Here is a 72,089-nt window from a genome sequence, read left to right on the forward strand (position 1 = left end):
CCACGTCACCCCGACTATCCTCATTACCCGGACGTGAAGCCTGAGCATCCGCGGAAGCCGCACTCTCCCAAGAAGACTTACCCGGCCGAGAAGCCGCGGACACCGGAAAAACCGTCCATGGACCGCCCCGACCGCCCGCTCGGACCTCCACCTGACACCTGCAACACCAACTATGACGCCGTTGCTTTGATTCGTGGAGAAGTTTTCATCTTTAAATCGCAGGTAATGTTCGACCGCTTAGCCTGAATCATATTATTGTAACATTCTATACCTATATGCTAGAGCTAGATAAACCGGAAAACTTCTTTACATATAACTTATAATATCCTGAATGCGTGATGGAAAAGTGATAAAGTGTCCACATATGAAATCATTGGTAATGGCTTCGAAATCCGCATGTGAGAAATGTACATATATATTTGAATTGGTAACAATTACCGAATAGGTTGGACAAATGGCTTCATTAATTAAACAAGTCCATTTACGGGACGGCTTTTTCTTGAAGAAGAGTTCACGGTACGGAAGTTGCCACTTTCAGGAAATTCTACAATCATGTCTTCTCTTTGGGCTTGGCTGAATCGTCCGACAGCTACATCGTCTCAGTGCTAAGATCCAACTCGCGCATTTAAGGCATAATTATTTTTCTGCATTTCAATTTCTTTGTAAATAGGTTCCACTTCCTCATCGGGATAGCCCTGTGTAGGAGCATACATTTGAAGAAGCTGAAGCTGGTATCTCGCTGGACAATGTTCTGAGATTGTACGTGGCAATTATTGTCATGGTATGCAGCCATTGCCGTTTCTCTGGGGAGGGGATTCCACCCTCTGCCTTCCTTCGCTGATTGCTGCTGTGATCAGTGTTGAGTTGGCCTCCGGAGTATGAAGATCGAGGTGTTTTCTGTTTCTTTTTCATATGATGTATTTGGAAGTAGCACACCATACTGTCCGGGTGGGTTGATGTGTGGTTTTCTGTTTGGGGTTTCCTTCCCGCAGCCAAATGTCTCTCGTTTTGAGGAATTTTGCCTTTCACCCTTCTTTATTAGCTACAGGTGGGCCAACTGTCGTAAAACACACACCGTCTGCGTTGGCCAGGGACACAATCCGTATTATTAAAATATATATTATATTTCTGGTGAAAGAGTGTGGTCAATATACAATAAATGTTTCGTAGTGACACCCACGGTGGCCGCGCGGCTTAAGCGTTGGACTATCACGCCGTGGGTCTCAGGTTCGAATCCTGGGTCTGGCAAATACACATATTGTTTTTCAATTTGTGTGTGAGTCAGGGCATGGACCTAATATGTTGAGCAAGTGGCTGACATCCATTTCTCGTAAAAAGAAAACAAAATCTGTTAATACAAACCTCTACTCTGTGGAGGCTCATATGATCCTGTTAGGATCGGACATGGTTGAAAAAAAATGTCTTTCTCCAATGCCTACCGCAATGAGTACCTATATTTTAAAAGTTTTTGAAGAGTTGAGTCCAAAGAGGTTATACATAATGGAATCTATAAACGCGGAGATAGGTAGGTACCTACTGTTTCTTTATCAATAATTATTGGTTTCTTTTGTGGTTATATTTACCACGGCGCCTTATCGCCAAGCTAATCTTCGCAGGGTGACCAGCCTAGGTAGGTATTCACTCACTATGTGTACCTATAAGCAAAATTTATGTCAATTTAAAAATCAACTTGGTGTTTAACGTATCAAACATCTCTTTTCTAGTCACATAACTACATTCCATCATGGCAAACTTTAAATAAACTGTGGTCTACTCCTACTCTATCCAGTATCAAAACTGGCAGCAATTTATCACTCTCCGATTGACATTCTTCAACGTGAACAAACGCCGATGACAACACTATTAGATAACATCTCAAAGAAGTACTCAATTTCCCATTTGTCGTAAAAATTATATGTTTTGTGTCAAACTATTCTCCTACCGTGGCAAAGAGCCTACCGCGTGATATTAAGGAGACTACGCCTCGGTTTAAAGCGCGGGATAGGAATTATTAATTTTTCTCCTTTATATCTTAGTGAAATTATATTTTATTACAACTTAATGTACTAACACGCTTTTATAATATGGTGAGATTGACGTGTTGGGTATGCCTATTGCCTATTGTAGATTATAACAAAATACTACCATCCATAGCCGCGTATATTGGGTTTTAAGTTTCTGAGGGTTGTTTTGAAACAAAAACATTTCCACATTCAATTTTTTAATTCATAACCTAAGTAAATAATGTGTTATAATTATCTACTTAGGAGTTTCTGTTAAATTGAATCTGAAACGAATAATATTGTTTCCTTCTTTAAATAATGTATAATGGAAGATTTGTTTTACTCTAATAAAAATAGATTTCAAATACGTTTTGCACTGGTTTTTTTGCGACAGACATTTGAATTTTGACCGGATGGACCGAAAGCAAGAGACAGAAAATATTCTTACACAAAAATACAACAACAATAATGAAATAACCAATTAATTGCAGCCTAATAGAAAATATGTGACAGTAAGACACCCCTCAAGTTTATTTGTTGTAGTAACTTGCTGGGTTGGGTGACAGGTCTAACACCAACTGAGATTGTGTTAATTCAATTCCCCCACATCCTAAAGCAGGCCCCTCAACCTATCGCTAAGATTAAGGGGTGTAATGTGTTCCAATTGGTATTACATGGAACTCCAGGGTTCCGCGAGGTAAATTTAAGGTACTTTCGTGACCCCTTTTTGTGATAGCCATGTAACATGCGACCCTTCGCCACCTTGGATAAATAGTCATTTTTATTGGTCAGGAAACACACTAAAAATAATTATAAAATAAAGTACTGTCAGTAGAATAGCGCCGCAGGTGACTTTTTTTACAATTAGGACGGGGCCCAGGCTAGAGCCCTGTCAGCCCCCCCCATGTGGGGGCGATGATTCCAACAGATATAAATGTAATACATAAATATAATTTAATAAGAATATCATTTTATTTAAATTTGTATTGTTATGATTGATAAGTATAATGTCGCACCCAGGGAATAATAGTGGCACAAGTCCAAATTTGTCATTTCTGAGTTAAGTATACCGAAATGTTCCAAGATATCATTTCTATCCGCACAAATAGCGGCATAATTCTTAAAAATGTAATGGTGGCCTTAAAAGCATTTTTGTCATTATCATATTATAAAATTTTACTTGAATTCAAGCAGAAATAGTGGCACAATGATCATTGTGCCATTGTTATTGCGTATAACATTCAAAATGAGATGACTCAAGTGTGCCAACTTCACGCGATTATAAAGTTAATTAAAAAAAACCGATTTAATAAACCAAAATAAAATATTCAAACTGCTCTCCTGCAAAAACAAGGTTTCGAGTTGTGCCACTATTATTCCCCGGGTGCGATGTCATTCCGATACAATATTTAGTAAAGTTGATACTATTAAAGTTAGTTTAGTCCGTTCCAAATGTTATGTATCGGCAGAGTGGAACAAAGTGTCAATTAACGGAATATAGTGTAATAGTATTGTCTCATAAATACAGGTTGTCTGGTCACCCTAGCGATACGTCATACGAACGCGGGTCCGTCGCGCGACATTCGCCACTCTTTATTTAGTTTTTACCTAAAAGGTTTGTGGTTTTTAGAGACACTATCATACCTATTTTTATTATTTTTAATACGAGTATAACAAATCAAGGCACCGGTCGAACAATAAAAAAACGTAAGTTTTTATTAGTTAACTATGTATTAAACTGATAAAGTAAATATTTATATAACTGTATATTTGTATGCACATTGATTTATCGTGACATTCTTGATTAAAGTGGATTTTGTGATTATGATCTTTTAAATATCAGTGAATTCAAAAAAACATAAAAATCAGTTCTACCTATTTTATAATATCGATAATAATGTATTGTATAATTAGCATTTATTGAAAGCATATGGTTTTGATCAAGACACACATTTATACTCGATAATGGTATGAAAGCCAGAATTACTTTCCACTGAAACTTCCACAATAATAAAATGTTTAATTACCAAGTACCAAAAACTATCATCTGCTACAAATCACTTTAGAATCATATAATTTTAAAAGTAAAATATTAAATATATTATTATCTTGTGTGTTTTATTGAATAAATTTCGCAACTGAATCAACTTTTTACCTTTGGAAAGTATATTATTATTATTTTGTATTCCCCAAAGGCAAATAGACTTTTTTTCACTAAACGCTGATAACACTAAACACACAGTGCTGTGAGATTGGAAATGGATAGGTTTCATCGGTGGCAACCTTCAAATACAAGGTTATCAAACCAACCAGCACCGTCTGCAATTTGTATTCTTATTTTAATGAAAACAAATAAGTATAACTGATAACTGACTCCACCCTCGCCACTGCAATATACAAAGACAAAAAATGTATGCTGTTATCATACGAGCTGTATGGCTTGTTGGAACCACATAATTAGCATCCAGATTAAAATCATCAAATTCATGCAAAAAAAAACAGTAACCATGTTTTGTAGCGTTATCCATTGAACTGCATTTCCACTTTTATTTACAAAAAAAGGTCCAATTACACCTCCAGATGCCAAATGTCAACAAAATGAAGAACAAATAATTAGATATACTCTTATAGAAAGTTTACCGAATTTATTTGACTATATATCTAATGCTATTTAACATTAAAATTGAAGATATAACGCACGCGATATTCAAATAGTATTTTCCAAAAATGTTATAGGTACCTACTTAACCAAGAACATCTCGTCTCTGTTCTGGCAGAACACACTAACTGGAGAATACTAGTTTTGAGTAATTTGATTTTTAAGTTGTTAAAATGTTTGAAATAATGGTCTATCATGTGAGTTTATTAAATAATCGTAAATGACTTTAAAATAAAGACTGTTTATTTATTAAGAAGGTTTCCAGACGGTAAAGTTTGAAATAAGGAACATTTTGGTACTAACTCAATATGTCATTTTTTCGAATTAGTGTTTTCTGCCAGAACAGTGACGATCTAATGTACCAAGTAGTGTGACGTTATTCTCAATTTTAACACAATGATGATTACAGCAATACTCTTGATCATGAAATGGTAATTTCAAAGATGAGAAAGTATAGGGAATCATAATGACATGTATAGATAGTTCCTACAAAGTCTACAGATTATTCAGGCATTGCTCGCAAAGATACCCCGCATTCTTAATTTTCGACCTTCACATAGTATCCGAGCCCTTCACAGCCGCACTAATATAAGTACAGACACATTGTTTTAGTAGTAGGTACGTAAAATTACATAATTTTGAAACACCTCATAAAAAACTGGAAACACCTAGAAAATATTTGGACCGAGTGGGACTTGAGCTCGCATCTTGCATTGTCTGTGAGCTAGCAAGCAACGCATGTAGTCTTCCTGTGCTTCTATGTGTACAAACACTCGGCTTCGTGAGCTGACATGTCAGTTCTTGGCGATGGATCCAATTAGAAAGAGGCACTCCGGATGCCATCCGAGAGTGCGACGCTCCACAACAAAGTGGCACAGTCACTCAATTCCATCTCCGTGGCTGACCCTCTTGAGTGGTGCTACACAAGCAATCTATGCGCTCCAGGATTCATATGGGAAAATTCACGGGATGTGGCGATGGGTTAAAAAAACAATACGCCAATGTGCGACATTGTGCTTGCCGTTTTTCGACGCTTAGGATGGGGTAGTAAAAGAAAGAAAGATCCATGTCTTGACCAGAGCAAAGTTTATGGGCACATACAGTGGTGAAGGTTATATTATAAAACAGCCTTTTATGAGGAATATTTGTTATCCATTCGCCACTGAATCGAATATATTGAAAAAACAACATTGTTTTTTAATTAGTCGCGGAATCAAACCAGCAATCCACAATTTTATAGGCAGTTGCTTTACCAATTCGGCTAGCGTGAGTGCAATTCAAGTTGTTAATCTGAAAGAATAAATACGTGACGAATAAAAACATAACAGGCCACTCTTACACAGAAAATTTCAAAATTAAAATGGACACGTTGACAGATCAAAAACCTGACGTGAATATGCAAAATGTAGTAATTTATTTGTCGACTACATATTATACTAAGTACACAATATATTAATAGGGTCGAAGGAGTTGCTTGTGTAGTAATGAATTGGAGTATGAATGGATATAATTTATAGTAATAATGAGTATATTTTAACAAATGCCTTGGTCGATAGTAGAATGGATGTATTTTTATAAATAATAATAATAATAATAATAAATAATGGATATAATAATATAATATTATTATGATGAATGAATAAGAAGGAGAAGAATGATTTTTTTTCGAATGGACAAACTATGAATGAATATTATAGTATAATGAATGGATATTTATATAAATGTCTCAAAGACAAAAGTGATGAGAAACTGTTTTTCGGACCCTGCGATTATCTGTATTTCTGGCACCCAACTCGAGCAAGTCAGCAGCTACGTCTATCTCGGACAGCAGGTGTCCATAGACGGAAGCATGCACGATGAAATTGCTCGAAGAACAAAGCTGGGATGGACTGCTTTCGGACGTCTGAATATTATCTTCAAGAGTGACCTACCATTATGTCTTAAGCGTAGGGTGTTCAACCAATGTGTGCTACCCGTGCTCACGTATGGCTGCGAGACGTGGACCCTCAACACGAGAGATGTCCAAAGGCTAAGAGTCACACAGCGAGGCATGGAGAGGTGCATGTTGGGCATCACGCGAAAGGACCGTAAGAGGAACGAATGGGTTAGGAAGCAGACAAGAGTACGCGATGTAATAGACGTTGCCAAACAGCTGAAATGGAGATGGGCGGGGCACATTGCTCGCCGAAAGGACGGCCGCTGGACAAATGCCGTCATCCAGTGGTACCCAAGGGGTACGAAATGGCCACAGGGTCGCCCTAACAGCCGCTGGATTGACGAACTGGTAAAGTTCGGCGGAAATACGTGGCAGCGAACGACACAGGACCGAGAGAGTTGGAGAAAGCTTGGGGAGGCCTTCATCCAGCAGTGGATTGACCCCGGCTGATGATGATGATGATGAATGGATATATTTTATGAATGGATTAAGCTGGAATGAAAATAGTATTAATGGATATATAGCCAATGAAAATATATAGGAATGAATATTTTCATGATCTGATTGAATGAATCAAACAGAATGAATTTCATTGTAATGGAATATAATTATAAGAACGGATGTCTTAGGAAGATGTGGATGAATGAATATAATGAATGGATAATATAGCCGTATGAATGATAAATGAATGAATATATTTATGAATGGATATGGTAAGAATGTGTGATTTTAATGAATTTCAGGTAATGGACATAAAATTGAATGGTTTGATCCATAAATAATCAATTAATCGTTGAACGAGTTGATTTCAATGGATTGTTAATATAATGAAAAATATTATTCAATCGATTTAATATGAATGGGTGTAGTATAAATTGATAAAGAATATAGTAGAATGGATATAGCTAAAATGAGTCAATAATAAAAATAATGAATTATGTAATACTGGACATAAAATTGAATGGTTTGATTCCTGAATCAATTAATCACATTCACTTTTGACCAGATAATTGTAATTAATTACCACAAGACTTAAAAAAAATGAAGGAGTTAAAATCAGTGGACTGACAATTGAATGAAAAATTAATATTTTATGAATTGATAGTTGAGCATAACCTCGCGTTGAGGCATCTGGAAATATTAATGAAAGTGTCTAGACCAGTGGTTCCCAAAGTTGACTGGGCTCCGACCCATCTAACAAAAATTTCCAATCTTGGGACCCACCTCTTAGCTGTCTTAGAGAAAAGAGGGCATATATATTGGTAATGCTCAGATTGGGAACTACTTAATGCTGTCTTATTTGTTCTAATTGAAATAAAAAAAAATATAAGTTTTACCATGAATATGAATGAAAGACTGTTGAAATATGAAACACAACTTAAATAAAAAAAATATATATTACTTAAATACCTACACCTGCAAGGTTTTTTTTACAAAGTTATTTCAATGGGAAAGATGCATTTGTTTCTTATTTTTCTTCATTAAAGTTTAGCATCAACTTCAACTTTAGTTACTTTTAATCGCAGTGAGTTAGATATATCCAATTTATTATAATTATTTATTATAAAGAGGAGGAAGACTTTCATAGCTTCATCGAACAGGCAAGGGTAAATATCAGCAACTGAGAGCCAGAATTTCGTAACTTAAGTTTATTTCAATTTTTATGAATTATAAATAGCGGAATGAAATATCAAATTTATCACTTCCTATTTTTTTTAATTCATGTATACAGTGGTGAGGGCCCACTCAATATTCGCTCGCGACCCTTAGACTCTTAAGAGACTACGAATATCTTAAATTTAAAACGACCCTACATTTCAACAATAAAGGATCTGATAAATTAAATATCTTATAAAATGTAACACAAAACTTTCCGATATATTTGATTAGTTACCAGACTTTTTGTTTTTTTTTTTTTATTAAATGATTTCAAACTTGAGTATATTATTACAGATTATTTTTCGCTGATTTGATTTCAATATTATATTTTAAAGAAAATATTTCCACTCTTTACTTTTGTCACGTTTAGCATGGAGGTGGCTGCCTCTTCTGCCTTTATATGGATTTTGTCAATTTATTTTTCGGACTGGGGCTACAGGCCCAGCCCTATGAATGGTAAATTCGGCCCTGTCTGAGACTGCGTATGATTTGCTGTTATGTTCTCTCAATCCTTTTCGATGGCGATATGTGGCTATATATAGGCATTCTCAAGATTTCTTGGACTGTTCGGAATCGAATGGAAAAGGACTGAGAAGTTCTGCGTAGCATCAAAACCGGAAAACTACAGTACATTGACCACATTATGAGAGGACAAAAGTATAGCATTCCCCAACTTATGAACGATCAACTTACGGTAAACATAGCAGAAAACGACTCCGCATTTCATAGATTAAGAACCTCTGCAATTGGAAGGTTTGCAGCTTCACCAAACTGTTCCGGATAACAGATGATAAAGAAAAGATCGCCCTGATACTGGCCCTTGTCCGTTAGGGGATAGCATGATATGAAGATTTCCAATGTGGTATACTTATATAATATTAACTTAATTAATTTTGTTAAAATTTTCCAGATGCTCAACATCCAACTCCAGTCATCGGACAGCAAAAAGTTCATAGTCGACGTAGAAGTAGCGAAATGCTGCGGCACCGTTATGACAATCCTGAAGGATGCCGTATTGTACGAAGATGAGTTTAAAACTGTCCCCCTTCCCGATGTTAACTCCGCGACTTTGGAAAAAGTCATCCAGTGGGCCACGCACCACAAGGACGACCCTCTCCCGACAGATGACGGGGGAAATAGGAGCACCGATATCTCCCCGTGGGACGCCGATTTCATGAATGTCAACCATTCAATCATCTACGAGCTCATTGCGGCTGCTTATTATCTTGATATTAAAGATCTCCTGGACCTCACATCCAAGACAGTGGCCAACATGATCAGACACAAGACACCGGAAGAAATTAAGGAGATGTTTAAGACATACTTGTAGACCAACAAAAAAATATCTAATATGTACAAGAAAACATCGTTATTTTTATATTAAGATTGCTTTTGGAATTCTCGCTTCAACTTTGATTGGCACCTAACGTTTATTGCACCATGGTACAGCACGCATAACAGTTGTGGGAGACACAGCGGATGGAGAAAAAATCAAATCATGGGATTCTTCATAACAACTCTCTTCTCTAACTCCTTATTAAATTTAAAGTCATGTCAAATTCAGATTCAAATTAAGTCAAAGCACATTTGTAACTGGTCACAGTCTTGGGTAACTGCTCCTGAGATATTCCCAGTCATTAAAAAAAATGATGCTTCACACCAAACGATGTGTGCTGACACATCCGATTAAGACCGGGTGTAGCCGCGAGGCGGCCTGCCGCTAGTGCGTATGAGCCCTAAGACTCATCTCGTCGACCCGCGGCAGCTCATCCTAACACATTTATTCCTCCCTAATGATCGCCCACACTAACAATCGTCCCCTATCTTCATCACACGTATCTACATGCGTCCTTTCTGACACGGCTGAAGGCCTATCGTTATCTCACGCGCTAAGCTATAGCTGACAGAGACGACAGATGCCCCCTCGGGGCGCTGAGGGGTCAGGCAGATCGCTCGTGCGATAGGTCCCCAACATACTGTCTTGAGGTGCAAACGGCGATCCCCATAGATCAACCCCCGATAGAGAGACCTGGTCCCATCTCAACGATCCAACCATCCAGCCGATGGCGCCATCATCTAGTCAACCACCCCGTAAAAAGATGCGCGTAGATAAAACCTATTCCGTCAGTCCACGGCAGTACATCCCAATACCTCCATTCCTCCTCAACGAACGTTTATCGCTAACGACCGTCACTACCTCTCGTCACACGCATTCACATATAAGCAAATAAACCAGACAAAATGTACGAAATACAATGAACTAAAATAAGATTACCAAAGCGAAATACAAAATTTAAAATAAGTAAGCATCATTATAACAATCATTACAGAATCCTTCCGTAATAAATATGCAATACAGAGTCATCAACCTGGCCAAGGTAGATTTATAAATGATAATTAAGATCTATTATCCTCTTTTTCATCTCATCTTAATTGAGTGAATGAGGTCATTGATATTTAATTAATCTATTTTATTCCATCGTGTTTGACGACATCGGTTGACGCAGTACCAAACTGTGGCATGTACTGTAGTTAAATTGTAGGTCTAACAACAAAATGTTACATACACAATGCACCCCTGCGATAATAAAAATGCAAAAGTAAACACACAGTAAGAAATAAGAATTAAAATAAACAGTGTTATATTGGCCTGGTCGTTCCTCCGTAGGGGGTCTTCTTCCTCCATCTTCCCCAGTTAGGGCCTGATAGACGCTAACCGGCTGTGTGGCGGTCTGGTACCGCGTCATCCGTGCAGCGATGGCGTATCACGCCCCTCCACGGACAATACTCCATTTCGTGGGCCGGCACCTCTCTTGGTCCACGCCGTCTCCTCGCAGGTACACTGCACGGTTCGTTTGATAACTTCCATCAAGTTCGTATTCCAGTTATCCATCGTATAGTTATAATTAAAATTTAGTATTTAAAATGGTACTGTTCGGTTATCAGGAATACAGCGGAAAACACATTTTGAAAATAGCCGATAAACTGGATTATTTGTTAGGTTAACCTAACCAAACCAAACCTAAACTAACCTAACCTAAACTAACCCAAACTAACAAATAATCCAGTATATCGGGTATTTTCAAAATATGTTTTCCGCTCTACCTTTAAAATATATTATTCACTGCCCTATTTCTGACAGATGCTTGCCAACATGACAAGTACTGTCAAAAGCCCACGTTGGGCTCGCCAAAATGACACCCCGGGAAAGGGCGGGTAAAGCGGCAGACACGTCGGTCAGGACGCAGCAGTCACCACGCTCGCTCTTTACCATGACCTAATGTTGAGACACTGATGGTACGCGTGTCGGCGGTCATACCGTGTAAAATACATATCCCCCTTCAACTCTTCGGTCTAGCTCAGTAAGTGTAGGTTTTCAAGAGTGGGTCATTTGAAGGGCTTAAGTTGGTAGAGCACGTCAGCGTGCGGTCACTGTTGACAGTTGAGTCAATATAATATGTGTGATGGTGACAGTTGGTTAGTGTGTTAACACGGAAAAATCAGGATGTCGGTTGATGATAAAGATGAACGCACCAATTAATAGACGCAATGGTCAAAAGATTTGTAATGGTTATTGTTCACATTAAAGTTTACAGGCACAATCACAATTTACAATACAAGGGAACACAATTAAGTTTTATAGTTTATAACTACATACACATTGAAGATTAAAGGTTGGTCACTAAACGATTATAAAATTATTTATTTATTAAATTAATTAATAAACACTATGAACGCTCGGTAGGTATTTCACACAAAAGTTTGCGGAACATTAATTAAATTTATACACAAGTTTATTTATTTTTATTTGCAGGAATACGCACGGCTACACATATTTATTTTTATGGAGTCAGTCCAGTATACAACCCGCACATAGCGTTTTGAAATTATTTAGACAAATAGTTTAGGCGCCTTGTATAGCCGTAAAAAATAAATAATCATGATTCACGTCACTTAACTGAGATTGAAAGTTGGTACGTAGTCGAACACACACAGATGCTACGGCGTAGAACTTTTACAGATTTCTACGCGGGGAAGATAGACTGACCGAGTCAATTCCTATTGATACAAAAATTGTTTGAAAAGTAGGTAAAATAGCAAAATTATAATTCGCGGAGTTGGTACAAAGTGAGACACGCTCTCTACCTCCAACCAACGACCTCGTCTTACTAACTTCCTTCTCTCTTTTTCGACACCTTGTATCCTTAGATGGTTTAGGCGCGAGCTGTCGCACCTCCCTGATTGGTCCTTTTGAAAATTTAAATTTGAAAGGCCCAATGATGATTCAGGCCTCATGGCCTTGAATCCTCCGAGGATGCCATGGTTTAGGCGGTATCAATATGACACCTCATAACACATAAATTATAATTTACTTACCAAATTTTATATCCCGCATCGATTGTTAGAGTTTTATTCTTGAAGTTAAACCAGTTTAAAATTTTCATTGTCAGACAGGGTTGTCACATCTATGGTTGCCACACTGAGTCAAACACGCATGTTTTTATTAAATTTAATATTAACACTTAACTATTATTTATCAGGTATCTTACAATGAAATATAGTTTAAAATGTGAAAAATTAGTAACTTTCCATTGTGTGGTACTTCTCAAAGCACGGTACAACACAAAGAGCCACCTTGCATTGTTTACATCTATAACTAGACTTTTTTCTTAGTTTATTGCTAGTACACACAATGCACTTCGCAGTCGGGGACGATTTCGGGATCTGTAAGTCGTGATGGAAATTCTGCCTTCCTTTTTCTGCCATGAGAAGTACTGGGTTGTTCTTGTTTATGCGTATATACCAATTGCTTTATTACTTGTCACTGGAAGGTGGCAAGAGGAACTCTTTTCCCGGTTTTTTTCCGTGTACATGATATGCGCGTTGAGCTGAGATAGGTCCATCAGGTGCATAAATAATTTTATGTACCACCTCAAAGTCTTCCTTGAAGAATGGACAGATGATAATACCATATCACATTTATCTATAGCCCCCATATGTCTATTATAATCCTGTACAGATTCTGATTTTATAACTGCCTCCCCTCGACGTGTTTTTTTCCCTGTATCCGTTAAAATTTCTGGGTGGAGCGTGGTAAGCATAGCTACCTCTCGTTTATCTTTCCATAATTGGGCTGATATAATATTTGTGTGAAATGATTTCATTTCACCCTTTTTTAGTTTTTCGTTGAATTTGGGCATACCTTTTCTGTTTCTTCGGACGGTTCCACAACCATTCGTTTTTAGAGAGTGTAATTTATTTAATATTGGGCTTGTATACCAATTATCGATATACAGTGAATGCCCTCGTTCCATATAAGGTTCCAAAAGCGTCATTATTACGCTTCCGGACATTCCTAATGTTGGATGTCGGACATATTCAGTGGTTTCCCCTGTGTAAACAATGAAGTCCAGAACAAACCCTGTTGCAGTCACATAATACGAAGAATTTTATACGAAAACGGCTTGCTTTAGAGTTTAGACGGTATATATTGTCTAAAAATTAAATGCCCTTTGAACAAAAGCAAGCTTTCGTCTATACACAAATTCATGTAGGGGTATAACGCATCTTTGAACATTTTTTTTAAATGGTCAACTACAAAACGGATTTTGAAAAGACGATCACCAGGAACCTGCTCCTTACTGTCACAAAAATGCAACATTCTAAGAATAAGCTGAAATCTATTCCTCGACATGGTTTCTGAATAAATCTGGCTGTATAAAAAGGGATCGGTAGACCAATGGTCAACTAGTCTGTTTCTTGAATTGACGGCCATCAGCATACACACTCCAGGAATAAATACATCTCATTCAAGGAAGTCTCCTTCCATTGCATCAGCCTCCATGATAATGTCTCGCATTGGCTTTTGACATATAGAAATTGCTTATTTGTTTCATTGACTATAAAATTGACCAGTGTAGTGTCCATAAAAATTTAGAAAAAATCCAACTCTGTCATTTCTTGATCACCAAGTTTTGCACCTGATAATGAACAATCAAACTGATGTATGTTCGGAGTAAAATCACCAGTCTGCCATTGAAAATCTGAAGATTGTCCAGCAGACTTATCAAAGTTTTCAGGAATGCCTTCTGAATCATCCATTTCTACATCGCTGTCATCTGACTCTAATGTAATTCCAAGATCTTGTTGTAACTCACTCAATAAGTCGTCTGCATCCATTTTTAGAGGAATATCGTAAATAAATAAATGTTATTATTATATAGAACAAGTACCGAAACTTAATACGAATTACTAAAAAATAGCAACATTCACAAACACTTAGCATTAAGGAATAGGTTATTTTTTTTTAAAATTATGAAAAGATACCGATATCACGGAGTTAACTAATGAGATATCCTCAGATAACTCCATTAATTATTTTCTTAGAATTGAGGATTTACACCTCTTGAGTGTAGTATTTTTATTGTTTATAAAGAATAATGAACTAATTAGGTTTGACGATTTATTATAATAATATGCTATCCAGTGTATTTTTATTAATAAGATAGGGTTTTTACTAATTAGGTTTTTACTGACAATTCAACTATTCATAATTTGTTTGTTGTATTTTTTCTCTCTTTTTTTGTAACCTCTGACTAAATATGTATGTAATGGAGTTTTTACCTACTCTATTGTATTGATTTACTATATAAGGTAGAGTTAAGAGTTTTCATTGTCAGTGTGTGTTTGCCTTTGGTGAGTGTACACGACGCCTGAAGATGCCGAAAGGCGAAACCCGGGTCGCGAAAAACGACTTAAATGGAATGGTTCTATCAAGTACCTTCGGTCGAAAGTATTAATATTAAAATTGTTCTAGCGATATACATGACCATTAACATTATATTGTTTTTTTCTATCTATTCTATATTTTTAATGAAAATTTTGTTACGAAGTAGGTATAAAAAATAGACATTTTATTGATCGTGTAGTTAGTCACTACTAACTATGTGCTAATTAACTTATGTACTAATTTCCTCACAACTTCTTTATTATTCCATTATAAACATTTTTCCTGAATGTTTATTATTTCCTGATGTACATATTCTGATTATTTATAAAAATATCAATAAAAAATTGCAAAAAAATATAAAAAATCATACTTAAATACTTTTAAATTATAAAAACTCCGTATAAAAAAATATATATCAATATGTCCCTATATTCCTTGTTAAGATTTTATAGACACGCTGTACTCTTTCGAGTTAAAAATATTGCGCAATTTCGATTTTTCAGTAAAAGAGCGTTATAACTATAGTTGTAATTAATCCAATCGTATAGAGTAAGAAAATGCGACGTAAAACATGTTTTCTATCTCAGAATATGAGTCTGTTATGCGGAGTCAGTAATTTATTTCGTCCGCGCAAAAGCATGTTGAATCGAGTTAAAATATAAAGTGCGTAATATTATTCCAAATAAAAACAATTTTTGGACATTATCTCCGCCGTTAATTAATTAATCATCATTTAATTTTGATGAGAATATAGACTATAATAGTATCTCTCCGATTAACTCAAATCATATTGAAAACAATACTCACTTTATAGAATGAATTTAAAACTGTCAAAATTTTAGTTTTTTTGCTCTCCTGAACATTTGTGATTTCAGACTTACAGCGGTTTTCCCGTCGATATATGTGTGCCGGCCCTTGGTTGATTCTTCCCACCATCGCTGCCAGGTCTTCCACGCCACGCCAAGCGTCATGAGACGTATTGTCCGCTTCAACGAGGTTACTTTTTCAGCAACAAGCCGAGGAGACGGGGCTAGGTGAAAGTCACCAACAACGGCCTCCTCGCCTTTGAAGAGCATCGTTGACGCGCCGCTGACCTGTATGTGCAGATCTAGTGGGAGAATGCTGGCCAGGACCGAAAGCGCGCTCGTAGAAGTTGTTCGGTAGGCCTTGGTTATGGAAAGCAGCGCGCTGCTCTGTCCGCTTAAATGAGTGCTTCTAAGTTTGACACTTTTCGGGATACGCAAGCACCACACACTAGCAGCGTAGGCGGCGATCCCCATATAAATGGCGCCATAGGTAATCTTAAGCGCCCTTACTTTTAAGCCCTATCCATCACCAGCCATACGGCCCACCCTCTGGAAGGCCCTCCCAGCTTGAAGCCAGACTTGGGTAAAGGCATGGTGATGGAAATTTAACATAGTGTCCATTTGGACACCCAGGTAGGTGACGATATTTGACACTTTCACTCTCGTGTCACCGAAGCGAACTCTGTGGGCGGCCGCTTACAGTTTAGTCGTCCCGGTCCTTTCAAGATAATGGCTTCTGTCTTGGAAGGTGCAAAAGATAGTCTGATTACTTTACCCCACGCCTCAATTGACTTTAAGGCTTCGCCGACGGCACTCTCAATCTTCGCCCTGCTGTCGGCCTCCACCAATAGCAGCGCATCGTCAGCGTAGGCGATGACAGTGCAATCGGTTGGAAGCGGGATCCTAAGGGGCCCGAGGACAGAGCCTTGGGGGCAGCCCATGCTGGTGCGCCTCTCTATTGTAGTAGAACCAACACGAAACTCGATCGATCTATTCGTGAAATAACTCTGAATCGACGCAAACAAATTTTCTGGTAGTCTCTTGAGCCAAAGCTTTTGAAGTATAAGAGACCAGGATGCACTATCAAACGCACCTGCAATGTCCAGGAAAACTCCTAGGACGAATTTACGGCGAGAATTTTCAGCGATGGCAATCACGTTTCTTATGGCGTCTGTCGTTGATTTGCCTCTTCTGAATCCAAATTGCTTATCAGAAAGCGGCGCATGCTCTTCCAGGTGGGCTTCAATCCTGTAGCACAAAGTTTCTCCAGCACCTTACCGAGAGCCGGCAAAAGTGTTAGAGGACGGTAGGCTTTGGGGCTTGACGGTTCTCGACCGCCGGCTTTGGGGATTACCTTCAGTAAGCCCCGCTTCCAGCAGTCGGAGAATGTGCCGTTCTTGATGCAGTCACTGAAAAGTTTGGTAATTTCTGGCGCGGCGATGTCTCATGTGCGTTTGACAAGTATATTGTCAATGCAATCCGGGCCTGGGGCCTTGCCAACAATCAACGTTCTAATGATGCGATGACGAGTCCAGGGACGATGCTACCATGAGTATGGTCCGCTTTGAGGCTTCTCTTCCTATCGAAACTGACCATTCATCGACAAAGTGGAACATTGAAGTTAAAGTTCCTCCACCAAACCCGCCCCGTACCACCCTCGGTCTTAATCGAGAGTATCACGGGACCCGTCAATTGGTGATGTGAAGCATCTAAAAATTGGCCTGGGAGTGTCCTGGGAGAAGATGCCCCAGACTTAGATTGCTACGCTCAAAGTGAGCTCTGACTGAATTTACTGAGTTTACTCTAATGCAAAGTGCCAGGGAGAGAAAAAGCACATGGAAATTACTAAAAAGAAAATGAACCTACTTGTTTACTAAATTAAAGAACAAAGCTAATCATACAGGCAGCAATATTATGTGAAGAGATCTTCACGCCCGTAGTAAGACGCCGCAAATTTTTTGAAAGCAAGATAATTGGCCTTAATAGCAACCAGGTCGGACGGGCCGATGGGTCCAACAGCTGGTTGGACCAACTTGAGCATTTCCTCCCGTTCGGAGCACATACTCAGACACTCCCATAGGATGTGGTTGGCATCCTGTATTTCCCCTCCGCATGGACATGTCGGACGGCTTGCCAGTCCAAGCTCGAAAAGCTTGCCAGCGAATCCACCATGGCCAGTGACAAATTGACTGGTGTAATGGTCTGGAGTCAGATATTTGGTTATCTCCATTCGCCACTGTATGTCTAGAAAAAACGTATATGTGTGCCGGCCCTTGGTCGATTCGTCCCACTTTCGCTGCCAGGTCTTAATGGCCGCATCGAGCGACATGAGTCTAATTTTGCGCCTCAATAATGCTACTCCTTCGCCAGCTAGCCGAGGGGGGGGGAACGAGGTGAACATCACCAACGTCAGCCTCCTCGCCCTTGAGGAGCAATATTGAAGCGCCAGTGCGTACGTCTTTCCCCGCTACCGCCTGCCGCTCCGCAGTTCAAGCCGAAGCCACTAATTGCACCCACGTTAATCGGCGTAATCAGCGTTAATGCAGCTGCTAATGAGCCCAAACCACTTACAACTCAAAAACACTCGAAGACCCGTGCAACGACTATAGTAACTAGATCCCAAAAAAAATCCCGGAGATTTGAAAGACACAACTCGTGCAAAGGAGACTTCAGCGGGACTTCAGGTGGAACTTCGTTAGGTAGGGAAAACTCCTACGATGACTTCTAGATCTTCACTACCCCGCGGGACACCATTCCGTTAGACCACCACGAACTTTCAAGATCACCTCCCTCTGACGTCAACATCAGAGACGAGCCTTAAAGTGGGACTACATCTGCGACTTTTGTTGTCAACCTCATAAAATTTATCGATTATGTCTCGGAATAGGGTAATAAAATCGAAGGTGTTGCTACTTGTTGATGTTGCTCAATTGTCCACACCTGTGTTGCGGCAACGGTCATTTTTTCTTGTAAGCCACGGAACGTTCGCCTGATTATTATTATTTATTCGTATTTGTCGCGAGTCGGGACGCGCTATACCTACCTATCAAAAAGCGCTCGATATTTGCGAATGGGACTCATGCACTCTTTAATGTAGGTACCTATTACAGTGGGTAGGTTTAAGTCGCCCAAATAAATATTATAGGTACTTATAGCTACCCTATAGCTACCAATATTGCAATCTCAAAGTCGTTGGTGACTTGATACGGCTAACCCAAAATAGGTAGATGTAGGATAGTACTTACTTCAATTTGTTCTCCAACCTTTACACCAAAATGATACCATTCCATTTTTATTATGCGCGTGATAATAATGTTATGTATGAGAATTATTATGGTTTATGGTGCAATTGGTTTAATGATCCCACGCTTGGAGACATATTATTTAGTGCTTCGTTGATTTTTGATTCCACTTGTATTTTACAAATATGATAAGATAAGTGATAAGCTGATCAGTGACGTCCCGTGGGGGTAGGCAAATTGAGCGTCGCTTGGGGGCGGCAGTTACTCGAAGGGCGGCAAATCGAGGAGAATCAATAAATATATAAGAATAGGTACCTAAACTTAGTAATAACGGAAATATCTATCCATTAAAAAAATCATCTCACTGGCTGGAAACAAAATGTACCTATTAATTATCATAAACGGTTTAACAGGGCTGTATTTTTTTCGTCGGGTTCGCAATTGTCTATTTTACTTCCGTTGTCTTTGGAAATCACTCTTTGATTGCCAGCAATGACAAGTGCAGATTTGCAAATTATAGGTAGGTAGGTATTTTTGTTATTAAGTTATTATATTTTTATATTAATGTATTTCTTAGATATTGAAGTCATGAAAGGGTAATAAAAAATACTGTATAATGGGGTGATTTTGACGCTGCCTAGGGGCGGCATTTTGTCTAGGGACGTCACTCAGTACCTTTACCAAAGTAAACTTAAATCCACTAAAACCCTTATTGAAAAATAAAACTAACCAAATTAATGAAAAAACTTATAAAAAACCATCTATAAAAATTCCAATATTGGTTTCCCATTAACAAAATAATTTGCATGATATGTAATATCTAGTAGAAGCTAATTATTGAGCTTTCTAAGCTAAGCGAAGGAAGTTACAATATTTCTATTTTAAATTTAAAGAATCAGTTACAGAAATAAATTATCTACGAAATAAACAATATACTAAATCTAACGTAAAAATATTTTCAGCGCCTTCGCTAAATTCCTATACCTACTTACATCAAAATTTCGTCTCCTGTTAATTTATTGACATTTTTATTATTTTTCGTCTGAAGGCCATAAAATGAAGCTACGTAATTGTATAGTATATAAACAAAAAATACTGATTTATTTACAAACGTTGTCTACAGAACCTTAGCTTCGGTGATAAGTTCTTGGTAATTTTGTGTTACATAGGTAGGTACCTACTTCGTAATTTAGGTATCACAGTGTTTGGTTGATCACTATGTTTTGTTTTGTATTATAATATTATCAATCAAGTAAAAATTTTATGAACTATTAGAGTTTGTCAATAAAATAATATAAAAATACATTGTTTTAAAATTAAAAATCATAAAATTTATTTGTTTTCCTACAATGGATAGACTTAGTAGAGAAACTATTAAAATAAATAATCGATATAATATACAGAAGTAGGTAGTATCTAAAACCTTGTTTATTTTTATATTTATTTTTCATTTTTGTATTGGTAGGTACATTGTTGAATATTTAAAAAGGTGTCTGTATTATTTAATGAAATAAAGGGATGGGGCGCCAAGATTAGATTTTTTTTAAAGGGAGGTTTAGTAATATGAAGTTTGGAAACCACTTCTTTATAGTACGTACGCGTTGTTTTTCAGAAAAATTAACGGAAGATTTGAGTTAGTCAGAGTCTCTTTTTACATGTCCTGACAAAAGAAAAAATACAGCGAATTGAGAATATCTGTTTCAAATAAAAAAAAATATATTTTTCAAAAGAAAATCCTATATTATGAAATTATAGGACTTTGCACCGATTATAGTATATATATTATACTATTCTAAATCATATTTACTGAATATAAAAAAAAAACAATTAGGTAAATTGGTAACTATACCGTTTATTGAATATATTAAAAATTATACACAAAAATGAAAGAAAATAAGGAAATATAAAAACATTTAATAACACACTAAGTACTTAATTTTTAATACTTAAACTATTTTTTTTATTCAACGAACAATTCACAAGATTTAAAAATGTAATATTATAACTCTATTATAAGTATTGAAAATACATAATTTTGAAAACGCTTCTGAAAAAATTCATGCTATCCCTTTCTAAAGTAATGCTGTCAAGTGATGTCACCCAGCACACTGACTTAACAAAATTTATATAGTAAAGTTGTCAAACGAGAAGCATAGGAAAGTGATAATGAATAATTTATAATTAACTATTTCTTTTATTCAACGAATAATTCACATGATTAATTTAAGAATGAACCATTCTGATTATTGAACATACCGTCGTTGCGCCTGCAAAATCCGACAAACATTTTTTTTGCGTTTTTACATTTTTACGCTATGTGATAGAACGAGACGCGACGGACGGGCCTGTAAAACCCGTTTTCTAATATCAACGCTAGTTTAGAAAAAATGCAAAATAAGCTATGTATTTTCACTTAAAAATGGCTTGCAAAATACGCTATGAATAATCCGGTCATATATCGCATTTTAAAGTAAAAAAAGTTACTATTAATTGCGCCTGTTAATGACACATGACGGAGCTTGCGCCGACCTTTACTTCAGAATGCGCCTTTTACTATCAGCGCTAGTGCACATAGCGGATTATTTACGTTTGTCGACAAATAATATTTAAACAATAAAAAAGTGTAAAATTACATTTCATTGCACAATTATTTGTGTTTACTTAAAGAAGAGTATTAATTTTAAAAGCCCAGTAAGTAGATAGGTTAAACAACTACTGTTTATTATAATCTAATGTAACTTTCTTGATGTGCTATAATAAAATTGTTTAATTATTTATCCATCGTACTCTGGATATTTTTATTTCTCCTTCACTCGATAATTATTACTTATTTATATGCAGGGCTTTTTTTTCCATTTAACGCGGTGGAACGGCGTTCCGGCACCTTTTTTCACGGTTTTATTTCAAAATCAATTAAACGAAAAAATATTTGCGCTTAAGTAATTACAATAATAATTCGTTAAAATGATAAAATAAGGTACAGGTGGAAGCCATTTTGAATGTTGGCGTGTTAGTGTTAGTGAAGTAACCGTATAGTTTAAATAGCAAACATGCGTATGTAACTAGCTTCATACGTATGCTGCGTATTATGATTTTGACAGTTTGACGTTTATCGCATGGCAGCATCTGCGTATATTGTTATTTACGTTTGTTTAGTCAGTTTGTGTTACGATTACGTGTTGTGCAACTATTTTATATATTATTTAGTGCAACCCCAAGTTTAAATATGAAAAAAATTTCCTGTTACTTCTCAACCACCGGCAGCGGCGCCGATTCCGCAAATAAAAAGCTCAAAACAGAAACGATGACAGAAGATATGGAAATATCGGTACATGTAGATGTTCCTGAATCATCTCTAGCTGATCTCGGGGATCAAGGTCGAACTCAAAACGATTGGCCAGACTGCTGGTCATTAGATCAAAAAAACGATTTTTGCTCAAAAAACGAATGGTTGAACGTACACAAAATGAAACTTGGCTGCACAATTTGCAGAAACGTTGGAACTCTTGGAACTGAAACGACAATGGGAATGAAAATATCCAAAGAATGGGCCAATAATGAAATCACGTATTCTGGGAAAGAGAGGAAGCTACAATTGGGGTCACTTCGAAAAAATTTTTTCGATCACAGAGGATCTATTGCACACAAAGCAGCGTTAAAAATCATTTCTGAAGCCAAAAAAAAGCAGATTGAAAATACTTTTTTAAAATCGTTATCTCGCGAAAAAATAATAACAGCAAACATTTTTCGAACTGCATATAAAGTAGCTAAGGAAAATCAATCATTCAATATGTTTGAAAGTGAAATTAATCTCCAAGAACTAAATGGGATCGAAATGGGTCATATTCTCCATTCCACTAACGCATGTGTTAACATTGTAAATCATATATGTGATGAAATGAGAAAAAATGTTTTCAAAGAAATTGTTCAATCGAAAAATATAATTTCTTTGATAATTGATGAGTCTACCACCATAAGCCAAAAAACCACCCTCATTGTGTATGTTCGATGCTGTGTCGAAAGTGTTGGAATGAATTCACCAATTAATTTGTTTTTGGATTTGATTGAACTTAAAGACGTAACGGCAAAAGGAATATTTGAATCATTACTCCAATCTCTTGATTTATATGGGATGACAGAAGAATATTTAAAAAAATATTTAGTTTCGGTTGCATGCGACGGCGCTGCTGTGATGTTAGGTTCTAAAAATGGAGTGAAAAAATTGCTGACAGAAAAATTTCCTTCAATTATAGTTTGGCATTGTACTAATCACAGATTAGAATTATCAGTAAGTGATGTTGTAAAAAAAAATTCAGGGATCAATAGATTCAAATCATTTATTGATAAACTTTATGTTTTATACCACGCGTCGCCGAAAAATAATAGAGAGTTGCATTTATGTGCAGAATCACTAGGCGTTGAGGTACTGAAAATCGGAAGAGTTTTAAGTACCCGATGGGTGGCATCTAGTTTTCGTTCAGTTTCGGCTGTGTGGAATAATTATGAATCCCTTGTGCGTCATTTTGAAGAAGCGATGAATGACCCTACAAGAGATAAAAATGACAAGTGTACTTACAGTGGCTTAAAGAACAAAATAACATCAACAGCATTTTTATTGGATCTAGCATTGATGTGCGACGCTCTCCAAGAATTGTCGGAACTTAGTTTGGACCTACAAAATCGCAATGTGAACCTTTACATTGCAAATCGAAAAATAAATGAACTCGTTCAAGTTTTTGAAGAAAGAAAACAGAATTTTGGACCCTATTATAAATGTGCTGCAGCTGCTATAAGCAATCTGCATTTTCGTGGAGTTTTACTTCACGAAAAAGTTTCTAAAAATGATCCTCCTATTGATCCGAAAATATTTTATTCCACGTTGAAAACGTCAATTGAAAAAAGGCTGCTAGATAATAAAGATGTTGAGTTTGCACTTTGGGCTCGCGTACTTGACCAAAAATATTGGCCTGAAGACATTGATAATCGGTTGACATTTGGAGAGATGGAAATTAGAAACATTTCGATCAGGCTACAACTAGATGAACGAGAAATGATTCGTGGATTTCGCGAATACATTCTCGAAAAGACATATTCTGAAAAACTCTTGCGTTTGGTATATGCTCTGAATTCTATTCCCATTTCTTCAAGTGAATGTGAACGGGGGTTTTCGCAAATGAATCTTATTATTACCCCAACAAGAGCTTCGTTAAACACTAAAACAGTTTCGGCACTCTTGTTCATCAAACTCGTGGGACCACCCTTGACACTTTTCGATCCTTCAAAATATGTTGATAGGTGGTTACTTAAAGGAAGACATTCGGCCTTAGACTCTAACACTAAGAAAAGGAATCGAGATGATGTATCAGACGAGAATTGGAAAAAACTTTGGAAATCACTCTAAACTTTTATTCAAGTTCATAAATAAATACATTACATATGTATTTACAATTATATTTTAAAGTTAGTCTTATTTAGTCTTATTTGTACAATATATTTCAAATATAATGTATGTTTTTTATTGTTTCTGTAGCTTTGTTTTGACTAAAATAAAAAATTATCGTAAAAATCAACCTTTTTTTGTTCGCTTCGTGGCATAGCTCCTTTAAATTTCATTTAAGTGACATTTGAATATAATTTTATTTAGTAAAAAGCTTGACATGAAGTGAGTTCCGGCACCTTTTTTTTTTAAAAAAAAAGCCCTGTTTATATGTCAAATTTTGGATGGGAAGATAAAGGTTTGTTCGATACAGACTATCGGCTTGGTTAAAGATGTTTTACGCATAGAATTAATAACATTAAATTATGCAATTATCATTTTTTACCCGGGGCAAATTCCGCTATGTCTAAAATACGCGTTAATTTAAATCCGCTATGTGCTGCCTCAACCACAAAACGGATTTAAAGACCCAAATAAAACAAGCTATGTGCCGTTTACCCACAAAAAAAAATATTACGACTAAACTGTTAAATATTGTATTATAAAATATCATTTATACTGAATCCGAAGTAATTTTCTAATTTTCAGTTTATTTGCTTTGTCAAAAACGTGAGGCATTGTTGAGTAAATCAGTTTTTTCCTTCTCCTGAAAAGTTGTGTTTTATACATTTACATTTTTTCTAAAGCGTTTTCAAGATTACGTATGTTCACACTAATTTTTGTTTGAAGTTTTTTGTTTCATGTTATTTTCAAGATTTTTTATATCAAGCTGATAAATGTCATTGATTGCTGAGCCTTCCTTTATCAACCTATGTCTAGTCTTTGAATGTACATGATGCAATATAGAAAAAATACTTTCACGCAAGTATGTGGAAAAAATGGTCAAGAACGAGATTTCAGAGAGTCCGAAAATACTATTATTTTGATTCTGTAAAAAATGTCACAAAATAGGTAATCAATAAGTAATCAAAATAAGTGATAGACATATTATGCTCCAATTGATTGGCAATCTCTACCTACACGGGAGAATAAAAAGTAAAAAATACATAGTCGATATCACTAAATTCCTGTACCTACCTACTGTGACACCCCCGTATGGTCCCCATTTGGAGATGTCTTTGTGTATCTTGAGAGGCCCGAATCGGTATCGAAGCCAACAAATAATAACGGCTGATTGCGAAAATAATTAAATAATGTTTAATATCTGTCTAATAAATATCTGACCGGCAACATTGTCAAAAAAAAATACGTATGGCAACGCCGCATTTTGTGCACAGCTCGCGAGTGTGACGGTTTTTTTTGGCGGGGAGAAGCTTCCTTGACAGAACGCTACAAACAGCTAAATCGCGAACACGCCGATTTCGTCCTCCGCAAAATTAAATTATATAAAAATGTAACGATTATAATATTAACGTAAATAAACTCGCCGTTTCTGATCACAATTCCGGTGTGTTAATTATCCACCTTCACATCCCGAACCCAGACGAAAAAAACCATACTAAAAACACAAAGTAACAGTTGGTTTTCACCATTCAAAATGGAGGGGAGTGATACTACTTACGTAGCACTTCGTATTAAAATCAACTGGTATGTGAATTTTATTAACAATAATTATTAATGATCCATTATTAAGTGTGTTGCTCGCTCTTTGGCTATTCACTGCCAGTCCTCGAAACAACTGGCGACTTCGTCTCGCGACCGAAATTCGATCCGCAAATACGATAAAAGTAATTAAAACGTACGGACTAAAGTGATTATTTTTATGATGGCTTACCTCATTTTAAAATGTTGCCATTTGTTTATCTCAATGTAGACGGTTTTGGCAACTCCAACATTTGTCAACTTAGTTCAACAAACGATTAATGTAATTTGTGGTCTAATAAAATATGATAATTATCGTTAAATTTTATGAGGTTGGCAACAAAAGTCGCAGATGTAGTCCCACTTTTACTCACCATTTCTCGTCGTTTTCCAAGGATGGGGATATTGTTATGTTCATTTTTAACATGACTAACTTTGATACCGCTGGCGACCCCGATTATTATCGATGGTCACGTTGAAAGAGCGTATGCGATTAGACAGATGTCGCTATTGGAATTTCCGGCCGCAACGGCAGGTCGCGTGGTGTGAGAGAAGCAACATGGCTTTTTGATTTTGTCTGCCGCACAGAGCAGTCGTGCTCCGGTTTGGATTACCCTATATTAATCATGGACGTCACCTAACGGAGCACGATGCAGGTGTCATGTCAAGAGTCACTGATCGTTCCAATTTGGGTATTTTAAAACTATTTATTTGATTCACTATTCTTCCTTTATGTCTTTTCAAACTTATCCACTTGTATTTAAAGTAAGTATTTAGAATTCCAGTATCGATCTGCTTAATAACTTTTTAATGTATTTTTAAATTCTTGCTTTTGCTATAATATAGTTTCTGTCAAGTATAAATCGCTCTTTTATTTATTGTTCCCATTTCTATTTTCCACATTGTTAAATATTGGTTATCTTTCTCGGTCGTAAGATCGTGTGGCGTCCAGAAATTTATTATCTACATCCTAAACCCTGGATTGCACGAGCCTTCAGCCGTGTAATCCCTTTTTTTTTAAATTCAAATTACAGTAGTTGCCAGTTGCGAGATTTCTGAAGGAATGCGGAGATTGGCTTGAAAAAGATCAGGTAACTTTACGGCTCTTGTCTCATATCTCATGCTCAATACTATTAACTATTTTACTTTACTTTACTTCATTTAATATTATTTATAGTAGTAATTGTGTCTGTGTATAGATATTTCGTATGCATAAAGACGTATTGTAACAAGATCATTAAAATCGTTAACCTACAATTCAAGATCAATCATCGTTTTTGTGAAATTAAGAAAAGTTTGCTTCAAAGTTATATTACAGTATTAATATCGAGATTTATGAGTCAGTGCTTAGTCAGGCCAAAAGTGCTTAATTGACGTCATTACGCTCATTAACATTTATTTAGTATCTACGAAATAACTGAAAGTGTTGATATTGTTTATCGCGTTTTTATTATCTGTCATAAAATTTAAACTATCTACCAATTTAAAATGAATACAAAAATGGAATTGGTCCAATTGCTCGCATTATTAAAGTCAGCTGTTGGCCGAGTGGAAGCTCTTCAGAATGTAATCGCTACTGGATTATGTGACAAATGCAGCTGTCACCTGGAGTCCATTTCCTTGGAGCAGCCATCGACTATTACCACTGCTGTACAGCCAATCTCTTCGGTCAGTCCAGTCCCTGCTGTCCGTTCTAGGACAACAGTCATTACAAGGTCAAAAACAAAAAAATTAACCATGAGTAAGCCACCTGTCGCTCCCAGCTGTGCGGAAAAAATTAATGTAGTGGCTTTACCGGCCACACCGGCCCCTTTTCAAGACAATTTGTCGCAGTCAGCCGGCACTGATGATAAAATATGGACCACGGTGGAAAGCAGCAAACGTCAAAACAACAAGTTTACCACAGCAGCTGTTAACATTAGAGGTACCAAATCAGGCACTGCCTCCTGCTCTGGTATCGAGAAGACGAAATTAATTCACGTTTGGTCGCTTCATCCTGATACTATCGTGGAGGCATTAACTAGTTTTTTAAACGAAAGTGTAGCTAGTGTGAAAATATCCGTTCATAAACTTCTAACAAAGAAGAATTATGCTAGATTTAAAGTTGTCGTTCCGGAGTCGGATGTAACTAAATTTATGATACCCGATATTTGGCCTGCTAACTCGGTCGTAAGCGAGTGGCAGTGGAAACGGCCTTCTCGTAGTCCGAAACTGTGACGTCCAAATAATATTAATTCATTTCAGAAGCTAGATATCTATTATCAAAACGTTCGGGGTCTTCGAACTAAGTCCGTTGGTCTGCGAAATGCTGTTCCAGCATCTGACTTTACAGTCATATGTCTGAGCGAAACTTGGCTCAACGACTCAATGTGTGATTCCGAGCTGTTTGATGAAAGATATCTGGTATTTCGTTGTGACCGTAGATTTGGACAGAGAGGTGGTGGCGTTCTCATTGCTGTACGCTCCGACCGAGTGAACAGTATATCTGTTGTTGACTGTCACTTTGCTGCAGCTATTGACGTCGTTATTATTCGATTACGGTGCAATGGGTCATTTTTCACTGTTTGTTGTGTGTATTTTCCACCGCGATCGTCTCGCGATGCATATAATTCGTTCTTTTCATACTTTGAAAACTTGCCAGTTGATAATTGCATAACCATCATTGGTGATTTCAATTTGTATTCATCCTCAACAAATATCGATCTGAAGTTTGCTCATTTTTTGTCCTGTATGAATCTCAAGCAGTTTTCAGAGATTAGAAATGTGAAATCGCGAAATTTGGACTTAGTTTTGGCGGATTCAGATTGTTGTGTACCGGTACATGCCTGTGCCTGAAGATGCATATCAATCCGCGCTTTCAATAGATTTGCCATTAAATTCTTTACGGTTCACAAATAGTCGTATTCAACATCATAATGTTGGAAATGGAGACAGTGAATGTACTGAATCGAAGTTTATTAATAATAATTTGTGGAACTTCTTTAAGGGCGACCTATTGCATATGTATTACGAAATTCAGAATGTTGATTGGGAAATTTTATATTCGATTAGTGACGTCAATGCTGCAGTGAAGGTATTTTACCAATGTATATATAATGTATTTGACAAGTCATTCTTTATAAAAAAATCATCGGGCTCTTCGCGCAGCTACCCAAAATGGTTCAATTTTGATTTAATTAAAAACATACGACTAAAGCACTTGCATCACAAAAAATGGAAGAAAGCGAAGTGTCTCAGCGATTATATTTTATTTTCTAATCTGCGTAGGAGTGTGCATCGTTCCATCGGTGCTGCATATAAGTCATACATTGATGGTATCGGGGGGAAGTTAGCGTCAGATCCTAAATCATTTGGAATTACGTTAGAGGTACGCGCGACTCTTCTGCTCAATTATCATCTATGTCTCTGGAAGGGAATGTTTTGAGTGGCTCCCAGTCCATTGCTAACGGTTTCGCTCAATATTTTATGTCTGTCTATTCTAAAGTTCCTTCGATATTGCCCACACCTCACCCGGATAGTATTTCATCTTCCTGGCCAGTACTAGATATTGGTCTTCTGGATGAGACTGACATGGTGTATGCTTTCTCTCGACTATATCCAAAATCCTCAGTAGGTCCTGATGGTATTCCCCTTGGATTTTAAAGGGCTGTCATAAGTTGTTAACTGACCCCCTAGTATATTTATTTAATTTCAGCCTAAGTACTTCTGTCTTCCCAGATTGTTGGAGCCTAACCCGTATTCGTCCGGTGCACAAAAAAGGCTCGCGCTCTGAAATAATAAATTTTCGCCCGGTGGCTGTTCTATCTGCACCAGCTAAATTATTTGAGTCTATTTTGCATAGGTATATTTATAAACATGTAGACGGTCAACTGACTGACGCTCAGCATGGATTTCGATCAGCTCGGTCAACAGTTACAAACCTTATGACGTATACTGAGTACATATCTCATTCGCTGAACGTAAATTGTCAAGTGGACGCAATTTATACAGATATGTCAAAGGCTTTTGATCGGGTAGATCATGATATTCTCATTAACAAATTAAGTGCAGTAGGTGGATCTATAAATTTTATCAACTTTTTCAAATCTTACTTTTCGCATCGCTGTCAATATGTGGAGTATGCAAGGTGTAGATCCGACGTATTTCAAACTTATTCAGGTGTACCCCAAGGATCAAATCTTGGTCCAGTTATGTTTCTTATATTCATTTATGACATTGTCAATGTTATAAATGGAATCCAGTTCTTACTCTTTGCAGACGATTTAAAATTATATGCGTCAATTCACAGTGAATTAGATTGTCACATATTACAAAATAATCTCAATTCAATTGAAATTTGGGCGAAAAAAATAAACTCGAATTTAATACTGATAAATGTGTGTGTATTAGCTTTTCGAAATCAAGATCTCCAATTATTTTCAACTATAATAATGTCAAATAGATTACTGAAGCGTCAATCAGAAATTAAAGATCTTGGCATATTGTTTGACTCACGTTTATCATTTCGCTCGCACATCTTTTCTACGGCATTGCGTGCGAGCAAACTTCTAGGATTCGTCATGAGACAAGCCAAGTCATTCAAGAATCCAACTGTTTTACGTACACTCTATGTGTCGTTAGTACGGAGTATTCTTAAGTATGGCTCCATCATTTGGAGTCCTTATGAAGTTTCCTATAAGCTTGTTTTAGAGCGTGTTCAGAAAAAATTTCTTCGTCATCTCTATTTTAAAGTTTATAATTATTTTCCTTTTGACACCTTCTCAAACGAGTCTTTTCCGACTAACTTTCTTCAAGGCATGCTCGCCTTTCATTCTCTTGAAGCTCGTAGGTCACTTCTGCTCTTAAAGCATTTTTCCTTGCTCTCACGTGATATCATTTTCAATCCCGATATTCTAGAAAATTTAAATTTTTACGCACCCGTCAATTACATGCGTGGTCGCAGCCATGACCTATTTTTGGGTGAAAGCTGTTTCCTCATGTCAGGCTCACCAGGCACCAATAGCGAGGGCTGTGCGGTTGGTCAATGCACTACCTATAGATGTAGATATTTTTGGTGATCCATTATATATTCTGTTTTTTAAATTCTATTTTATTGTTTAATTTGTACTTTTTGATTCATTGTTGTTTTTTTAAATTTTATTTCTTTTGTATAAAACTATTTTTGCTTTCTATTTTTCCTCCATTTTGTTTTTTCTGATTTTCCGAACTGATTACTTATAATTTTTATTCTAAATGTCATGTTGTGAACGTCCTGAATTAATAATTTGTTATGTACTCAACGTGTCTTTTTCAAATAAATTAAATAAATAAAATTATTTAGAAACCCTTTTATTTTGTAATTGTGACGTCAAAGATCACAATTACAAAATACTAATATATCACAAGCCCGTAACACAAACACGACCAACCAGATGGATCCAGAACAGTCAGCCCCAAGGTAAAACAGCAACTCCAACAGAGATTGTGTCCTCCAAACCGACAAACTTATGAAACATTCATTGACATCAAAATAGCCAGCAATAAAATGAAAAAAATACCTTGATGACCTTTTCATACAGTCTGAGCTAACACTCACCAAGGCGGAAGAGATGTACAACAAAGCTGCCAAACTGGAGCACCAAAAAATGGATAACACCGAACACTTCTAAACTTCAAGGACTACCCCACAACGGATTAATAAAAGTTACTCCAATTTCAACCATTTGTAACACTCACTAAAAGTGACTCATCCCACTTCATCAAGGCTAAACATAGCTTTGAAAAGGCAAGAGACGCTCCTACAAGCCACGAAGTGCCGGAAGAATCACCACCAACAGATAAGAGTCAGAATGAATCACCCTACGAGTCCACCGAAGATAACCAAATGGAGCCAAATACTACGCCGCCCACAGACTATAATGACCTTATTGATGAAATCCTCACCAGAAAAGAAGAAACAATAGCCCCACTAGAAGAGCAATCAACAGCCCCACCTGATATAGAAGCCGGCATGTTAGCCATTGTAAAGAAAGCAGTGTGATATGAATATGAGTTAAGGGTAACTAAATAGCATCTACTAGGACATATCATATATACATATAAGGGCAATTTGAATTATAAAATACGGGAAAAGGGGACATCGGATAGAGTGAGGAGAAGTTAGTTTTCAGGACGTGGGTTTCAATCATCTTACCTAATCCAGCTTACGCGCCTTCCTATCTGTAAAAATTACTTACGGTATGTTCCTATGGGGTCTAGGACGATTTGGCACCGCGAACTGGCCTCCGCCGATTGGCCTCCGGTAATTGGCCGCCGGTACAATCGGACGCCGGCCCAATTGGACGCCGACCCAATTCGACGCCGACCCAACTGGCCTCCGGGAGATTGGACGCCGCACAGTTGAATTAAATGCGCAAAGGAATAGACGTACGTTACGATTTGTTGGAGTAAATAAGCAAGTCAGTTTAATATGCTTCTATCTTCTCAGTAGGTGTACCTTATACATTTCGCGCTTGACACATTTTTAATATAGATTGAGAAAAATTATTATGCCTGATGATGTTTATTAAAAGAAAATAATTCTTCCCTCGCTAAAACTTAAAGATGTGCATAATCAATTAATTTATTGTCTATACATGGGTACTTATTTATATTTACAACAAATATTTAAAATAATGTTAGATGTTAGAATGAAAATTACATTATATTTCAGCGTTTTATCGACTTAATATTATAATAAAGCTTAAACATGTATATTATTATGCATAAATGCGTATTTTAAGATAGTATGAAATTACAAACAAAATATTAAGTAAGTTATCTGCTAAGTATAAATGTTTTAGTAGTTTGATTGATAAACTACTTAGGTACTGAGTGCAGGACGAAATCTCGAAGGCCGAAATCCCGAAAGCCTAAATCCCGAAAGCCGAAATCCAGAATATCGAAATCCCGAACGCTGAAATCCCGAATGGCCGGAATCCCGATAATTGCGCAATTTTTGCAAGAGACAAAAACCCATTTTTTGTGGAAATATAAAAAATGTAAAATACAAACATCAATAATTGCGCAATCGTGAGCGCAATTTTTGTAAGAGAGACAAATCCCATTTTTTCGGAAAATGGGTTTTTCTGATTGCGCAATTTTTTTCAGGAGAGACCATTTTGTAGAACGAATGGATTTTGTGCATCTTACAAAAATTGCGCTCACGATTGCGCAATTATTGATGTTTGTATTTTACATTTTTTATATTTCCACAAAAAATGGGTTTTTGTCTCTCTTGCAAAAATTGCGCAATTATCGGGATTCCGGCCATTCGGGATTTCAGCGTTCGGGATTTCGATATTCTGGATTTCGGCTTTCGGGATTTAGGCTTTCGGGATTTCGGCCTTCGAGATTTCGTCCTGCACTCAGTACCTAAGTAGTTTATCAATCAAACTACTAAAACATTTATACTTAGCAGATAACTTACTTAATATTTTGTTTGTAATTTCATACTATCTTAAAATACGCATTTATGCATAATAATATACATGTTTAAGCTTTATTATAATATTAAGTCGATAAAACGCTGAAATATAATGTAATTTTCATTCTAACATCTAACATTATTTTAAATATTTGTTGTAAATATAAATAAGTACCCATGTATAGACAATAAATTAATTGATTATGCACATCTTTAAGTTTTAGCGAGGGAAGAATTATTTTCTTTTAATAAACATCATCAGGCATAATAATTTTTCTCAATCTATATTAAAAATGTGTCAAGCGCGAAATGTATAAGGTACACCTACTGAGAAGATAGAAGCATATTAAACTGACTTGCTTATTTACTCCAACAAATCGTAACTGTGCGGCGTCCAATCTCCCGGAGGCCAGTTGGGTCGGCGTCGAATTGGGTCGGCGTCCAATTGGGCCGGCGTCCGATTGTACCGGCGGCCAATTACCGGAGGCCAATCGGCGGAGGCCAGTTCGCGGTGCCAAATCGTCCCATTCCCGTTCCTATGGCCGAGAAAGTTCCTGAATTATTATGAAATATAAAAGTTGGACGCCACTCCCGAAGGAGATAATGTCAGATGTAACAAATGAGCTGATGTAAGGCTAATTTAAATAAAAGACGGCGCTAGTAGATATTAAATATAATTTCTCTAGAATGCAAACAAGGTAGGTACATCTGCCCATGGTAATAATACGAAATACGAGATTTAATTAGAATATAGGTAGAATGGAACGAAAGCTATGGTGAACTATAAATAAAAACTGGCCACGATGTCCGGATGCCAAATAACTATGGATCACGGGAACAATGCAAATAATACTTGCTGTTTAAGTGTCTTCACATGTTGACGGCTCCTCGACATTGTTCTTTTTTAGGTTAAACGTTGCACCGAATCTAAAGTAAGCCCACCGGTTACTTAATTCACCGGGGGGCTTACACAACCTCTGAACTCGATGGCGGCTTGATATCAAGAGCCCCGTAATACTGCCGGATTATCTTTTTATATCATTAATCGGCGGAACCTGTCAGCGACATCTTGATTGTTTTGACGTCTTTATCCTGGCTTGGTCACTACGTTTCCCTGCCGGCCAGTGTGAAATGGTGTTGCCATACCATCGACAGGTTCGAGTTATGTATGCTTGATGGTTAAGTTTATTTAAACATAACAAGTGCTTACAGAAGGTGAAGACCAGAGCGATAATGAAGCAGTACTAGAGATGAAACAACTCATAAAAAAACAAGAAAAAAGCAATTAAAAAGCACAGGAACCTGCAAAAACTACAAAATATCGACTCATCACTCGTAAATAACCAAGAAGACCGAAATTCCTCAGACGTCTCACTCACTAAAGACGATCTTGACCTCAAGTTCTTATGCAGACTTACAGAAATCACCTACAGAATGGAAGGCGATCGAGAAAATCTTCTCCAAAAAACCGTCTCCGAAACAGAAGCTCAAAGTCCCAAAGATCACAAAACCTTACATGACAAAACAAACATCGATGAAATCCCAGACAACCATATAGACCCAGTCGCACGCCAGACCAGTACAACGGCCGATCCGGACCCAGACCAATCAACTATTCACAAAAAGAAGAAGAAGTAAAAAACCTCCAAAAAGAAAAGTGCCCCAAAATCCACGCGGAACGACAGCGACGAGGAATGCCTACGCATGGAGCAGGGCCGACAGACGAACCAGCGCGTCTTCTTCCTGATTGACCCCAAGACTTGAAAAACAAAATTATCGGAAAACCGAATTATTAGATGCGAGAAAAGATGCTGAAGAAATTCACCTGAACCAACGGACACCCTAATCTGGACGCACGGAAACTTAAAAAAAAAACTTACAAGAGATAACATCATCCAGACCTCCAACCTGGCCTCAGTCGGTCGCGAAGCCACCGAGGCCAGCTTCCATTCAAAGAAAAATACATGCAACCCTTCAGATAGTAACTACATATTATGAAGAGGATACAGTCAAAGTTTGCCTAGGCGCCCCAAAAATTGCACATATCCTAAGTAGTAGTATATTTTGGGGGGAAAATAATTAATATCGCAATAACAGGTGAATTTCGCGACGCATTAAAATAGATTAAAAAGATTATGATAGGTGTCAACTATGTCCAGCCGCTTGTCGAATTATGCAAACGTAGGTTAAGTAATATAGGCAGAGTCGGGTGGTACCTAAGTAAAATTAGATACCTACCTACTTATAGATATCAATAAACTAATTACTTTGACGTAATATTTCAAACATTAAATTACCTTTTCTTTTGACCATGTCCGATCCTAATAGGATCATATGGGCCTCCACAGAGTGGAGGTTTGTATTAACAAATTTTGTTTTTACGAGAAATGGATGTCAGCCACTTGCTCAACCTATTAGGTCCATACTCTGACTCATACACAAATTGAAAAACAATTTGTGTACTTGCCAGACCCAGGATTCGAACCTGGGACCCTCGACACTATAGACCGGCCCTTAAGACACGCGGCCATCCTATTGCTTTTACCTACCTACCTATTGCTTTTAGCACCTCTGCAAGCATTATCGAAAAAATCTGCTTTGATAGGTACTTTAAATAAATACATAAGCGATATGAAGGAATCACCGATAGGTAACCAAATACCGACGGCTATCACCAACCAAATTTACTTCGGGCGGATGAGTATTTTGTTTTTCTATCTTTCTTTTTACCATTCTCAACAACATGTCAAAGTTTGCCTTTGACATCCGTGTAAAGTTCTGAAAAAAGACGTTTTTATTTGATTCTGTTGCCCTCATTATTCCGAAAAAAAGTCAGAAATATTATATCATTAAATTTAAATCTCTTCAACTTTAATTGATGTAATTACAATATACCTAGTATATTTTAATATTTATTTTGACAACCAGAATAATTCAGCATAATTAGATGACATTTGGGCATTGACTATTTTATTTGCGAGGGTGAATATCCATACAAGAATAAATATCAATAAAGTAATACTAAGTACACCGATAGATGGCACTAAACTAGTTCCATGACTGATTTTGTCGTTAGGACACACTCCATTATGCTTATTTATTACAAATATGATTGTGACAATAAGTTAAAAAAAGAACTAATATAATTAAGTATTTGTTATTCTAAATCTTACTGTTTTTTTGTAACTTTTTACACTAGTTTCCCTTACGCTCCGTGGTGGCGTTGTATTAGCGTGAATAATTTTATTCATCACCTGCGAATCTATTTCGGTGTATTATCTATGACTTAACGAAGTGAAAGCTGTGATGAACGAATGTAGACAGTAAAACGGATTCATCTCCTCTGCGCATGCACTAAGCTTCTCGGTATAAAACCAGAATTTAAAAGTTGAAGAGGAAGTCGGTGTTGAAGTGACTAAATGTGGACTTAGCTATTGATAGATACCAAATAAATTTGTCAATAGCCAAAAAGTAGTTACACATGGGAAATGAGTCACTTAATAGAGACTCTGATAGATTAGATCAATTACGAATAGTGATTTGTTCGGACAGATTAGGTCAATTGTGTTTCGCGTCCTCACACCCTCGTTTTTTCCTATACTGCGCTCTCACTCTCTCAGATTTAGTTCGCGGCGAACGAGTTAGTTAGTTCGCTTGGCAGCGTGTCCCTCACATCTTCGTTTCTTCCTATACTGTGCTCTCACTCTCTCAGATTTAGCTCGCGGCGAATGAGTTAGCTATTCGCCTGGCTGCGTGTCCCTCACACCCTCGTTTTTTCCCATACTGCGCGAACTAGACGAACTGCATAAGCGCCAGATGACACGGGACCGATTCATTCGTTGGCTATAGATTCGTTTAAAAAGATTCGTATGTTCGCGAACGATGCATGTCTAAAAAGTACGTCACCTCTATAATAAATAGCAAAGAGCGACTAACTGTCACTATTACGCGTAATTCTCAACCGAATTACCGATTGATTTCATTGAATTAAACATAATAACAGATGTTAGTAAATTAGTAGCATAAGTGTTATAATAAATCCAATAATTTACTACGTCATTTGATACACACCTGAGATTTTGGTCTTCTACTGACGTCTACCCTAGAACATTGGACGGCCTAAGCATGTGACCTGATCGAATAGTCACTTGAATAAACAAACCGTATACCCAAATTCCTTGATTAGTTAAAATGCTTATTTTGTGTAAAATTAATATGAATAAATATGTTCACAAAATAACATATTAACCAAAAAAAGGACTTCGCCAACGGTCGCTCGGGCGGGCAGTTGAATGGGAGTCGGAAAATTTCAATAGCCAAGAACACACGTCTGGCATCGTACAAAAACCTAAGAATAATGTCCATACTAAAATCGCGTCGACTCTCTCCGTATTAATTATAAAAAAATAATACATACTCTGGTAATATAATTATTGTAAACGAAACAAGAAGTATATGATAGAAACTAGTGCTTTAATTTATTTTTCCGTCTTTAATTTACTTTTGTTTATTGTGTTACCTATCCCGAGAACAATCGTAATAATACAGACATTTACTTCTAACTTTAATCTTTAATAACCACACTACTGAGCTAGCGACATAAAGTGTTGGTGTATTAGATTATTAACATAATTTGTCCTAAAATATTTTCGAAGTTCGAAGTTCTGAGACTGAGAATTATTGAGACTAAAAACTTTAGTTTTGATCTTATTGTCTTAGGGACACCTTTTTTTTTCTTTTTTTTTTTTCGACCATGTCCGATCCTAATAGGATTATATGGGCCTCTACAGAGTAGAGGTTTGTATTAACAGATTTTGTTTTTTACGAGAAATGGATGTCAGCCACTTGCTCAACCTATTAGGTCCATACCCTGACTCACACACAAATTGAAAAACAATATACATTGTTTGACAAATATAAACAATATATTTGCCAGGCCCAGGATTCGAACCTGAGACCCACGGCGTAAAAGTCCAACGCTTAAGCCTCGCGGCCACCGTGGGTGTTAAGGGACACCTAGGGGCTATCTTTTTATCCCTTACATCGGTAAAAATGGCTGTCAGATGGATATTTTCCCGTGTTTTGATGGGATGATCTGACTTGATTGTAGGTGATATTTTAGGTTTCAAAATAACGAGCAGATCTCGTTTGAGATGTTTTAATTGGTGATCTTTTAAGTTTTTTGCTTACTTGGGCAATGGCTATGGCGTCTCTTAGTAGGGCGATTATGTTTTTGGTTTCGTCTGAGTTTTGCCGAGTCTGCTCTGTTTTCCTTCATAAAGTCCGGTGTAACCGGCACAAACCGGCACATCGGGTGCATTTTGTGATGGTGTGGCAGCTGCTAGCCGAGCGCCCAAAGCCTTGGCAGCGGTGGCACTGGCCTTGGCCTTCCGACGGCGTAACGGCTCCACTTGGAATTTGAGCTCGAAGATTTTTTTATGTCATAAGTGTCTCTTTATTTAGGTGATTAATTACGTCGATAAGGGTGAGTGTGATCGAGGTCTTTTGGCTTGTAGGCTTCCCAGACAGGGTATTCCACCAGCCGCAGCCCTGAATGAGCTCTGCGGCGAAAATGGATTCTGGGATTCCTTGGACGATCTTGTGGGGTTTATCAGTGACCAAGTTGATAGTAGAATTAGATTTTCTCAGCGCCGAGGATCTGTATAGTAGTTCTGTTGTGTTGGGTACTGTTGGTTTGCAACTTGACCCCGCTTTTATGTTCGAGCGTCGATTCAGCAGAAACACTCCTGTAGAGCATTCGTAGCCGAAAACCGCCAGACGATGGCCTAATCGGCGTAATACTGCTACGAGCCTAGGGGCGGCAGGTTATATTATGTAAAATGTATATATTATGCAAAATCTCGACGTTAACATTATATTATATGTGTACGTTATAATAACCAAAGTAAATTATCCGTGATGCCCTGAATTTTTTTATTATCGCGTCGTTATTTCTCGTAAGTTGTCGGCTATTGTTGGCCTGCTTCATTTAGTTATATGAGAAAGCCGACTCCGTGCCCCTCTTATTATTTAATACCTCTATGGCTACTAGCGGTCTGCACAAGTCTATGAGCTAAATTTTACGATGCAGCCAGTGCAAGCCGCGAATAAGCGAACAGAAAATATGTGCTACGAGAAGTATGCTATAAAATTATTACGATTCATTAACGCCAAACAAAATAGTATTTCTAATACTAAGCAGCAAGATGTAGTTATTGCGATTAAATATCAAAAACATAGTAGAAAACTATATAACTAGTACAGTAAGTTACTCTTTAATAATATTACATAGTAAAGTAAAATACACCATCATCATCAGCCTGAATCTATCCACTGCTGGATGAAGGCCTCTTCAAGTTGCTTCCACTTCTCTCGGTCCTGTGCATTGCGTTGCCACGTACTTCCGCAGAACTTTATCATTTCATCGATCCAGCGGCCTCTAGGTCTACCTTGTGGACGTTTTGTACTTCTTGGATAGCACTGGATGACTAGATTTGTCCAACGATTGTCTCTTCTTCGAGCTATGTGTCCAGCCCATCTCCATTTAAGGCTTTTAATAAACTCTATTACATCGCAAACCCTTGTCTGCTTCCTTATCCACTCATTCCTTTTTTTGTCCTTTCGCGTTATGCCCAGCATGCACCTCTCCATACCACGTTGTGCTACTCTAAGTTTCTGGATCTCTCTTTTACTTAGGGTCCATGTTTCACACGCATATGTCATCACGGGAAGCACACACTGGTTGAACACTTTGCGCTTTAGGCACAGTGGAAGGTCACTTTTGAAGACATTATTCAGGCGGCCAAAAGCACTCCAGCCTAGCTTTACTCTGCGAACAATTTCATCAAATATACATCCATCTATAGATACTTGTTGTCCCAGATAGATGTAGCTTTTCACCTGTTCGAGCTGAGTGCCATTGATGAGGATCTCTTTTTGGCCTGCAAAGCAGTTGAACATGACTTTCGTCTTTGTTACATTTATTTTCAAACCTACTTTGTTGCTTACTTCAGCGAGTTCCTGCATTCTGCTTTGGAGGTCTTCTGAGTCTTGCGAGAAAATTACTATGTCATCGGCAAAGCGCAGATGACTCAGGTATTCTCCATTTATGGGGATCCCTTTGTCATTCCAGTCAAGTTGCCTGAATAAGTCTTCAAGGGTAGCTGTAAATAGTTTAGGTGAGATTGTATCACCTTGTCGGACTCCTTTGCTGATAGGAAATCTGCGCGATGGTTTATGGAGATTTACAGATGCTGTTGCGCTACTGTATATATTATTGAAAATATTTATATAGCGTCCAGGGATTCCTTGTTTTCTGAGTGCGTCGAGTATTGAACATTTCTTTATCGAATCAAACGCCTTCTCATAGTCTATAAAACCCATGCATAGTGGCAGTTTGTATTCCTGGTACCGCTCTATGATTTCTCTGACGACTTGGATATGGTCCATAGTGCTGTATCCTCCTCTAAATCCGGCTTGTTCTCTCGGTTGGTTCTCGTCTAGTACATTTTGCAGACGGTTTGAGAGAATTTTTGTGAACGTCTTGTAGAGAATAGGGAGTAGACTTATTGGACGATAATTTGTTAGGTCTTCTCTGTCACCTTTTTTGTGAAGAATGACAATGCTGGCATTTTTCCATACCTCTGGGACATCCTCTTTGCATATGCAGGCTGTGAACAATTGTGCAAGTACTTCATTTGCATCCTTTCCTGCTTTTTTGAGGATATCTATCGTTAAACCGTCTTCCCCGGGGGCTTTCCCACTTTTCATGTAATTTAAAGCATGGGTTACTTCCCAGGATGTAATTTCGGGAGTATGGTCTTCCGAATTTCCATTTCTCTGAAGATCTAAGTCTATAGTCGTATTGTCAGTGTCATCACTGTAGAGATCGCTGTAGAACTCTTCAACTCGGCTTAACAAGTGTTCCCAATTTCTGACGATAGAACCATCTTTTGCTTTTAGTGCTGTGATTTGACGTTTTCCTATCGACAAGCATTGCTTGTTTTTGTTTAAACTTCTGCCTGCTTTCACAATTGCTTGTATGAGGTTTACATTGAATTTACGAATGTCTTCTCTAATCTTCCTTCGGAGGGTTTTGCAAAGTGATGAAAACTCCATATCGTTTTGTGCCTGTCTATCGCTCTTGGTTTTCCTTCTTTGCTCCATAAGATTCAATGTTGCCTTCGAAAGCTTGGTGGAAGGTGTAACTTCTGAGCTTCTTACGCCTGTTTTTTCTGCACATTGTAGAATAATATTCGTTATATCCTCTGCGTTGGATAGGGAAACGGTTTCGTTCTCATCTAAGAAAGCCGATAGTGCATTTTTGAGTTCATTTTGGAATTCAGTATTGTTCTGCAGGTATACGCGAGCATTTGACTTCTTCTGCAGTTTGGATCTTTCTGATTTGACGTTCAATCTTATCTTACATCTCACCATCCGGTGATCACTGCCGGTGTTAAACTGATTGATCACCTTACAGTTTAAAAATGTATATTTTCTGTCAGTGAGGATGTAATCGATTTCGCTGGTCCTTCCTGTCGGGCTTCTCCACGTCCATTTACGTGTAGGTTTATGTTGAAAAAAGGAATTCATGATGTGAAGATTGTTGGTTTCAGCAAACTCCACAAGCATGTCCCCTCTACCATCCCTTGAGCCATGTCCGAAATGTCCGACCACTACGTCATATCTTTGGTATGATCCAATACGTGCATTGAAATCTCCCATTATGATGTTGAAGTGGCATTTACTTTTATTTTTCAAGGATGTTATTTCCTCGTAAAACTCTTCCACTTTTTCATCAGGATAGCTCTGTGTCGGAGCATATACTTGCAAAATCTGAATCCGGTACCTAGCATTGATTTTAAGTATCACGCTTGCGACCCTGTCAGAAATGCAGTTGAACTCGACTATGCGGTCCCTCCAGGCTTTGTTGACAACAAATCCAACACCGCTCGTGCGTCCTTGTCCTTGCCTTCATATGAAAACAAAGTAAAATACAATAAACAGAAAATATGTGATTTGGTACAAGTAAATAGTATAGAAAACTAAATAGTAAAAACTTAATCTAATGAATAGCAAACGTCAATATAGTAGAAAACTATTTATTACTAGACCTCAGAACCCATAATATTATCATTAATTGGTATACCAGAAATTATACTATTAGAAATATATTGCATGTCATTACAAATGTATGCAAAATAGATATCCGAGAATTCCAAATTAATATGGAAGACATAGCAAGAAACTCTATATACAAAATAGATTTCCTGGAATTGAAACTGGACGTGTGGAAGAGGAAATCCAATACCGTATTAGAAACGCTGCCAAAGATCCACCTTTTTTGAAAATGTATGGAGAAAGGAAAATTGGAATGACGTCAGAAGCAGATAACCTAAGTAGAAACTAAAAAATCAGAAAAGATTCCTGGAGTGACGCTCAATGATATCCATACCGGCCAATCCGTAAAGCTACTCACTAGCCAGCAAAACAGATACCAGGCCTACATAAGAACCGCGTACTATAATTTGGTGACAAAACAATGGTTAAAAATGGGTTGTATTTATTACATATAACTCGGAATGCCATATTGCCTGCATCGGGATCATATAACGATAATATTATAATAATATGAAAATCACTGTTATATTATTAACAGTTGGCAGTACCACTAATTGTTATTTTCTTGTCGATGCGCGATTAATGCGCAGACAATTTATCAATATTGAACGCATTGTTGTGCAAATTTCCAAGTTCAGACTATGTTATACCTATTAAACTTTGCAAGTTAATAAGGGTTTATAAATGATAGCCATTTAAGATGAATATAATACCTACAGAATTATCTTAACTTGATAAACACACGTGTGGGCATCCGGCAGTCTCTCATAGACTATAAACCCACACCTGAGAAATAAACCAATTAAAATGTTATCATAAATATATTATATGAAGAAGGACACATCGTTGCACTCCTCGGCCTATTATTTTAATAGGTACGTATGTGTCGGTTTCTCAGGACTCTGAACCCGCATACGACACGTCAGTCCGCTGTCATATTCACTTATATTTCCGTACAATAAACTTTAATGTTTCAACTTTCGTAAAAGTTTATTGTTTCTCGATCATCTTCTCGCCATCCGAGCTAAATACATCCTTGAAGGTAAATTACCTGACAATTACCTACAAGACGACGGTCTTTAAACGTAACAGCTGTGAGTATTATTCAAGGGTTGCACAGAAGTCCAGTCTTTTGTAAGAAGACGAAGTAAGGATAATACCATCAAACCACATAAAGTTCCTGTCAACCCAAGCCACTAATTGTTTCCTCTGCCTTATTCCATGAGGGACATAATAACACGTTCTTTTAAGTGTCAAACTTCAATTTATATTATGATCTTTAACACGTGTTTAAGTTTATCTCATATTTCTCCACATTCGAGATTTAATTGTTACTACCACACCCACAAGGTAACGCACTTCACATTATCTCTGTCTTCCCGTGATTTACCTATCTTATTGGCTGTTTTTTTTCTCATCCTTCCAGGTACTGTCAATTGTCTCGTGGTTGGGCCATAAATCTTTATCTATTATAACATAATATTAATACCTTTTAAAAAAATGATTGTTAAGTAGTTTTGATTATTATCGCCAATCTGTATTTTTTATCGTTCTGCTACATATTACTTTTGGAGAAGGTGTTTTTTTAACATTTGACCCAAGTGTGGAGGTAAAAGGTCACTTTCTTATAAAGTACAGAATATATATTTAATTTGAGTAATGGTGATAATATATTAATATATATTAATGATATGAGCACCTGTTTTCTAAACTCACAATTTTCTATCTATGCAGATGACACAAGAATATATAAAAATACCTCTTCAGTAGATGATTGTATAGAGTTACAATCTGACTTAGATATACTATATAGATACTGTCAATTTTATCACCTTTATCTAAATGTCAACAAATGCTCTCCAATAACATTCTCCAGAAGTATGAACCCCATCAACACAGAATACAAACTAGGAGTCGAAACCCTTGAAACGCAGCTCAAAAATACGTAACCTGGGTGTCATAATGGATAATAAGATGAATTTTAACGCACATATCAATGAAACTATCAATACAGCATTAAAATTACTTGGTTTTATTCTTCGGATCTCTAAAGCAGCGTTTACCAATATTTTTTGGCTCGCGTACCACTTGGTAGTACATCACGCTTAATTGTACCACTTCGTAAAAATTATTGTATTTCGAGAAATTTGTTATTCTATTTGCATTATAAATTTTATAGGATGACTATATTTCCCAGAACTCAATTTATTTAAGTTTAAAAAAAATACCAAAGGTTTGAACTGTACATATCATAATGTTTTTTTTTAATAAAAGGTGCCGAAGCTCATTTCTATTCGTAATTCAAAACCAGGACATTTAAAGAATTTTTTTTAACAACTAATTTTCATTAAAAAAAGTTACATGGAATTAAATTTAATTATTTGTATAAAAAAATGAAATGCGCCGCAGGCAAATTTTTTCCAAAAATTACCGATATTAAAAGAAAATATATGTATATAAAATTAATTAAACACGGTAAATGTAAAAATTCTTCTGATGAAAATGAGACAATTCACACTTTCATTTTTACAAATTTAATGTTAATAAAAAATTTTGTTTTAAATATAATAATATTAATGAAATTGTATTAAAAAATATTTTTATTACCGAAATTTTCTATTTATTATCTAAAATAATAGTTATGAAAGTGTTGCTTAAGATTATAATACATTGTTATCAAGCTATAAGTTTAATTTTTAAACAAATTTTACGAAAATATAAGCACAATAATATAAGCATAATAAATTTAAAGAGATCCTTGTGCTTGTTTCGAAGAACATAATTTTTTGAAATTTGGTTCAAAAGATGTGAGATATACCCTTAAATCTACACCTGCGTCCAATTTGTTTCGATACTTATTTAAAAAAAAAAACATATGAAGAAAAAGCTCTTTCTACTAATTTCGTACTAGTGAACGGTAATAAGAATTTGAGAGCTTTTTCAGAAAGTTCTTCATATTCTTTATCGATGTTTAACCAAAAATTAATTAGATTGTTTCGTTCAAATTTTGCTTGTAAAGTTTTGTCACTTGAAAAGTCTATTAAATTTTCTTTATCTTTTATTGATAACGATGAAGCTTTTTCTAAATTTTCTGCATAGAAGGGGTTTGAAATCCAATTATTATCATTGTTTTCGGATTTTGGAAAATACTCCATGAAAGAAGATTTTAATCCTGTTAAATAAACTATTATAATATGTTCTCGTAAATCTTGAGACAAGCTAACCTTATTTTCAACAAAAAAAAGTATGTAGAGATCCGAATACTTCTGGTTGATTGTTTTCGATACACTGTTTCCAAAAATCTAATTTCTTAATCATACTTTCAATTTGATCATTAACATTAAAGATCGTCATCGAGCTTTTCTGAAGTGTCAAATTTAAGTCATTTTTTTTTTTTAAAATATCAGATAAATATGCAAGTGCCTGAATAAAATACAAATTATATAATTTTGAAGAAAGATAAAAATAATTATCTTGAAAAAAAATCTGTGCTTCTTGCCTTAGTTCAAATAAGCGGGTTAGCACCTTTCCGCGAGATAGCCAGATCTCACTTCTGTATGAAAAAGTAGAGAAGTGTGAATACTCATCATATCTTCGCGCATATGGATTTTCGATCATCGACTGTACATAATAACAACTGTACTGTATATTGTTAATTAAAATTATAAATTATAGAAAAAATACAATGGTTTAAAAGTTATTTTTATGACTGATTTTTTTACTTTTTATGTCCGCCATTACTGATTATTTTTCGCGTACCACCAACTATCCACTCGCGTACCACAGGTTGGGAACCGCTGCTAAAGCATTCAGATCACCTGATGTTCTGAAGGTACTTTATTTCTCATACTATGTTCGATCCATAGTTGAGTTTGCTTCTGTCGTGTGGAATCCACAGTACGTTACATACATAAACCGTCTCGAAGCGGTACAAAACCGATTTCGTAAGCACGTCAATTTTAAAGCTTACTGTTATGATTTGTCTAATTCTATTTCGACCACTGCAACTTTTATGGTACCATATTTGGAATGTCGACGTTCTATATCTGATCAATATTTTCTTTTTAAAATTATCAATGGTTTTGTCGACTCGCCAAACCTACTCGAAATGGTGGGTTTCTATTGTCCATCAAGATTTGCTCGAATCCAAACATTATACCATGTCAGTCGTAGCGATTCTAATTATGCACAAAACTCTTTTATTCGGCGCTCTTGTTTAAATTAAAATATGTATTTCTCCACCGCTGATCCTTTTAATAATTCACCTCTTTCATTTAAACGCGCTATCTCCAAAATGTTGTACCTATAAATATATATACATATATATATACTTATATATATATATACTTATATATATTTTAAATGTTACTCTTTTCTATAATTAAATTATTCACTATTCTTCCTCATTCTTCTCATGTAATTTTCTTATGTAATTTCTATATATTTATGTTATTCTTACTCTCTATCTTGTTAGGCTTAACTATATTATAAGTAATGCATGGTCACCACCTAATACAATGATACTCAACCTTTTTTTTCTTCGGGCCAAATACATATGTTTGTAAAGTAACGCGGGCCGCATCACTACTGGTGTGTCGAAAAAAATCATGAAACCCCCCCTTTTTTACAAAAAAAAATTGAGATTTAAAAAATGATGCGTGTTTTTTAAATTAATCGTGTGCAATAGCAACTCTTATACCAGATCTGATGTGAACCATAATGACAATCCTCTTCGCGTGTCACTATATGTGCGTTAAAGTCGAAACGAATCTCAAAATATACGAAATTCCTGATAATAACTGTGTTACGGGCCGCACATAAAAGCTTAAAGGGCCTCATGCGGCCCGCGGGCCGCAGGTTGAGTATCGCTGACCTAATACATCAGAAATACTCAGTTATCAGAAAAGATGGCAGCACGGTCACACACGAAGTCGCACGACACAAGGCCATTTCAATGACCAATCAGAGCTCATCCATGGTCCAGCCAATCAACATTCGAGCTTTCGATCAGTCTTTTCAAATTTCATGTCAATTCTACATGATATTTTCAAAACAAAAGCAGTCGTGCAATATTTTTCGAGTTGACATAATATGCGTGCCAATAAATTATAATAATATTATGTAATTGTATTGCTGTTCGGAGTTTTTAAACCATATTGATAAAAAGGTTTTCCAATCCGATAGCTGATAAAATAAGTTATTGAGTAAGTCTACTTTTATTATAATTATGTTTATAGGTATTATACGCTTGTATGCTCCTTGAAATTTCTTTGCAGTCGTGGCATCGAAATAATGGTAGTACATACCTATTGTAAAATTCACGTTTGCAATTCTACCAACGCAAACGTAAAAAATATGTAGGTATATAAAGAAGATTATGTTTGAGTAACTTACTTGAGTAATTTAAATATTTGAGTAAACCTACCTTAAATTGTTTGAGTAAGCCTACCTATATAAAATGTCTATATTATATTTGCGCATCCTTGCAAAAGTGTAAATGGCAACCATTGTCATTTTATATTTTGACATTAAGTACATTTTAAAATTATTGTTTCAGAATCTACATCAATATGTTATCGATCGTTGGGTTTTGACTGCGCAGAATAACAGCAAGCGATGAAAATTTATAAAGAAATCTTCAAGTTAAACAATAATATATGAAATAATTAAGGTGATGTCTCTAGGTAAAGTTGTTATCGAAAAATTGCTAGAAAAGTTTATTAATCGGTAAATATATATTCAAAAGTAATGAGAAAAATAAAATAAAAAATTAAAATGTATCGTGGAGTTCTGTATACCAAAAATACGTGTCAAATTCGGTACATTTTTATCGGGACGCAAGAATGAATGACGTAAGTTTTATTATCAAAATTACGACAAAAATGTACATAAATTTATTACATAGGGAAACGCTAAACGGAAATTTCAATTTATTATATCCTTATATCTTTTTTTTCAAATTTAAAAAACATCGATTTAGAGGTTAGAAAGCATGTAATTAAAATCGAAAAATCTAGGTTTAGACGCAATGAATGACGAAAAACGCTTAGCGTTTCTATTAAAAATATTATTTATTAATTTTTACGGGAGTTATTTAATTTTAATCTTGTATTTTTATATATTAACGAATCGATTGTAAAAATTATTGCCCGAATTGGCCCGAAATAACATTGAGTTGATCGTGAGGTGCTGCTCAGCATTTAGCGCGGAAATAAGTCGAACACAAAATACACACACACATACATTGAAAATAAAAGCACACCCACACATAGATAAGACGTATGACGAATGACATTTTCAAAGCCAACCTCTCTGTCAATAATATTATTTTCTGTTTGCGATATCGACGATAGGTCAATGGACTACATATATCAACCTCCACTTTTTGACATAGTGCTGTGTAATTATTTCAGATATTTATTACTGTTTTGACGTACCTACCTTTTATAAAGCGATTTTGAAATACATATAATTTCATAATAATATAAAGAAAGCATACGAGCATATAAGTAAATAAAATTCGTCTATTCACGTGGTAGTCGCAAAAATTATGAACAATATACAATGTTAAAAATAATAAGAATTGTTAAAATTTCTAGTCACAATATTATTCAAAAACAAATTAACCCGATCAAAACAGTCTCGACAAACTTCCACTTTACTAACTTTTGTTCTATATGTTTATCCTGGATACAGCGGCAAACACATTTTGAAAATAGCCGATATACTGGATTATTTGTTAGTTTGGGTTAGTTTAGGTTAGATTAAGTTAGATTAGGTTAGGTTAGGTAATCCTAACAAATAATCCAGTATATTGGCTATTTTCAAAATGTGTTTGCTGCTGTATCCAGGATAACCGACTTGTACCCTAACTTTAATTACATACATACTATTGTACTATAGTTGGGCCATCAAACGATCATTCCTGTCTACGGCCTTAAAATTATTATCTACGTGCCTATATAACTATATGCCGTCCTGTCAAAAAATGGAGGTTGATAATTTAGTATGTTGATGTACAGCATATACACTATGTTCGCAAAAGATAGGGTAAACAATTCAGTGAATGAACACAAGAGGTAAATTTGAAAATAAATTAAAACTACGATTAAATGAACTAAGAAAATTATAACAATATGTAGGTTCAATAAATTGTGTATAACCGTGATATTACTAATTTTATGCCGTGATGCCTTGATAGTTGGACTTCTCATAATATTTGGATCACTATTTAGTTGCTCATTTATTTGCCACATCATAAAGTCGTAAATATTGTTTTTTTATGAAGCAATCATAAATACAAAAAATTAAGATCTACTTTTCAATCATAGTAGATACCTAGGAATATGGTATAGGTGTTGATAATTTTTAATTATCTATTTGAGATCTTCATGGAATTACAAAAGTCCACATCTAGAAACCACTGGACCAAAAAGGTTTCTTTTTATATCTCCAAATCCATTTCACTTACATATTTATAGGTAAAATAAATATAAATATCTTTTATTTTATCTTGCACTTTTCGTTAAAATCGACATTAGATTTTTTCAAAGAAATAACGTTCTGTCTTTTTCTTAGAATATTATGTTATCAGTGGTGCACTTACCTCAAATTCTAATTTTTTTTCTTATGTTTTACAATTTTTTTTAAATTTGTCACTTATTTTGTCCTTGGGTTTGCTTATCAAGATTTGTTCCCATGTTTATTTACGTTTTTTCTTACTTCCAACTTCTTTTTTATTCAATTCGTTGCGTGTCTTAGTTTATTCTTATCTCGAATATAATTAGTTAGTTAATACAAACCTTCCACTCTGTGGAGGCCCATATGATCGATCCCATTAGGATCGGACATGGTTGAAACGAAATGAATTGGGATGTCTATATATCGACTATGACATAATTATAACTATAGTCGAACTCGGTTATTACAATCTCGGACATAGCGAGATCTCGGATGTAATGAGGAGACAATCGTTGACATTTGGTATATGATTTTTTCCATACATTTTGATTCACTGTTATAACGAGAAACTTATCGGATATACCAAGCTAAAATACTGTTAATGTGTTGATCGTTTAAAAACATTTCGACCCTAAGCAATAAAATCCGATCGGACAGGATGCCGCCGGGGACGGATTACGTTTATGACACTAGTTAAGTGTCTAATTGTTGTTTTCGCCGACAATAAAAATACATATTCTCTGATATAACGAGTACCGTTTATAACGAGCAAATTCAGCCGGTCCAACCTTCGTCGTTATAACCAAGTACGACTGTATATTCCTTATTTTGTTTAATAATAATTCAAATGGCATTTGTTTTGCTATTCATTTAATATCCTTTTTTTATTCCACCTCTAGAAATTCGATGTAATTGTCAATTGTTTAAGATTAAACTCAATCTTATAAATATTTGAACTTAAATGTTCATTTACAACTATAAATGAACTTTACTGTAGAAAAATATTTATATTAGTATTGACACGTAAAAAAATCTGGTTCATTGACTGGACAGGTTACCTTTTTATTGCCAGTGACTAGAGTAAACTACAGGAAACAAAATGAAAAAATCATAAACACTTTAAATTTATGGGGTAAATATTAATTGTAAATATTTTTTCATAGGTAAGTAAATATAATATAATAAATGTAAATGCATTTTTCTCAAGCTTATGATTTTTAATATGTGGCAACACTCAATTTTTATTTTATATTTTGTTGCCATCTGGTTGCGATCGACCAAAGTTTTTAGTAACACATTTTTAGAAATTCATGGTAGATGCCTGTAGATGCCTTTAGATGGCGTTGAAGTCACATTTGATCGTAAATTGAGCCAAAGAATTCGCCTTAATGAAGTCATCAATCTGACAGGAAGTGCTGACAAATAATTTCCATGGTGGGAGTGCGTTACTATTATTATTATTATTACATAATTATGTCCTCATAAATTTAGGTTGTTATTCATAATTTGTCAATATGATTATCATTGCAATAAAGTGTACCTATCTGCATTGAAATATCGACTTTTATTCATTTTTGTCACAATTTCTTTTTATGATTATAAATACTTTTTTGGGTTCGGATCTATGGTTCTGTCATAGTTAAAACTTCTAGTCACGCCAATAGATTGTACGAATAATTATAGGGGCATCTTCTTGTATGGAACTTACGAATCTATATATATATATATATATATATATACGTCTGTTATCTATGATAGAAACTTTGCTGGTTGCTGATTACAATGTCCAAATTTTCAAAAATTTTAAATTCAGCAAAACTAATTTCGTGCAGTAGGTACCTATAGCTCGATCCTTAAATAGGTTTTTTTTAATTCTAGACCTTTCACTTTTCTGTCAATGTGTGCATTGTATTCTTCTAATAAACTTGCCTTTTCAGAATCAGAGGCTTTATGAAACTTATAGCACAGGTCGCAAATGTCTTTCTTCGGTTTGTGGAACTTTAGTTTAAATTCGCTGCGTCCAACGCAAGTCGTGCGTTGTAATCAGGTGGCCATTATATATAATTAGTATGTTATTTAAATGTGGTAATTAAATATTAATTAAAAGTTCCGCAGCGAATGGGTCATGCCTATAAGATAATTTTTCAGACAAATATTCTTTTCTAGTCAATTTTTCTTATACGATTCAAACATTTTATCCATTTTAAGAATTTATATTAAACTAAAAGATTTAATATAAGTCAAATATTATGTATTCATTCGTTTTTTACTTCTACTTTCACAAAAATTTCTCAAAAACATTAAAAAAGTGAATCGAATTGTAAAACGCTATGTTGTAACGTTTGTGTATTAATAATAATTTATGACGAATACGGTTATCACGAAAACGTATCAAGCGATACCTTTGTGTGTTTCTAATCAAAATAACATAATCTGAGATACGTCTTAGGTTATTTCGATCTGTGACGACATTTTTTAATTTTTTGTTTGTCCATCAGGAAGAAACCGTTATTCTGAGTAAAACTGCATACTTAACTCAAAAACGCATTTTTTGCCTATACGTTTTTGTGTTAATCAGGAGACGAAATATTAAATTGGACGAAAATAAAAATGTAAAAATTGTAAGAAAATCGCATGGAGGGCCAATAATTTTTCATACCCTAAAGTAGAGGATATATACGAAATTGGCCACGAGCATATAAGGTCGGTACTACCGACACCTACTACAGGACGAAGGGGAGAAATAATATTTAAAATGCGTTTTGATGGTGGCAACCATGCGTAATTAGGTACAATAAAAATCGAAAAGAACATTTTTTATAACATATTATAACATGTTGAATTTTACATTGTACATCTCAAATTATTCAGCAAATAAAATATTTTAAAAAATAACGAGTTACCTATTTTATTTTACCACAGTCACATCACTAGTGCTACATATGCCGCACTTACCCAACTTTTTTGATTTTATTTAATATCTTCTGTTCCCTAAGGAAATTTACCACCATAAACAATCAAATGTTGCACTTTAAATACTATATTATCCTGAGGTTGATATATTTTTTGACTGATAATTTAACTAGATGCTCTTACCCCAAATGCGGGGGTAAGAGCGTCTACTCGCCTTGTTTCCCTAAAACGTTTTTATTATAATTAATCATGCAACATCTACATCTAATGAATATGGTAGTCGAAAAAGAGATTATCGATGAACAGTCAATAAAAATTTCGAAGAGATATTACAATCGTTTAAAGTTCAACATCAGTTTAAAGTTCATCTAGTCAATTTATATGCCGCACTTACCCTAACTCACCTTAATTAAAAAAATATATACTCATCTAAATATTCTAAATGCACATCCGATTTCCTTTTTACACCGAATATATGATCCAGAGGCTACCGTGCAAGAAAAACCGTACAAAAAAGATAAGTTGCACATATAAAAATGGGTGAAAATGGGAAAAAAATGGAAAAATGGTACATTACGGTTATACCGGATACAGTCGGGTGAAAACGGGAAGCAGCGGGATATGGCCCTAAACTAAACAAGAAAGCCTACAATAGGCGTGGCATAGGCTGGACAAATATAACAGTGAGAAAATCATTGAACAAAAATATATCCAATCAGTTAGTAGGTAGGTACCTACTGATCAATAAATCACCATGTATATTACTCTAGTAATCGGTACCTTTTCTTATGTGTATTCTGTGACCTTTACTAGTAGGGATTCTTACTATATTATTTATTAGATTATTATCCACTCAGAGCAGTCGTACCCAACCGCGGTTTCGCGAGCGGTGACGTTTTGCAAACATTTTTGTGACCACTGTTAAAATTGAAGTAGATTTATGATTTTTTGTTAGATATCGCGATACATAATATTTATCAGGAAGGTGCAGAAGGAAAATTAAAAGGAAAAAAAAACTATTGATAAGTAGTGACGTATCCTCAGGGTCTTTATGGCCTAGCTCAGTCGGGCGATCCGAGGTGTCAAAGATTTTATTTATATTTACTCACTTTCTTTTCGGTAGATTCGGGACCGTAGTGTCATAAAGGGGCACGGATGAGACAGTTGGTATTTTACGGGCAACACAAATTTTTGGTAGATTCACTTTTATTATATTTTTCTTTTTAAGAGCACATTATTTGAACTTTACTTAATAGATAATTAATTAAAACTTATATTTATTCTTAATTGGCTATTCGTTGCTCGCACGAGCTTTCTCCTATCTAATAAACTTCCGGACAGTAGGTGCTTAACGGTTGAGCCTAAGATGCTAACTAACTTCGACGTTTACGTTTTATTAACTAAACATTTAATATACATTTACATAACCTTAATATTAATTATACTATTATTTAACATCTCATTCGTCCGGTACAACTCACACACTCCATCCTTCACACTGTTTAAATATTATTGTTTATACAATTCAATTTACAACTTTAGACATTTAATACAACAATTAGGGTAATACAACATAAAAATTTTATCTACTAAACAATTATTTATTAATAAGAATATATTGACGGGTTATCAAGGAGTTCGTTTCCATGTTTTGTTAAGCCGACGATCGACTGAACATAGTGACAGGCAACGTTTATCAGCGCCACAGGCAAAAATACAACGCATTTTTACGAAACATACTCTAAAAATATATATTTATTTTATTTTTTGTCTCTATTTTCTGCATATTGTGTACCATCTACCCCCACGAGACGTCACTGTATTTTTACTTATAATTAATAATGTATTTATTTTGATTAATTTGATTTAATAACACAACCAGGGGCGTCCCTAGGACATATGATGCCCCTTAAATTGACTGAAGATGCCGCTCTTCCGTATTTCAAGAAAATATTATTATCCTTCACGTATATTAAAAAAAAGATTTAAGAATCGGAACGTAATAATATTAAGCTTGAGGATTTTACTGGACGGCTCGCTGGAAGTCGGATATTTTACGAACCGGTACGCCATTTTCAAGGTTTTTACGAACAAGAACGCTATCCTTGGAAATCCCACGAACCGGAACGGCGCTCCGGTGCGATCTGCTCCATTCCGAGCGCTGTAGCTTATGATGATGAATAAAATATTTCGATGATGAATATTTAATACAATATTGGACAAATATTATAATAGTGTTGATTAGCAAAGAAAGCCGTGATATAATCACCATTCTTCGTCGAATCATTCCAGACAATCTAATCTTTTATTTTTTTCACACTCGATTTCATATTGGCTTTATTCTCTTTGAAGTATTTTATGATCTTTAATGCAATATCCTTATCATAATTTTTATCTAGTATGGATTTTGTTTTGTCGATTTCAAAGACAACCTCATTGCAAATATTATGTACCCCCATCCATTTAGGTAAAGTTTCGGAAAATATAAAATCATCGAACACACTCAACAGTTGCATCCGCTCCAAAAGTATTTGAATTTTCGATTTGGTTTCTGGTCTGTCCGTGTCCACTATGGTGAGTGACAAAACAACATGCATGATCACAATGGAGACGTATACCATGAAGAGTAACAATAAAGCCATCGTGATGTTTGAAATGGAAGCAAATGTCACCCCATCTTTCAGGTCCGACGCCAGCGTGATGATAGTTTTCACGGAGGAGTCTCCCCACCGCTCACGTTGTTCAATCAGCATACTGAAAGTCAGAATGAATCCCTCGGACCAAATGCAGCTGATGAAAACCACCTAAAAAGTAAATAATTTCAAAACACCCTCAATTTTATATATTTTATTGATATACTAGGGCACTAGGCTATTGACACGAACTAAAACGCCGACCTTCAGTTGGTGTTTGAAAAAGAGTATAGTTTGACGACATAACTATACAAATCTAGCCTTGTAGTAAATTCTGCCACTTAATAGCCGTGCGACAACCTCGCGACAAAGTACTAATAAGTCCCATAATTCTTGTTGACAAGTCAAAAACGACTTCTCAGTACAAACTATGGAAGAAGCAGAAATAAAATTGGTCAAAAGACCATAGACAGGTAGTAAGTAAGAATAATCGTCTAGTAGTAGAAGATAAAATGTATTAAGGGGCCGCTGAAGAGCCCGACATTCAAATATAATTCAGTATAAAAAGGACCTCGGCGTCGTAACTACGTTAATTTAAATCGATCTTTTCGCAAAAATCACTAATCATCGGAGATTTTATTTCAAGAAACATTATTATTATTACTGATATTGTCTGCCGCGCAGCATTGTTATTATTTTATGAACACCTGCGAGATGTAAGCAGATCAGAAAACAGGGCTGTCAAAATAATATTAAGCATTAATATTTTTAAAATGTTAATTTTATCATAGTTTTTAATCAAACCTGTGCAAGTACGTACTGATAACTTGGGTGGATTTTGTAGCAAACATACTATTGATATATATACGGGTATATTATTATTATAACCCAATTCAAATTGAACATAGGTTGATACTCAAATACTATAATACTATGTTTATGATTTCGAGAAAATAATACGATGGCATAATTAATCCATATCACATATTTGAAAACATTACATTCGCACTTTGCAAGATAACATCAAAATGTGTATAAGTATACTTATCTAAATGACGAATGACATTCATGAGTGAGCACGGCTGAAAGCTTGGGAATGTGTTTTTTTCTATTTCAAAATCTTTTAATTGTGTATTATTTTATTACAGATTCAAGGCCGACTTCATATAACTAATAAAAAATACTGTTTGTTTCTACGAATAAAAAAAGACAGGAAGGAAGATGTGTACAAATTGCGGCAATCAGAAAGGCCGGCAAATATGGCCGACAATGCGTGATACACAAACATAAAATACACAAAATTACAAAAAATAAAAAAAACATTCGAAGATTGCCGCACACGTACAGACCACGTGATATTTGTTTACGCAAAATCGTCGCTTTTCAAAATGGCGAATTTGATTACCAGATTTTACTGCGATGAATCAGTATGTTCCTTTTTGTCTTTTTTTATTCGTAGGTTTGTTTACTATGTACACCGAGAAATTTCCATTTATAAAATCGGAAACGATTTTTACAGAAGAGTTTTGGAATATAATGCAACCAAAACTGGAAAAAGTTCTATCATGGGTGTTGACTTCCTGAATTAGTTAACCCCAGGTCCATGCCACTACGTGAACCACAGTGGATATTAAGCCATTTCCACACTGGCAACAAGTTGCTGGCAACCTCATTAAATTTTACGATACTTACCATAATTGTTTAAGAAATTTTACGATAATCATCATAATTATCGTAAAATCTAACGAGGTTGCCAGCAACTTAACTTGTTGCCAGTGTGGACCCGGCATTAGATGCACAAAACTTAAATAATATATATTATAAATCAAAATTTAAAATTATAAATATATATGATTTATGTCTTCGACAGCCCTGATGAAATAAATGTGAAATATGAGTCGGATCAGTCATAGAGCAAATTTATTAACACAAACAACTTTGACACGACCTTTTTATATTAACTAGTGGACCAGATATTATGGACCACATGTTAAAAAAATCATATTTTCAATTCTCAAGGCCAATTCTGTAGAACGTCCTCTTAATGTTAACAATTTTTAATAAATGTAAAGAAAAATTTATGTAAAAATTTCGGCTCAGAAATCGAAAGTTCTCATGTGAAATTGTAACGCTGTGATTAAAGGCCCCAATATATACGCTCGAGAGTTTTTTGTCGCTGTCATTTTGAAATGTGAATTACTTGGTTAATGACTATTAAACTTAGAAAATAAAACATGTAAAAAAAAGTTTACGTGAAATTTGATAAGTACATGCTTGATTAAGCGTTGTACAAGTATTGAAAATGTATAAAAATATAATCTTTAGTACTTATAAATTCCTGTACTGTACGAAAATAAACAATAAAAATGTATACCTATTACATTAGATTAAGGTAGAGCTAAGCTATTATTATAAAAATATTGTAAACGCGTACTTATGTATATGTACGCGTAGTTATAAATTACAGACTTTAAATGCTAATAACTCGCGAATTCTAGTAAATATTATAAACATAATTAGTAGAATATCTTGAGACCTTGGCTTAGATGGGTTTCTACCCATAAGCAACAATAAATCTTGATCACGCTCAGAATAAATGAAGACATAAGATATCAAAATTTTATATGTAAATATGGCTCGTGACATTGAAGTTTCGCATACTACAGTGCGCGGAAATAATTGGATCAGCTGTTTTGCTTATCGCGGGAAGGATAAATTAGAGATTGCATTTAAATTACTATGTTTAAACTCTATTAAATAGACAGATAAATTAGCAGCTGCTTATGATTAACATCTCTCTCAAATTAAAACATATACATGTTTGTATGTGGATGGTAGGTGTATAATTATAATATTATTACGTGATAATTTTCGTTCTGAGGGAAATTATCAAATGAGAAAGTTGTTTCGTGGTAGATTAGTTTTATTAAAGTTAGATAAATTTCTATTGGTTTAGAATGATTTAGAGTGGTGGAAAAATCCCATACGAAATTTTGATGGGCATAACGCCTTTGCACTATCGTTTTAGATTAAGGGTTGCCATCCCCTTATTTCATACACGAATACCTATTACGATAGCTTGTTGGAAAGTTAAAAACCTTTCCTTTCATTTAGATGTATAAAAATACACAAAATCGACCATTGTTGAAGTGTCATCATAACTGCGTAATTATGAAATATGTTCCGGAGGGTATTGAGATAACCCCGGTTGACGCGTAGTTTTGTAAAAATAATATAAAGTAAATTCAGCTCGACTATAGTGAAAGTTGTTTCTATTAGAAAGGTGACATAGATAGAAGATATACCTAAGTTTATCTTTTGTGCGAAAGGGACAGATTTGCTACCCCTTACGGACTGTTTCCTATTAAACTTCGATCCCGAGGGTATAAAAAGGGACACTTTTTCTATACAAGCAACACTCGCTGACTGGCACTCGCCGCGACCAGTCGCACGTCAAGCGCTCCTGACCGCTCCGTGTGAACTACCTACTTATTCCGACTCGACCGATATTCGCCTCGATCAAGCTGCGATCGCACCATTCTGCAAGCAGCGCTACCAACAAAAAAGAAAAAATCAGCCCGATACGCCGCTCACACAGCGACTCTACAAAAAGACCATCACTACCAGTGAAGCACCTACCTACCAAGACCAAACACCAGCAGCGAGTTATCTCTCACATACCTACCATGGATCAAACCAATACCGACATCAAGGCGGAGCTGCGCAAGCTGTCCAGCATAAAAGCGCCACTGCTTCATGAATACCTACCGCTTCATATCTTGTTGCTGGCTGCGTTTCAGGAGCATGCGCTGGCAATCTCGAAAGCCCAAGCCTCCATCCTCGCCCAAACTGACGACCACAAAACGAACGACGATGATGAAGACCTAAAAGCTCTCAGGGAAATGGCCCTCAACTCGAAAGCGCCAAAATTCCCTTGCAAGGACACACAGACCCAATCTCACCGGTCGACAGAGAGGTATGCTGACTTTAAACCAAGGAAGGCACCCCCGCTGCCGCCCGCCAAGAAGGAAGCGTACAAGATCCCAGCCCTCCGCAAATCATCAGCCCCGACACCTATGGAAGACAAAATTCTAAAGGTCGTCGTCAGAGGTATCCCGCCACATGTCAGGACGGACGACATCACCGACGACCTCCTCAAACAAGGACTGCCGATAATCACATCGACACGCATGACTCAAGGGACGAGCAAATATCCAATGCCGCTCGTCCTCGTCAAGCTTTTATCTACCGACAAAGGGCTGAAAATATTTACAACCCGACGAGTGCTGCAGATAAGGGTGACAATTAAAACACCCCGACGCAATTACCCGGACAGACAATGCGCGCACAGTCAGAATTACAAACACCTGACACGCGACAGCCCAACCCTATCGAGGCACCAAACCGAGAAGGACCAAACAGCCCACACTGCCAAATCTCAGCCCAGACCAATAAAAAAAATCACCTGGAATCAAACCACCCAGACCCCAAGTAAGCCAGACATACCAAAACCATCTGAGGATATCATCCAGACTCAACATCAGTCGACCATCGCCGCTGATCTGGCCAACAAGAAAATGAAAACCTCCCTCGACGAACTACTCGCCAAAGCCAAACAGACTATACAAAAATCCGAAGAGATCTACAAGCGGAACACTCTACGAGAAATCGCCACCATAAACTCGGAAACCCAAACCACAATAACAGAGACACCGGAAATTGAAACTCATGTTATTCCAATAACTGAAGTAACCGAGAACCCGGATATTGAAACCAGTACAGACATAATCCGGAAAGTACCTCCAGGACACACCCGCACCGGTAAATGAAACATGCGAGACACCAGAAACGGAACGCAATGAGACCGACTTCAACGAGACGAATTACAAAAACCAGACCGACGACCAAAAAACGGACACGACAGGACAGCTCACTGACCAAAACATCGGCAAAGCCACTCTGCTGACTGCCGAAACCACCAACCCAAAAAGAGATTGGACGCCTGAAATAGAAATACCACATACCCCAGACACAGAAACCAGTGAGACCCTGGAAGACCTAAAAGTCGATCCTGATTTCGACTATGACAAAGACTGGGAGGAATACTACGAGGCATCATCAGCCGAATATGCCCTAGAATATATGAGCTCTGAATACCTAAACGAATTCGAACGACAGATCCGCACAAACATCGGAGCCCTGACACAACACAAAACAGATATCTCCACTACCGAATTAACGAAAATCACCACATACACTGAAAAAACTATAGCACAAATAGACGAAATAGACCACCCAACCATCGAAAGCGAGAGAAATTATTTCTTCTTAAGACAATACAAGAAAGCAGCAACTAACCGCTACAGCTCATACATAATCACCAACCCTCCAGATCAGCATGCTGAAGAAACTCAGAAGACCAACATCCCTACAGACTACAACGAGATAGTGTATAAGCTCGACGAAGCTGAACACACAGCCCTCTCGCTAAAAAACCTTGGATCACAACATGATTCAACCATCAATATCCCAGACCCTGCAAACTCAGACGATACGCCAAATCAAAAGAAGAGAAAACCAAAGAAGAAGAACAAACACCGATAAACCTACTTACTAACGAAACGAAATAACGACGGACGGACCCCCCTCCTGAAAACTGATGAACCGAACGGCAGCCTAACAATGATGCAAGGAAGAAAAAAGAAGAGTGGACAATCGGCAATCGACGGACGGCCGAAAGAAGAATGTGCTAGCTTTTTAAACTCACAAGAGATAAACTTAATCGAGACTACAAATTGGGCCTCGGGCCGGTCGCGAAGCCACCGAGGCCCAAAGAACTCAACAATGGTATAATAAAAAAAATACCTCAAGGCAATCTAAGAGACAGTAACTACAGACAACGGGGATGACTCCCATTGAGTCGGCGCCCCAGTAAATAAATTGCCATTACCCCAAGCAAGCAGTATACAAGCAACAGTCCAACGGTCCATCAGTTCATCAAGTCATAGACTCTTCAGATCAGCAATAGCGAGACATGGTTCTCAGTAGCATTTGCGAAAACGTCGTACAGTAAGCCCTCCATCGGCGAGGCGATCAAGTACCGCGAAAACCAGTTAATTGTCAACTGTGACGTATTCGCGGAGTAATTTCTTTTTCACTCGCTCCCGGAAGAATCGCGTGGATTTCGCTACGTATTTTTCGGGATGACGTAATCGAAATACATTACGCGAGAGTTTTTTTTTTTTTAAATGAAAACAAATTAATAAATCGAGTTTGTAATTAATAATAATAAACTTTAGAAAGTATTTTATAATTATAATAACAAATTTTTGAAACTATATTCATAAATAATAAACAAACTATTAGTAATTAAGTTTGTAAACATAAATAAACTCTTAGTAAATAAGTTTGTAAACCTAAATAAACTTTTTATAAGCAGTTTGTAAAATAAAAACTATTTTATAAACTTAATATTATGTGAATACAATACGATTGTGACATTTTATAAGAAAATATTTTACGAAATAAAAATATTTATCGAACATTTACGTGTATATTCCTCGAATTGAGTGTGAACATTTCGAAACTTTTTGAAAGGTTTCATAGAGATTATATAATAATCAAATAAATAGTTTACGGACATCTTTATAAGTTTTAGTTGTTTGAACAATAATAAATAACATGATTGAGACACTGCGAACATAGAACCTGAATAAATTTGGTATCACACCACCGAGAGTTTTATTTACGGATAATCAAAAGTTGTGTTACCACAAGGGAGATCCACCTCCTAGTTCATCCCTAGTATCCTTAGTGATAACCCGGTTAACATTTTGAGCTAGCCGCGAGCCGGGTCACGTCACTATAATACGTAGATACTTATTTATGTAAATTTGGGACTGAAATCCGGGGGATGATTATTAGCAATACACTTTTATCCAGTGGAGAGAGGTGGAGATAGGCTCTTAATATACAACATAAAAAGCGCACACTATACTTTGTCAGCCATAATTATTTGTTTTCATTGAACTAAGAATACAATTTGCAGATAGTACTGGTTAGTTTTTTTAATTCAATGAAACCCTGCCTAATAGTTTAGTTAGACGGTGCGATAAAAATAACGCACACTTTTTTGGTCATACTTATTAATTTTTGTTGAATTAGGAATACATAATAAATTACAGATGGAGTTGGTTTTTTTTTTAAATTCATTCAGCCCTACCCAACCAAACCATAACAATATAATATAAAAGATACAAATATTCTTCAAACCAAAATATCTAAAATTATGTATGATTTAATGGCACAATTTTAGATAATTTATATGTATACTTACTTTAAAAAATATTTTTTGACTATTATTTTTATGGCTTGATTTAGACAGTGTTTAATTGAATTTTAAAAACTAACTAACTCAATCTGCAATTTGTAGTCTTATTTTACTGAAAACAAATACGTATGACTGACAAAGTTTACTATGCACTATTTACGTCGTATCTTAAAGGCCAACCTCTACTCTTCACCACTGCTATTGTAAATTAATGTGTACCATTCAACTGGATGTAAAATATAAACTAATTTGGTATATATATTATAATGAAAATGTCGTGGGTTTTTTTAATTTGTGTCTAATAATAAGGAAGGATTAAACCGCTTTTTCATCGGTGTCAGCCACTTCACTCTTGCGAATACTAACGCATTTGTGACAGCTACACTTTGACACTTTGAATTTAATTATAGGTATTTATATACTTCGGAAACACTTGATTTTTTAAAACAACTTTGATTAAAGAATATTTAATTGTACCTATATTGTTAGTACATTGTCACCTCTTTGCCATACTGGCCATTATAATTTTATCAAGAGATTCAGCGTTTACTAATATTTAGCGGTACTTAATTAGTTTTTATTACCATAGATAGATATTAAATAGGTGACCAGTACTTGAACAAATTATTTTAATGTTTTATTTTGTGAGCTTTTAATCTACAAGTGCCTTATTCTCGTGATCGCACTTGTTTTAGTTATTTTTTATCAAATTGAAATACGATGAAAATGCTAAGCTCCCTTTTCCCAATATCCTAACGATCGGTTTTATATTATTTTATGAATCAATTCAAGGTGCCGATATGTTAAAAATTGCATCAAAGCACGAACTTCTATAAAATATAGGCCCAATTTTAAGTACCATCCACTAACGGAGGCTATAATACAAAAGGTACTATTTTCAAACTGAGTGATATTGAGTTAGGTATGCAGATAAAGATTCAAGCCTAAGGAATCATTTTTGAAGTTATACTTGCGCATTTGGAAAAACAGATCAGGGTGTATTTTTGGCGTGTGACACGCCGATGTAACGCTTTTGGCGCCGATGTAACGCGTGTGACGGAGCGCCGATGCAACACAATTTATTTATATTGGAGTGTATATTTATTTTTCATTGTAAAGATTGTTTATCGAGATTTGAGGCTATATTTATTTATTATTTATGAGTAAAATTATGATTCCATAAATAAATAAATTTTGTGAATGTTGAGTTGGTAAATAATTCAAACACAGGTATGTTGTAAATTTACAATATTTAGACACTTTCTACACAAAAATACATATTTTTACAGTTTAGGATAATATTTGTCGGATATCCCATATCAATTTATTTATTAGCGGTTTATAATAATTGAAGACAATAATAATTATTATGTTTCATCACAAAAGCCAATATCACGTTTCAGTTAAACCATTAAATAAGCTATGTTTTACTTTTGATTTGTAACAAATTATTATTGTTAACGAAAATAGTTGTACAGTCATCTGTTTAAGCAAAGGTGGTCGAAATAGCGGTTTGCTAAATTTTTCAAACACAGGTTTTGAGATTTTTTCCTTCCAAAGTAGGTACATTCTGCAATAATATTTTGTTTTGTTATTTTTATTTTCAAAGGTATCTAATAATAAAATATTATTACTTTGATACCTACATTTTTATTGTTATAGATAGGCCCTTAGGTAGGTATATTGTTTTTACATTCATTTCAGTGCGTCATGTTAATCACCAATAATTGTGATAATGTTTTAATAACCCTTAACCAGGCTGGGGGGGGGGGGGGGATATATACTTCCCAAGCGACTTTTGTTTGATTTCTACCAGGCCATGGGTTTTTAAAATCCCGCTTATTGTCATTTTGATACAATAATATATTGTCTAACGTTTGAACACACAAATGTCGCTACTTAAGAGGGGACATGCTAAGCGTAGGTCAAAATGGAGCTTTTATTGCATTTTAAAAGCATGATCCTGGACATTCCTTAAACGTTGTAGATAATCTATTTATATAATTTTGAAGCCTTATTATCCTTGATATTTATTTTAAACATTTGCTGATTGCATAAAGTATTTTTATTACATAAAATAGTATTCTTTTAAACCTCTCGCTCTAATGTTTTAGAATATAGTCATATTTCAGTACATGCATGTGCAGTGATTTTTTACATTTATTAATTTTTAAACGCATTTATAAAACCATTAGTATAATTTATGTCGACATTATTATATTGAAATATTTACGATAAAAAATGATATTGATAATCTCTGTGATCCCAAATTTGACAAGGATTAGGCATTTATTATTAAAAAAATGGGCAAGATTAACACATTTGAAGATAATTGTTTTTGTTTTAGACCATTCAAGTGTGATAAACATCCTACGAATAATGATTGCTTTATAATAATTATTGACCTAGGAATAAGGTAGTGTTTTTTTGAAATACGCCATTTCTTTTTGCATTCCCCAGTGGTTAAGCTACAACATACGGCCGTAGCCATAAATTGACAAACTATAATTGAATTAGGGAGTAAAATGATGTTAACGCGCGTGTTTGAACATGTACCGTTTAAAAAAAAAATTCGGTTAGGTAAATTATATATTACATGTACCTAGTTTATAATTATTATTAATAATCTTTATTGTGTTAATGTAAATTGTGATAATACATATTATCTTATTTGGAAATATACGCTATTTTAATATTTTCTTTATTTATTAATGTTTCTAATATATCTATAAAATTGTTATTTCTTTTTCCTGTTGATTTTTCAGACCAAAATAATATAATCCTGCATTATTTTTGTAAACAAAAAATGTATCTATCAAAGTATTTATTATTGTAGTTAGACTCCGATTTCTATAAGCTGGCGTTCACGTCACGCCATTTGCGGACGGAAAGCACTGTGCCATCGCATAAAACGCACATTTGTATTGAGTTGACATAACCTCAATAAATTTGACAGGTGCGAGTATTTGTTTATCACTTTGTCTCGTGTTTTTTTTTGAATATTTGAGAAGATCCTTGATAGACGACAACGGATAGAATTGATGATCGTGGACAGGGCATAGAGCTACTTTGTGGAACCTCTAAAAGCTGCCAAATGTAAGTGTTATAATATAAGTACCTACCTATCTACCTATTATGGTTTAATTTTGAATCTTCTAATATAATAAAATTTCTTTTGAATTGGGTACAATAACTATTTTTTTCATTGTTTTTAAGTTATTATTGAGTAGGGAAGTAGGGAGTAGGGAAAATGGGAACAATGAATTTGTCATTGAAATTATTACACATGAAGAAGAAAACAGTCTTAATAATAATTCTGGAAGTAAGTGTTGTTAATAATTAATTAATTATTGCTTGTTGGTACTAAATTTACTTTGTGATTATTGCTATAATAGTCAATAACTTTTAAATACCGGATGCCTATTTTATTTGACACAAACATGGAGAATCTGATGTAACTAATGACCCTGAATAATTTAAAGACGTTAAGAAAATTGCGGGTGGCCATAAAAGGAATAGAGGTAAAAAGCTTGAAAAAGAAATGATTAAGAGAAATACCTAGCAAGTTTGGTAAATGGTGGAAAATCGCATGTAACCATCAAGCTGATAGTAAAATATGCCAGATAAGAAATCTCTCCGAAGAAGATTTATCATGTTTCTTTACCAACATCTATTTAAATAAGACCAAAATATCACAAGATAGTTATATTTTAAAATTTTAAAATTCCCGACGCAGATTGAATAATTTGGGAGCGAACTTTTTTCTGTTCTCAAGTATCTCCAAAAGAAAGACGAGGAGGCTCAAGAGAAACTTAGAAAGACCGTCAACAAACACAATCCATTACAGAATATATTGAGACATTTTAATGCCAAAAATTACATCTTATAAGAAAAGACTTAGACAGGTGCTACTTAGGTTCAGAGTTGAGTGTGACCAAAATGTGGAGGTTATGGAAGCAGAATCAGCGAAAAGTCATCTACGCCAAGACATTTGTAGTTTCTGCACGATGGTCAAAAATTTAAGAGTAAATGATTTATTTGAAAAGAAAGAACTAGAAGATACACTACTTATACATAAGAAAAAGGCTAAAGAATTTTTTGAACTTATAGGGGGAAATGAACCGGGAGTTGTGAAAGTACGTTTTGATATGATACAAAACTTGCCATTTCCGAAATTAAATGTAATACCTAGTATATTATTAAATAAATTGTGTAGTCTTTGTAAGTCTTAGTAAGTCTTTGGAAGGCATTTAATTTTTTTACAAAAGTTCATTGACACCATTACTAAAAACAGTTATTCCGTTTAAAATGACGGAAGAAAAAATATTTACATTTCATAAAGGAAAAACCAATGTGGGCGTTGCTTACACTTTTAATGCAACACCAAAATTTGTAGGGATGACGAGAAAAACCAAAAAAAATTAAAAACCCTCGCCGTACTGAGCTAAAAATACTCGTTTGAGAAACTGTCAAAATGAAAATATTTATATAGATCAAAATAAAGATGTCGAAGAATTTTTTTCTGAACACACTTGAAAACAAGCTTATAGGAAACCTCATAAGGACTCCATATATGGACCCATATATAAGAATACTCCGTACTAACGACACATAGAGTGTACGTAAACCATTTGGATTCTTGAATGTCTTATGACAAATCCTAGAAGCTTGCTCGCACGCAAAGCCGTAGAAGTGATGCACGAGTGAATAGATAACCGTGAGTCAAACAATATGCAAAGACCGTTAATTTTTGATTGACGCTTCAGTAAGCTATTTGACGTATTATAGTTGAATATAATTAGAGGTCTTTGAAAAGCTAATACTGACACATTTGTCAACATTAAATTCGAGTTTATTTTATTTCGACCAAATTTCAATTGAATTGAGATTATTTTGCAATATCTGACAATCCGATACGTTATATATTCGAATACTAGACGGGTTAGGCTCTAACAATTTGGAAAGGTGGAAGTACTTAGTCTAAGATTAAATAAATATACATAGTAGAGGATCAGTTAACATAATATTGATGCAGTGAAAGAGCAGAAACATTTTTTCGACACAGAGCACATGAATTGGGAATGATTCCAGCAAGTTTATTATCAATAATCAAGATAGATTTGCTTGTCTTCCTATACAAAATTCAATTGACACACGGAAAATGACCATTTAAGATGGTGAGAGTGGAGTGCAAAGCTGTTACCGTTCAATATTGTCGACCTCAACTTTGGGGGGGGGGGAGGGAAACATCATGAGCGTCAAATATTTGGGCAGGGGGCATCATTGGGCTATATATTTTGAGGATGCTAGGGCCAATGCTGTAACCATTTATTACTGTATTGTTGTTTTAATTTAATAAGACACATTTTTTTTTATGTAGTACTTATTCCACTTTTAATCAATAGATTAGGATCAGTTTCGTCCGTCACAGAGGGACATTTTCAACTGAGTTGAAATTTTACTGATGAGAACTATCGTGACACGTTAGATTGGAGGCCGAAATGGATCGATTTGGCCGCCTATAATACATGTAGTTCCAACAAGACAGTATAACAGGTCATACAGCCAACGATACGTTGAATATTTTGCGAGTAATTTTTCCCGGCCGCATGATGTCAAAAAGTGGTGATATCGACTGGCCACCTCGATCACCTTATTTTACCACCCCGACTTCTTTCTCTGGGAGTACTTGAAGGGAAAGGTTTATGCCAACAAAGCAAATACGATCCAGCATCTAATAGACAACATTCATGAAGAAATTGGACAAATTACTGAGGAAATAATAATATGCCAAAATGTGTTAAAAAAATATGGTTGAAAATGCACGCATTTGCGCCGCGCTTAGAGTCAACCACTTGGCCAACGTCACCTATATTTTTTAGAAGGATACTGTGGGTTATTTTATCACACTTAAAATACGGGTCTATGACGATTTGGCACCGCGAATTGGCCTCCGGCGATTGGCCTCCGGTAATTGGCCGCCGGTACAATCAGACACCGGCCCAATTGGACACCGACCCAATTGGCCTCCGGGAGGATTGGACGCCACACAGTTGAATTAAATACGCAAAGGAATAGACGTACGTTACGATTTGTTGGAGTAAATAAGCAAGTCAGTTTAATATTCTTCTATCTTCTCAGTAGTTGTACCTTATACATTTCGCGCTTGACACATTTTTAATATAGATTGAGAATAATTATTATGCCTTATGATGTTTCACGATTGTGCAATTATTGATGTTTGTATTTTACATTTTTTATATTTATACTATTTATACTACTGTGTAAAACAATATTTTTCTACGACCAACCGTTTTTGAGATATAAGCGAAAAACCAAAAAAACACCCAAAATTTTGCGATTTTTTGCCCGCCAAAAGTTGTGTTAAAGTCATCCGAATTGGCAAAATTCGTTTTCTTGTCACTCATTACCATATATACAAATAAAAAAAAATCTTTTACCCGACCTTTTTCAACCATAAAGTACAGATTGACTGGACTATGATGGCACGACGCCCATTTTAACAAATGTTTTTTTTAACACATAATCAGCAATTGCTGCTACAGGCCATATTATATTATATTCGATCGATAAATAATAAATCAAAAATTGTGTTTCATTTCAAAGTTATTAAAAAAAATACATCCACTCGTTATATTTTTCACCTGTACCTACCTATATTATCAAAATTCTCACATGACAACCATTTAGATATAAATTATAATTTTTGCTTACTTAGCGGGCATTATTTATGTACATACCTTTATAAACATGAAAACATCTTGGATGGAGAATTGATCCGTCTTTATTGAAAGTAGAATGTAGGATTGGAACATCACACCAATAGTGATGATTATGATGGTTACAAAACTTCTGCTATCCATCCCTGTGTAATGGTCTAACAATACACACATGCCCAGTATCATTGATGAGAGTTTCTCAAGCCTTACCATGTCAACGAAATCGTGGTATATTTTCCAACTTATGGTCTTTATCGATATGAAACATTCCTGAAATCATAATAATTTATTTATTTTTATTTATTTATTTAAAAAAACATATTGGTAACTTACAAATATATTAATTCAAGACGTTCACAGCATGACATTAATAACTGACTGAATGAAAATAACAGGTAAATAAATTTTGTAGAAAAACAAGCCAAAAAATAATCTTATAGCAAAATAAATAAATAAAAAACAACAATGAACTATAATTTTATAAACAAAGATAATCGGGAATAAATGCTGGCATGCCTGCAAGCGACTGGTGGGGTCGAAAATTCTAGGCCGAAGAAGTAAACTTCTAATTTATAAAACAATTATATGACCAGTGGTCACTTATGGCTGTGAGACTTGGTGCTTAACTCAAAACGAGGAAAACAAATTAGCTGTCTTCGAGCGCAAAATACTCCGCAAAATTTTTGGACCCACGTTGGAAAATGGGAACTACAGAATAAAAATGAACCACGAGTTGGAAGAGCTGATTGAACAGCAAACAATCATAAGATACTGTAAGTCCCAAAGACTACGATGGGCGGGACATGTGGAGAGAATGCCTGAAGTTAGAGCGCCAAGGATCATGACGAAGTGGCTACCCCAACGGAAGAGACACAGAGGCCGTCCAAGAAGGAGATGGGCTGACGCCGTAGAAGTAGACTGGCTTCGTATAAGAAGACCCGGTAACTGGAGAAGTGTGGCGAGAGACCGGAGTGAGTGGAGAGCGGTTGTGGAGTAGGCCAAATCCCACCCCGGGATGTAGCGCCGTGGAATAAGAAGAAGAAGAAACTAAGATAATTCAATAATAAAAAAATAAACAATAAAGTAGAATTTTAAAAACAAAATAAGTACATATTATTGCATCACTAAAAATGTCTACGTCTCTAGGTAGTGCATTGCCGCAGTGGTCGAAATAGACAATATCACGAACCGAAACGATATAATATCATGTTCCAAAGTGTATTGATTATATATCCAGGCGCGCACGCAGAAAATTGGTTTGGGGTGGGGGTCCCTTTTGAAAAATATCCATAATGTTTTTTTTTTGATCTTTAAGGATTCAGAGTTAAGAAAATAGTTTCCCGACGTTTCATATACGGAATACCGTACTTTTAGAGAGACATTCCACCCTTTGAGTAAATCTAAATGCGCTAAATGTTCACTTATAAGTTATTGCGAGTTGTTGCATCCACCAGTGGTTATCATCACCAGTGGTTTCTAATATTTATTAGGACCGTTAGTGATAGTTTGTGTCGTCCGCGCTGTATTGTCTTTCAAATATGCTTCATTGGAATGTTAAACCAAAAAATGGATGCCCCGGATAGTTGTACCAATTTATGAGTGCTACAGGTCTACGAATGCCGAGAGGAGTGTGTTCAACCCGTTTATAGGCTATTCGACAGCCAAATCATCCAGGCCACGATCCTCAGTCATGAGGTCCTGATGAAAAATAATATTCTATTCACCTAAATAATGTTTAAAGTTTTTTTTTTACGTTTTTGGGGGCCAGATTATATTTATATAAGTACTATAATAATAGTATAAATAAGCTTAGTTTTTATATAATGTACATTACATTTTTTTTAAATCTACCAGCAATAGAATATAGTACCTATTCGTTAGTACTTTTTAAAATATTAATAATACTTATAAATTTACAAAACAGTTTACCAAAACATGCATTAATGATAATAATTATACAAACATAAATAAACGTATATGAATCTAATTGGAATGAGAAAATATTAAAAGAAATAAAATAATTGATTAGGTACGATGGACCTATTTTAATTATTTAATTTATAAAGAGAATATTATAATGTGAAGCGTTTTCAAATGATCAAATTATGTAGCACAATTTATATAAATTATTTAAACACAAAAAATGCAGGCGACTTTTTTATTATCCCAGAAACAAATTCATGAAACAAATGGTTTTGCATTATTTTTTTTTCCTTTATTTATAATAAAGAATAGAAAAATTAAAGAATAAATTATTATATTAAGTTTGCAGAAAAGTTTAATTAATTTTGTTATGACAATGTTTTCGGTGTTTTAGTATACGACTGTGATTAATTAGTTATATATCGGAGATTTAGGTGCCTAAATAAGAATATAGGTAATGTTTGTATATTTC

At 35.5% G+C, this 72,089-nt stretch overlaps 1 pseudogene across 1 annotated transcript; it reads left to right on the forward strand.

Annotated features, from left to right (window-relative positions):
• Positions 1-3,591: 3,591 nt before the first annotated feature.
• On the forward strand, positions 3,592-9,903 carry LOC147069068 (S-phase kinase-associated protein 1 pseudogene; annotated as a pseudogene). The gene is made up of 2 exons (XR_015071241.1): positions 3,592-3,710; positions 9,168-9,903. The product of XR_015071241.1 is annotated as an S-phase kinase-associated protein 1 pseudogene (transcript).
• Positions 9,904-72,089: the final 62,186 nt, after the last annotated feature.

Source organism: Rhyacophila brunnea, unplaced genomic scaffold (assembly GCF_057557595.1).
Source record: "Rhyacophila brunnea isolate RB1 unplaced genomic scaffold, BYU_Rbru_1.0 scaffold_24, whole genome shotgun sequence".
Taxonomy (NCBI): domain Eukaryota; kingdom Metazoa; phylum Arthropoda; class Insecta; order Trichoptera; family Rhyacophilidae; genus Rhyacophila; species Rhyacophila brunnea.